The sequence below is a fragment of the Helicoverpa zea genome, chromosome 23, assembly GCF_022581195.2.
Source record: "Helicoverpa zea isolate HzStark_Cry1AcR chromosome 23, ilHelZeax1.1, whole genome shotgun sequence".
Lineage (NCBI taxonomy): Eukaryota > Metazoa > Arthropoda > Insecta > Lepidoptera > Noctuidae > Helicoverpa > Helicoverpa zea.
The window spans coordinates 2,117,468-2,179,367 of record NC_061474.1 but is presented as its reverse complement, the minus strand read 5'-3'; the positions used below and the strand labels follow the sequence as shown (position 1 = coordinate 2,179,367).

At 36.2% G+C, this 61,900-nt stretch overlaps 4 protein-coding genes across 4 annotated transcripts; all 4 read left to right on the top strand.

Annotated features, from left to right (window-relative positions):
* The first annotated feature begins 2,622 nt into the window (after positions 1–2,622).
* Positions 2,623–9,415, top strand: LOC124641689 (lactase-phlorizin hydrolase-like). The gene is made up of 11 exons (XM_047179858.1): positions 2,623–2,881; positions 3,152–3,822; positions 4,032–4,337; positions 4,543–4,787; positions 5,247–5,400; positions 6,324–6,370; positions 6,766–6,884; positions 7,139–7,809; positions 7,889–8,194; positions 8,697–8,941; positions 9,218–9,415. The coding sequence occupies exons 1-11, from the start codon at positions 2,692–2,694 to the stop codon at positions 9,375–9,377; spliced, it is 3,114 nt and encodes a 1,037-aa protein (XP_047035814.1). The 5' UTR covers positions 2,623–2,691; the 3' UTR covers positions 9,378–9,415.
* A 1,706-nt stretch (positions 9,416–11,121) lies between these two features.
* Positions 11,122–14,509, top strand: LOC124641856 (myrosinase 1-like). The gene is made up of 6 exons (XM_047180103.1): positions 11,122–11,197; positions 11,891–12,009; positions 12,232–12,902; positions 13,077–13,379; positions 13,634–13,878; positions 14,301–14,509. Exons 1-6 carry the CDS (start codon positions 11,175–11,177, stop codon positions 14,458–14,460), a joined length of 1,521 nt encoding a protein of 506 aa, XP_047036059.1. The 5' UTR covers positions 11,122–11,174; the 3' UTR covers positions 14,461–14,509.
* A 1,397-nt stretch (positions 14,510–15,906) lies between these two features.
* Positions 15,907–19,018, top strand: LOC124641881 (myrosinase 1-like). Its single transcript, XM_047180130.1, has 7 exons — positions 15,907–16,083; positions 16,308–16,528; positions 16,877–16,992; positions 17,270–17,940; positions 18,027–18,332; positions 18,408–18,652; positions 18,821–19,018. The coding sequence occupies exons 2-7, from the start codon at positions 16,506–16,508 to the stop codon at positions 18,978–18,980; spliced, it is 1,521 nt and encodes a 506-aa protein (XP_047036086.1). The 5' UTR covers positions 15,907–16,083; positions 16,308–16,505; the 3' UTR covers positions 18,981–19,018.
* Positions 19,019–20,348: 1,330 nt separating this feature from the next.
* Positions 20,349–27,872, top strand: LOC124642022 (myrosinase 1-like). The gene is made up of 9 exons (XM_047180317.1): positions 20,349–20,469; positions 20,973–21,088; positions 22,466–22,648; positions 23,686–24,078; positions 24,405–24,499; positions 24,926–25,073; positions 26,234–26,385; positions 26,901–27,139; positions 27,541–27,872. The coding sequence occupies exons 1-9, from the start codon at positions 20,441–20,443 to the stop codon at positions 27,725–27,727; spliced, it is 1,542 nt and encodes a 513-aa protein (XP_047036273.1). The 5' UTR covers positions 20,349–20,440; the 3' UTR covers positions 27,728–27,872.
* The last annotated feature ends 34,028 nt before the right edge of the window (positions 27,873–61,900 follow it).

The following is a 61,900-nucleotide window of genomic DNA, read 5'->3' as shown; positions in this document are numbered from 1 at the left end:
GGTGCAATGTGGAACCTTCGACTATTTTTTCTTCCATTTTTTAAAAGGGGTTCATAGTGTTTAAGTTTGAGAGCCACTGACAACCCCTTCAATCATTATCAGATGTGCGATTTACTCTCGTTAGATTGTCTTATCATGACAAGCTATTTGACTTATTTATGTGTATTTATGTGTACTTGTATCTTGTCCTGTTATGCAGTTGCATGTGACTTAGACCTTCGAAAGATTCTGAGGTCAAAAGGGTACTTCCGCATCTATTTACAGTTGAAATCAACAAAACCATTTTGCTATAGATAGATAGTCAGTGATCAAAGTTTAATTGCGTCATTCGTCAACTCATAAAGGGATAATTTTGGGAAGCTAATCCTGACTGTTTGACATTTCGTAGAGTGTAGATATTTTTCAAGTCGTAGAAACACAAAAATGTATTATCAGTAGTATCAGTATTAATTTGTGTCACCATGCAAAATTCAGATGTACAATAGACTTCAGAACTGGGAAGTTTGTTTTCCGGCCATAATACTAGTAAGTGGTAAAAGGGGGGCGTTTTGGGGGTGCTGTCCTTTTGTAATTTTGACGTGAAAAAGTGCTAAATACTAGCCTTCTTTTACAATGCGTTTTTACTTTGATAGACAGAGCCGTCTTATCTATCTATTGCACTGGTAGTTAGCTGCATGCCGTAAGACTGGAAGCAAACCCCAACATTGTTGGAAAAAAATTCAGTATTAATAGGTAGGTAGGTAAATTATTTTTTATAATAAGTTTCCTTAAACGTGATTTCCTTAAGCTTTGACAAGTGTCAAGGATAGCTAAACTGATAAGAGAGATATATAGGCAGATATATTTCAGCTTCTTATCTGCGCTGAAGTAGCCAATGACGTGGGTATATGACGCATACTCATCTTCCCTTGATCTTCAATGATAATGATCGATATCAACTGAAAAAGGTTATCATAACCTCACATTGTTGTTTTCCTGCCTCATAACAGTCGTGGTGGCCGTAATTAAATGTGGACGTAAAATATTACAGTTTATCTCCCGTTTAGAATCTTACGAAAGTTTATAAACTTCCTAGTCAATTGATAAACTTACTGATCTTGTTATTTTGCGGTGACATATATACTTTCTAAGTATTTCTTAGTTAGACACACCACTGGCTGCGTTTAGGATGTCACGTTAAACCGTAGGTCTCGGCTGTCATTGAACATCCCTGGCAGTCGAACAGGTAGTCAGAAGCCAGTAAGTCTGACACCAGTCTAACCAAGGGGTATTGGGTTGCCCGGGTAACTGGGTTGGGGAGGTCAGATAGGCCAGTTGCTCCTTGTAAAGCACTGGTACCTACTCAGCTACATCCGGTTAGACTGGAAGCCGACCCCAACATTGTTGGGAAAAAGGCTCGGAGGATGACGGTAGATTTCCTGCCTCGTTGGTCTAGTTGGCAATAGTGCGACTTCTGTGCACGAGGTCTCAGGTTCGATTCCCTGGAAAGGCCGAAATTGTTTTGTGGGATTTAGAAACTTTCACAAAGCAGCCCGGAGTTTGGAAGTTGGCGGTGATACACCCCCGTGCCTGAGAGGGCACGTGTCGCCGGCGTTCCCGAATGCTACTCAGTAGCAGTCGTTGCTACAATTCCACATCAGAGGCCGTCAGGCGGATTTGAGAAAACTCTGACACCAGGGCTTGTTAGGTGATTAAACCTGCAGTTTACTCGATAAGAAGATTACATAGGTAGGTATAATTAGTATCTACACTACACACGTGACATAGTTTGTATGTTATAATAAGGTTTATTCTCAGTTAGTAAATATTTACTATTATTCTTGTACAATGGATTTGTACGAGCTATATTTACAGTTGCAATTGTCTCGTCCAAACTAATAGTTTCTTAGTAGTGTCTCCTACCAGCATAGACCAATTTTTCCCTGCACATCAGTACTTTGTATATAGACCCTGTCCGATAGGGACCGGCAAACTGCAAAATGGTTTTTTAAAGAAAATTGTGACGTCATTCAAAAATTTTCAGTCGGTCTGATACAGCCAGCGTACTACCATTTATTTCCATACTGATTTATGAGCCCGAACAAACTATCGGCCGACTAAAAGTTACTCCAGCTTCTCGTGTAAACAAGTTAATATGTAGCATAGAACATCTCTATTTTATCGACTTCTCAATCACCCATTTTATCGTACAAGCGAAACAAACAAACAAGTACTTATAGTTATATAGTGACGGAATGTCATACAAATCCTTCACTAAGGAATGGCTTAAGTACCTAACCATTAAATGTCTCTGAGTGGGGAGGTTAATCTCATTCATTACGATAATGAATCCAGCTGATTTACGTATCACCGACAGAATGACAAATTGTTTTAAGTGGGTATTTATAACGTGTTCGTCAATTCCGCTCATTAAACGAATGTTGATAAAGGGTTCATTAATTAATCTTAGTTCTGATTCCGCGTGATGAAGTTGTTATTAGTTATTAGGTGTGTAATAAGATAAATATGTGTTTATTATCATTTATTTATATACATTTAACACTCGTTTCTATTAAACCAGTGTGCAAATAAATCGGTCTTAGAGTCCACTTCGCGCGCCAAAGTTGCCATTTCGCGGGCATTTTACACATATTCGCAACCAATTTAAGTCACTGTTTGCTCAATAGAACGAGTAGACCAGAAGAAACACGAATGTGTGTGTCACAGTGCTTCTCACGGAAGATACTCATCAGTGTTTTGTTTTTGTTTTCATGTATAATGTGTTTGCTGGTGATAATTCGTGATGGCTCGACTTTGAAGGATAAGAGAAGGTTCCCAGATGACTTCCTCTTCGGTACTGCTACTGCTGCTTACCAGATTGAAGGAGCTTGGAATGAAGACGGTAAGCCAAATACTTACATTTTGTTTTACCGGTTGAAGCAATAGGTGTTTTTTTCCATGTTTCAAGTAGCATATGCTTGTGTTATTGTCTCCAAACTCCTATCTATGGGGCTGCGGGATTATTCGAAAGAGTAACCGCAGCCTTGTAACATAAAGGGCTTAAGAAGGATCACATTTCGGTTTTAGTCAGTAAGAGTGTGACAGTCCCCCAGTACTGTCCGTTTTATTGTGATTCCCGGATAATAACTAGACCATTAAACCTGCTTTATAGGAAAAGGCGAAAACATTTGGGATTACATGACACACACCCACCCAAATGTTATCAAAGACAAGAGCAATGGCGACATCGCTGCCAACTCCTATCACAACTACAAGCTTGATGTCGAGATGATGAGGGAACTAGGCTTGGACGCCTACAGATTCTCAATCTCCTGGGCCCGTATCCTGCCTACAGGCATGGACAACGAAGTCAACCCAGCAGGCATTAAGTTCTACAACAACTACATCAATGAAATGCTAAAGTATAATATCACACCGATCGTGACTTTATACCATTGGGATCTTCCTCAAAAGCTACAGGAACTAGGAGGATTCACCAACGCTTTAATCAGCGAGTGGTTCGAAGACTACGCAAGGGTTGTGTTCGAGAATTTCGGAGACAGGGTTAAAATCTTCATCACATTCAACGAGCCAAGAGAAGTTTGTTTTGAAGGCTATGGGTCCAATACAAAGGCTCCTATCCTGAACTCTACAGCTGTAGCAACTTACTTATGTGCTAAGAACTTGGTGATGGCTCATGCTAGAGCCTACCATTTGTACGACAAGGAGTTCAGGGCAAAGCAAGGAGGACAGTGTGGTATCACTATTAGTGTGAACTGGTTTGGTCCGGCTACTGATTCTGAGGAGGATAAGCTGGCTGCGGAAATCATGAGACAAGGGGAGGTATGAGATTTTTTTTTATTGCTCTGCGATATTCCTGAATATGAAAATGTTTAATCGGGAAGAAGACTTGTAGGAGAACTAACGTAACTAGGCCAGAATAATCAGTAAACATAAACAGTAGCTGATGGCATAGCTGGTTAGGTACTCGTATATTTCCGAGTATTTTATTTTATTTTCTAAATGTTTCTTTGTTTTTCTCGTTCTTGTAGTGGGGTCTATATGCCCATCCCATCTTCTCATCTGAAGGGGGTTTCCCTGCAGAGCTGGCACAGAAAATTGCTGTCAAAAGTGCCAAGCAGGGCTACCGTCGCTCCCGCCTCCCTGAGTTCTCTGAAGAAGAGAAGGCTTTCGTCAGAGGAGCTTCAGATTTCTTTGGAGTGAACCATTATACAACCTACCTGGTTTCCGCAACTCAGCACAAGTGGGTAAATCCTGTGCCTTCTCTGTTAGACGATATGGATGTCGGCTCGTATATGCTTGACAGTTGGCCTAAGTCAGCTTCATTTTGGTTAAGGGTGAGTAATAGTTAGACATACTTTGCTAAATGTTGTCGGTAAAATTATCATTTGTATGTTACAGACTGTTATAATTCCTGACACTTCTTGTTCGAATTAGTTCAGTTATAGTTACAAAACAGGTTCCTTCTCGTAGCGTTGCAAATCGTTCTAAGTTTTCCATAACATGACAGAAAAACTTACAAATATCAATAATCTCTTGCAGATGGCCCCAAACAGTCTTTACAACTCCTTAACCCATCTCAAAGCCAAATACAACAGTCCAGTATTCTATGTCACCGAGAACGGTTGGTCTACCTACCCTGATGCAGGACTGGTTGATGATGACAGGATCACCTACTACAGAGCTGCCTTGGAAAATGTGTTAGAAGCCATGGAAGATGGAGTGAACGTCAAGGGGTATATGGCTTGGAGTCTCATGGATAATTACGAATGGATGCAGGGTTATACGTGAGTATTGAAGTTCTTTATCATTTAGTCTGTTGTGTATTGGAGGTAATCCTTCTTAAGCGTGTGCCATATCGGGTAGTCCTTTTCTAATTATTTTAGCTAGATGACACTGAAGGAAAACAGAAGAAATAAAACTTTTTCAGTCGATCCCACTACTACACCTACAGTTTTATTAGACTGCTCCGAAAGGCTTGAGCAATGGACATAATACAATCCCCTGAAATTATTAGGGCTCAACTGAGGGGCCCAAGTTCACCGACATATAAACGTCACTCGTCTTAAAAAAACTGTTGACTTTAGATTTAAGGTTGATAAAAAGTTGTTTTATGAAAACTGACGTTTATGTTGTAACTGCCTTCAGCCCGTCTTTTGTTTTTAGGCTTACTGTTCGATCTTTGAGTCAACAACTATTTACATATTTATGGTTTATTTCATACATATAACCCATTTCTTCTACAGAGAACGCTTCGGGCTTTACCACGTGGACTTCTCGGACCCTATGCGTACGCGCAAGCCGCGCAAGTCAGCGTTCGTGTACAAGCACATCGTCGAGCATCGCTACGTAGACTACGAGTACCAGCCCGAGTCCATGACCATGACCATCGATGACGGACATTGACGGACGTTTTGATCTGAACTGATATTTATTTAGTAAATTATTGCAATATATGGTGTAGTTTTGATGAAGGTCAGAATCTATACTGGTATTATAAGAGTGCAGGGTTTGTTTCTTTCTAACACGCATACATTAGCTTCACTTGTGACTATGTATGTAAGAAAATCTAGGGAGTTTAATTTGACCCACTTCGATTAGGATAATATTTTGCAAGCGTTCTGAGTTCTGGTGACAATACATGATTAGCTAAGAAACGTCATTATTTTGAACGCGTTAACTTATAAAAGATGAGCTAAAAATTATCTTAAAATATTGTGGATATACACGTGCCGACCGCGGTATATATTCAACCTTGACTGTTACTGAGCGCACCCATAAGAGAACATCTTAAAAACAATCGGATGATATGTAACTATCTATTTCGACACGTGAAACAAGATAAAACTTGAGATTAGAAATCCTATAGCTTTATCTCAAAAACATTGTTGTATGACTTGCCTAATTTTGAAGTTGCAAAGGGACTAAATTACCTACACAGTTACTACACAGGTACACTTGGTACAGGTTCCGAACATGTAAAAAATTAAATGTTTAACAAATATTTGATAGGACAGGACAGGGTTAGACAACCATCAAACCGGAGCCCTAATAAATCTAGGAGACATTGCCACGAAAGCAAAGACAAATTATGGAACCAGGTGTCACTTTGCGGAAATCCATGATTAATGTTAAGAAAGATATTGATAAATGAAAACCACAAAGACACTCTATAAACAAACAGTTTTCTGACCTAGAAAAAGCTACATTTTGGCAAGTCAACGGATGCTTCATGACACACGTAAAACAGATAAAAGATTGATTCTAGATAACTGTGTGTCAATCCGAGATATATACTCCCGTACGTTAAGTACACTGGTTAGTTGTCCGTCATTATTATATCTGAAATGAGGCTGCTGGTGATCTTAAGGTATGAAACAATCTTTTTCTTATACGTATAAGTACCTACGTACTTCAATATTTTTAGTGCAATGTGTAACTAACCAATTTTTTAAGTTCCTTCTGGAACCCTTTGTGTTCATGGCAACGTTAAAATCTATTCCCATTCTACATTTCTACTAAACGGCATACCTATAGCCTTTTGAATTAGGATCGTCATACGGCCATATTGTTGCAATGTCAAAAAGCTAATATCTAGATGACCCACAGTTCAATCCAGAGAACCTATGTGTGACCGGATATCACATTCTTCTTTCGTAATGATAATAACCTTTAACATTTTTTTAAGAAGTCTATGTTTGCTTTGATATTGATCTTCAATAGTTTCTACGTGATATTTAAAAATTTTCTTACGCTTAATTCTAGTTTGGCGGTGGTAGCCTGCCATGGCTTAACCCTGAAGCATCAGAGAAGGTTCCCAGATGACTTTCTCTTCGGTACCGCTACTGCTGCTTACCAGATCGAAGGTGCTTGGAATGAAGATGGTAAGATGATTTTTATATAATGTCATAAGGATAATTCAATATAAGAACAGGACAGCCTGTAGTTGAGCTTATATAATATGGCTGGTAGGTTACAATTTCCATCTGTAGTTGATGAAGAATAGCAGAATTGATGAAGATTCGTTGGAGGCTGAAATAATGTGCGTTTGTGTCAAGATTTGGCGTAGATATCTGTATCTTTTGGAGATAAATAATATTGATAAAATATCTGATGTATTTTTTTATCATCTTTTCAGGCAAAGGAGAGAATATCTGGGACTACTTGACCCACAACAACCCGACTGTCATTAAAAACCAGGACAACGGTGACATCGCTGCTGATTCCTATCACAACTACAAGCGTGATGTCGAGATGATGAGGGAACTAGGCTTGGACGCCTACAGATTCTCACTTTCCTGGTCCAGAATCCTCCCTACAGGACTTGCTAACCCAGTCAATCCAGCAGGCATTGAGTACTACAACAACCTCATCAACGAAATGGTGAAATACAACATCACTCCTATGATTACTCTATACCATTGGGATCTGCCCCAAAAGCTGCAGGAACTTGGAGGTTTCTCAAGCCCTCTCATGGGCGAATGGTTTGAGGACTACGCAAGGGTTGTGTTCGAGAATTTCGGAGACAGGGTCAAGATGTTCATCACCTTCAACGAGCCTAGAGAAATCTGTTACGAAGGATATGGATCCAACACTAAAGCTCCCATTTTAAATGCCACTGGTGTTGGTACCTACTTGTGTGCCAAGAACCTGCTGATTGCTCATGCTAGAGCCTACCATTTGTACGACAAGGAGTTCAGGGCTACGCAAGGAGGACAGTGCGGCATCACTATTAGTGTGAACTGGTTTACTCCAGCCACTGAAAGTGCTGAAGATGAAATTGCTGCTGAACTTATGAGGCAGGGAGAGGTAAGAAGAAACTTTACCCTTATAGTTCCAAATGTGGGAACGTCAGGACTAGCTAATCACACCTTTTTTTTGTCATCAGTTCGGAATATACGTTCACCCCATCTTCTCAACTGAAGGAGGTTTCCCTAAAGAGCTGTCAGACAGAATTGCAGAAAAGAGCGCCCAGCAAGGCTTCCCCCGCTCTCGTCTGCCCGAGTTCACTGAAGAAGAAAAGGCTTTCGTCAGAGGGACTTTCGACTTCTTTGGCGTGAACCATTACACTGGCCACCTGGTGTCAGCGACAGAAAATAAAGAGATACACCCTGTGCCTTCTCTGTTGGATGATGTGGATGCTGGCCAATTCTACGCTGATGACTGGCCGGCTTCAGCTTCTGCTTGGCTGGTGGTAAGTTTTCTGTGATTTTTCTCATTTTAAGAGCAAGTGAAAATTTTTAGCCTTTTGGGCCGATAGTTTAATCTGACTTATAAATCAGTATGACGATTAATGGTTATGTTCATATTGACTAAAAGTTTATCTAAATATTTTTTATTGGATATGGACGCAAGTGAGACAAAGAAAAGATGTGTATCCTTGACGACTGTTATATTTCGAATGATAAAATCTGCGATCGAAGTGAAAATTGAATGATTGAATGTTTGACGAATTATTGCAGTAGGTATGCTTTATATAAACGTATATTATACGTACATAATGCGTATATTCCAACATTTTTTATACAAACATCAGACCAAATATTGGTCGACAGTTTAATTTGTAGAGTGCGGGGCCCTGAAAGTATTATGGAATTCACGATTGTCTAAGTTTTTAACTATCAATTTGGCCGCCAGTGTACCTCTCTCTATATTATTAATAACGTCCGTTCTAACATTTCTTTCCTTCGTTCTAGCTTGCACCAGACAGCATCTTCCAGGCTCTTTCCTACCTCGACAAAAAATACAATAAGCCAGTCTTCTACATCACTGAAAATGGTTGGTCTATGTATGAAGACAGAGATCTGATTGATGATGATAGGATCACGTACTACAGAGCTTCCATGGAGAGTCTTCTCAACTGCCTCGATAGTGGGATTAACGTGAAAGGTTATATGGCGTGGAGTCTCATGGATAACTTTGAATGGAATCAGGGTTACAAGTGAGTTTTGACATCCTTTGATTAACTCTACAGGCATAACTTACATTATGACATACAATCTAGGTTTTTGTTGGTTTTGTAGGTCTACCTAATGTACATCATGTAAAACTTTTTGGTGTAATCGATCTTAATCATGAACTTTTCATTGTTTCTGCAACGTCTTCTTATATTATACAGATAAGAAATGAGCGTTAATCACTAAGAGAAGAATGGTGATTTTAGATTCAAAAGTTCAGGTTTTACTTTATTTAATTATTTTATACCATTCTTTCGCAGCGAGCGTTTCGGCTTATACCGAGTAGATTTCTCTGACCCGGCGCGCACGCGCACTCCACGAAAGTCAGCATTCGTGTACAAGCACATCGTCAAGCATCGCTACGTAGACTACGAGTACCAGCCCGAGTCCATGACCATGACCATCGATACAGGACACTGAGTCTAATATTTATTTATGAATAAAATATATTGGTCCCATTCGATTGTCATTCTTTAATTCCCTTTATAATGAAATAAGCAATTGTATCCATGTATTGTGAAAATACGAATCGTTATACAATACGTAAGTAAAAGGGCGACTAAAAATGCGAGAGCCTATATATGATCGTCTTTTATAATACCTACTTAACCTTTCTTTTTTTAACAACGTCAAAAATCATCAAATGACCCCTCCCCCTGTAGGTAAGCAGCGGTGAGGGAGTGTCAGAGTCTTACTGACTAAAAACCGTCGTGTTCCGTCGTAGGCCTTTTATGTACCAGGGCCGCGGTAACTCTTTCGAACAATCCCGCAGCCCTGCTTAACCTCAGTTGGATTTGGTATAACCTAATCGTTTGCAAGAGTTAGCAGCCCTGACACCACTCAAAGAACTCCAGAAAGAACAAAGATGCACTTTAGTCAATGAAAATCTCAAACCCTTTGCCCCCACACAGAGAGGAACCAAAATTCCCTATTTCCAAAAAGGGTGCAGTCCCACTATTATAACACAGGTGAGATCCATGGACCTAGATGCTTCGGCTTCTCCAACTGTAACTGACACCAAAACCTGCAAGATGGAGTCTTATAAATCATCAGTTCTTATATAACGATCTATTTTGACAATCGGATCAAGATAAGTAGGTACTTACGTACATGAAAACTGATGAAAGCACTCGAGATTATATCACCAATTTTTCCAAACAAACAAATTGATGTAATATGCCTATCTTCTTATCGAAATGGTATTTGTATGACTTAAATCTTCAAGACGTGGGGCGGTCAGATGGGAGGTGATTGTTTGGTGTGGGTTCCGTACCTAGTGAAAAATAGAGAATCATCCAGTTATCATTAAGTATTTTTACTGCTGTCATTTGAATATCTTTGGTAGTCGTAACGGGTAGTCAAAAGCCAGGGAGTCTGACAACCAGCTAATGCTGGCGACTAGGTAAACCTAGGCGTAAGGCGTATTGGGTAGCCCGGGTAACTGGGTTGAGGAGGTCAGATTGGCAGTCACTCCTTGTAAAACACGTCAATTTAAATACGTCAAGTAATGCTGCTGAGCAAGGACGTTATTGGACGATAGTGTTGTGGAGGATTACTATAACAGCAGAATTTTTGTGCATGTTTTGTGTAAATAAAAATGCATAGGTAAGGTATAATAACGTACGTAAATGATAAATAATCTTTGCACAAAAAGTTGCAATCTTTAAGGTAAGTTCTACAATTTTGGGAACCTTCATAACAGAACCCTAAGAAAAATATCAACGTTGTTTTGACAGACGAAAAGTGTTGCAAATGGTTGTAAATATGTTATCATCTTATTTATAGCTAGGATATAACTTATAATAAATACTTAAATAGGAGTCTTTATGAAATCTTCAAAAAAAATGTAGCCGAATAGCAGAGAGAAAAGTAGCGTAGGTACAGAATATACAATGGTGAAAGAATTTTTGAAATCTGCCCTGTAGTTTTTGAGTTTATCCATTACAAACAAACAAACAAAAATATTTTTTTCCTTTCTGTAATATTAGTATATTATAGATAGTTACCTATTGTGAGATTTTTTCAGTTGAGTGAGATGCCGCCTGATTTTCTAATCCAGTATTTTCCTCACGTTAAACATACAAATAACCATGATATTGCAAAAAATAATAATAAAATAGATAAAAGATTGATTTAAGATAAGTTGTCAATCCTAAGAGTGCCTATATATGAGTGTATGTTAAATATAGTGGTTAGTACTTCATTAAGTTCGCTGAAATGAAGTTGCTGGCGATATTAAGGTAAGTAAAGAAAAATATTTTGATTCCTACACCTATTTAGTTCAATTTTCTTAAATGCTGTCAGCCTCTAAAAACTCCTCATCGCTGCCCATCGGGAGCGTACCCATCCCGATGGGCAGCGATGAGGAGTTTTTTGATGCTATTCTATAATTACAATTTTTATTTCATATTAGATGGTAGGTGTATATAGTTTGTGTTATAACTATGTACATATACTATAGTCCTAAAATAAATAAAGTTCCAAAGTCTCTTAGAAAGACAAAATGAACCACTTTTTAGGTCTTCGGTTCTCTATGCGAATAAATTCCACCTCTACTTAACTGAATATTAGAAACGGCTTGTATTAATTATTACTTGCTACTGTAAGTAAGTGTTATCTTAAATGACCCATTGACCCAAAGGAGAAATTCTTTTAAATTGTTGCCTATATTTCCCGCTTACAATTATGCTTTGCCTTGGTTTAATTTTTTAAAGATACTCAACCCGGGTAAGTGGGGTGTTGAGGAGGTCACACATGCGGTCGCTCCTAGTAAAACACTGGTCTGGACTCAGCCGCATCCCATTTGACTGACAGCCGAACCCAACATAGTTGGGAAAAAGCTCGGGAGATGACTCTTGCTTTTAGTAGTACTGACGATATTATTTCTGAAAATGTAGACTTAGTCATAATTTTGTATTTTATGAATACTCCAGTTTGGTGGCGGTGGCCTGCCATGGCTCAACCTTGAAGCATCAGAGAAGGTTCCCAGATGACTTCCTCTTCGGTACCGCTACTGCCTCCTACCAGATTGAGGGAGCTTGGAATGAAGATGGTAAGACGATTATTTTATGATTGACAGACATACTTCAACTTGTTCTTTTAACTTTAGGTTGCTTAGGCCTACATAATGAGATTTGCAATAGACCTCTCATGCAAGGTTTTCGTTTCGTATTAAAAATTCTTAGCAGGTTTTCCTGCAAATCTTAGATTAGCAATATTTGTTGAGCATATGTATGATTGCTTTTATTATTTATGCAATTTTCTGTGTTTGCAGGCAAGGGAGAAAATATTTGGGACTACATGACCCACACCAACCCGACTGTCATCAGAGACCAGAGCAATGGGGATGTTGCTGCCGACTCCTATCACAACTACAAGCGTGATGTCGAGATGATGAGGGAACTAGGCTTAGACGCCTACCGGTTCTCTATGTCATGGTCTAGAATCCTTCCTACAGGAATGGCCAATGAAGTCAACCCAGCAGGCATTGAATTCTACAACAACTACATCAACGAAATGCTTAAATACAACATTGAACCAATGGTAACACTATACCATTGGGATCTTCCCCAAAAACTTCAAGAACTCGGAGGGTTCACAAATCCCTTGATCAGCGACTGGTTCGAAGACTACGCAAGGGTTGTGTTCGAGAATTTCGGAGACAGGGTTAAATATTTCATCACTTTCAACGAGCCTAGAGAGATCTGTTACGAAGGTTATGGATCGAATACTAAAGCTCCTATTCTAAATGCAACTGGGGTTGGTACTTACCTGTGTGCCAAGCACTTGGTACTCGCTCATGCTAAAGCCTACCATTTGTATGACAAGGAGTTCAGGGCTTCTCAGGGAGGAGAATGTGGCATCACTATAAGTGTGAACTGGTTTGGTCCAGCCACTGAGACTGCTGAAGATGAATTCGCTGCTGAACTTATGAGGCAAGCTCAGGTAAGACCAAATGTTTCATCATGTACAAGTAAAGAAAGATGTAATTACACAATTTAGTCAATAAATCATCTCTTAAGGCCTCGATCTTTTGGATAATAATCCAGCTTGTAATGGGTCATCAAAAGGATAATCACATGATTCACAAGTAAATGAATGTTGTATTTTTATTTTCAGTGGGGAATATACGCCCACCCCATCTTCTCAGCCGAAGGTGGTTTCCCCAGCGAACTCTCCGAGAGAATCGCTGAGAAGAGCGCTCAGCAAGGCTTCCCCTGGTCTCGTCTTCCTGAGTTCACTGAAGAAGAGAAGGCTTTGGCCAAAGGAGCATCAGATTTCTTCGGAGTGAACCACTACACTGCTTACTTGGTGTCAGCTTCTGAACACAAATCGTACCCGGTGCCTTCTATGTTGGATGACGTTGGTGCTGGCTCTTATGTGCCTGATGACTGGCCGAAGTCTGCGTCTTCTTGGTTGACTGTAAGTAACAAAGACTGTAAGATATTTAAATAGTCTGTAATACTTTAAACAGTTCCTTTTAGAAAAACTTAGTAGTTGTTTAAATGTTTTTGGGTTTGACTAGGTTTATGTTTAACCGATTTACTAAATGGGAGGAGGTTCCCAATTCGTAGCAACTTTTTTAAATATTTTTATGATTGTTATCGATGCCATGGATCTAAAATAAACATTATTTTGTCAGTGTAATATTCAACTATATATTTCTTATTTTCTAGCTTGCTCCTGACAGCATCCACAAAGCTCTCATCCATCTGAACATAATCTACAACAAGCCAGTCTTCTACATCACTGAAAACGGCTGGTCTACCGACGAGAGCAGAGATCTGATAGATGATGACAGGATCACCTACTACAGAGCTTCTATGGAGAGTCTTCTCAACTGCCTCGATAGTGGAATTAATCTTAAGGGTTATATGGCCTGGAGTCTCATGGATAACTTTGAATGGATGGAAGGTTACATGTAAGTAAACCTACTTAAGTTGTTTTAGGAATGATGGTGGTTTCAATTTATTTACATCATCATGTGCCTCGCCAAAACACCTTGAGGAAACCTGGAATATAAAGACTGAAACCACCAACCCACATTGAGCAATGAAAATGCTCAATCCTTCTCCGTGTGAGAGAAAGCCTCTGAAAAGCAGTGGGACGATATAAAAGGCTGTAACAGTGCCTCGCCAACCGAGGGGGTCTTCAGTAATGGTTACCTTAAGTGTTTCCCTTTCCTTGTTATTATCTTCAAGAAATATGTGCAAAGAAATACGTATACGGTTAAGTATATTCCAATAAATAAAAAAGTGGAGAGTGAAGATCTTTTTGAGACTCTTTGGAACTGACTATCTTATTTGAAATTGTGATTTAACTTTTCTCTTTATTCTTCCACAGTGAACGCTTCGGTCTTTATCAAGTGGACTTCTCCGACCCTGCTCGCACACGCACCCCCAGGAAGTCAGCATTCGTGTACAAGCACATCGTCAAGCATCGCTACGTAGACTACGAGTACCAGCCCGAGTCCATGACTATGACCATCGATACAGGACACTGAAGATTGATTTACAATGATCTTAACTTTTAAATAAATTAAGTAAGCATTATTCTTTTGCCTTTTATTGAAAGAAATAACTTAGCGGTGAATTTGAAGTCTAACAGCCTTACTACAAAAACTTAAATACCTGTCAAACACTTGTGTAAAAACAGTGTGGCTGCAAAACGGACCTTATTTCAACGTTGTCAATCTGTAATATTTTAGACAAGTGTTCAACAGACGTTTAAAGTTTTTGGGGTACGACGGTCCTCATCATCCTCCGAGCCTTTTTCCCAACTACGTTGGGGTCGGCTTCCAGTCTAACCGGATGTAGCTGAGTACAAGTGCTTTACAAGGAGCGACTACCCTATCTGACCCCCTCAACCCAGTTACCCGGGCAACCCAATACTTGCCCCTTTGTTAAACTGGTGTCAGACTTACTGGCTTCTGACTACCCGTAACGACTGCCAAGGATGTTTAATGACAGCCGGGACCTACAGTTTAACGTGCCATCCGAAACACAGTGTCTAAGATATACTTAGAAAGTACATGCAAACTTAGAAAAGTCGCATTGGTACTTGTCTGACCTGGAATCGAACCCGCGCCCTCATACTCGAGAGGTTGGTTCTTTGACCACTAGGCCACCACGACTCACAACCAACCACGACTTTGGGGTACGACGGTATGTAGTTAAATAAATATATGAGAACTACGCTATTTATTTTATTTTATTTATTTATTTACAAGGCACACCAACAACTTATTTACAATAAATTACTTTCGCATATATAAGTTTACAATTATGGTTAGTCCTGTGTAAATAAGTTAGTTACAGGTGCGCACAACGCTCACACAGAATAGCGTGATCGGCTGTAAAAAACTTAAATACTTAGGTAATGGTCAATAAAATTTAATTAAAAATGAGCTATATTATGATTAGCTAAGGTTCTTTCTCATTTAGTTTCATATCATGGAAGAAGTTATAGTTAGTAGGAGGAAGAACTAATAAAGAAGAAGGGTAAGAAATAGTTTACAGCTGTAGCTGTAATTAAGTCTGACTAATAATGAATGACTTAAAACTGCATAAAGTATAGTTCGTTCATCTGAGTGGCAATCAATAAAATTAACCTATGCTGCCTATCACATAGAAGTTACTTACAATAAATTTTCTTTTAACTACAATTACATAATTTAACTTGAAAAACTTATTCAAGCGGATGGAGTGTTGAAGAGGCTAATTTAAATTATGAAGTTCGTAGCTTTTGGAATCGAAAAGGATTTTTATACTTATATATAAATATTTATATTACACATGCAACACTGCCCAAACGAACTGAAAGTTGGCACGCGGAAAAACGGACAGGAAAATCCAACAGAGTGAAATTTTTAGCCGTTCCTACAAGTCGTTTAGAAGTGATAAGTCAAATGACAGGCACTTCGTCAAAATTAATATCATCAGCCGCTTTCTATGTACACACACTTGAGATAAATACATAGTTGTTTACAATAGACATATGTCAAGATTATCAGTTTCTTATCATATAAATACGTACCCCGCAGACTAAAATCAAACGTGAGTTCAGTCTCTTAGAAATACCTTTTTTCAGATCGGCCTATCGGACATTCATATCTTCTTAAAGTAGTGTACGTATGTGTTTTTTTTTTAACTTAAGTTAGATTATGCATTCCGAAATATTTTAATTTGGACCATTTAATCCTGAGGTTAGCACTTTCTAACAATTTATTTATTAGAATGCGCTAATCTCAGGATTTGACTTGATTAGTACATCGATAATATTTAATTTGAATATAATCGTCGACGTCAGAAAATTTTCGACATGTAAATATTTCACCCAATGTACTTGCAGGCAATACCGGAGGAATAACTGGTTCTAATCTAAATCCCAATACATTACAAACAAACATTATTCAGATAGCAGAAACAAGTCAAAATACTGATAACAGACTCAAGTATCATCCAATCCCTTTAGATACACACGACTTTGGAAATAATATAAAGTGTAGTTACTTATATAATATACGGATTAGTACAACAAAGACGGAGAATGAAACTGCTAGTGATTTTAAGGTACGTAGTGATGAAAATAATTGTGATAATTTGAAATCTAAAAGTATACAAAATACAAGGTAATGTCTAATGTTTTCTTTGGTAAGAGAAATCTAGTTTGTCATTCATACTTAGTTTGTTATTGCTAATACAGATAATATAAGGTCACACGTTTGATTGTATGATTAGAAAGAAATTGCATAGAAAAACCTTGAATTGAAGTGATTTGAAATTTAAATTAGTGTAACTGAAATATATATTTATTCATTACACAATTTCTTTTTCTTCTTATTTGTTTATTTAGCACCTTATGCCTTTTGGAAAGGTCATCTGATAAACCATGTCTTAATTCTACGCTTTATACCCTAGTTTAGCAGCAGCCTGCCATTGCTCAACCTCGAAACATGGGAGAAGGTTCCCAGATGACTTCCTCTTCGGAACTGCTACTGCTGCTTACCAGGTTGAGGGAGCTTGGAATAAAGATGGTAAGATAAATACTGATATTGCTTGTTCTGAAAATAATATTACAAAAGCTAAAGTTTTAGTCGTGAAAACAATTATTACCGAAAGTATTTCCAATGTTTCGTAAGCCATGAAAGTAGATCTGTTGCATAATAAGATCGATTTCGAAAACCAAATGAGCTATTGGTTTTGGTTAGAAAAAAGGTTAACTATACTTAGTATATGAGCAGTTTTTAGTATAAGAGGGGTGCTATGCAGTTATTCTTATAAAGATCAAATCAAATTATTAATACTTTTCAGGCAAAGGTGAAAATATTTGGGACCACATGACCCATACCAACCCAACTGTCATTAGAGATCAGAGCAATGGCGACATCGCTGCCGACTCCTATCACAACTACAAGCGTGATATCGAGATGATGAGGGAACTAGGGTTGGATGCCTATAGATTCTCAATGTCATGGACCAGGATTCTACCTTCAGGCATGGCCAACGAAGTTAACCCTGCAGGCATTGAGTTCTACAACAACTTCATTAATGAAATGCTCAAATATAACATTACTCCTCTGGTCACTCTATACCACTGGGATATGCCCCAAAAGTTGCAAGAACTCGGAGGATTAGCCAACCCACTATTCACAGGATGGTTTGAAGATTATGCTAGGGTTATCTTCGAGAATTTCGGAGACAGAGTCAAGATGTTCATCACTTTTAATGAACCTAGAGAAATCTGCTATCAAGGCTATGGAGCAGATCTCAAAGCCCCTATACTTAATTCTACAGCTGTTGGTACTTATCTCTGTGCCAAGAATTTGGTGATGGCTCATGCAAGAGCCTACCATTTGTACGACAAGGAGTTCAGGGCAACTCAAGGAGGACAGTGCGGTATCACTATTAGCGTGAACTGGTTTGGACCAGTGACTGATTCTGCTGAGGATGCAGTAGCAGCTGAAATTAAAAAACAAGGAGAGGTAAATAAAATTAATTTGTTCATGACTATTAGTGGAACCCATTAACAGACGTTAATGTTATTCATGAATGATTGTGTTCTTTCCAGTGGGGTCTCTACGCGCATCCCATCTTCTCGTCTGAAGGTGGATTCCCAAAGGAGCTTTCACAGAGAATTGCTGAAAAGAGTGCTGCACAGGGCTACCGTCGCTCTCGGCTCCCTGAGTTCAGTGAAGAAGAGAAGGCTTTTATCAGAGGAGCTTCAGATTTCTTCGGAGTGAACCATTACACAGCCAAGTTGATATCTGCTACGAAATTCAAGAAACCAGTTCCTGTACCCTCGTTTTTAGATGATATGGATGTTGGTGAATTTATACCTGATCGCTGGATGTCTGCTGCATCAGAATGGCTTAAGGTAATCATTCCTAAAGTTCTTGAGATAGTTCGAAAGAAATTTCTCATGGCTTCACTAAATTGTTATTTTTTTCAGTTGGCCCCAAACAGCCTTTACAACGCCTTAACTTACTTGAAGGAGAAATACAACAATCCGGTCTTCTACATCACTGAGAACGGCTGGTCTACTTTTAAAGATAGAGGTCTGCATGATTATGATAGGATCATATACTATAGAGCTTCCATGGAGAGTGTCCTGAAATGTTTGGATGATGGAGTAAACCTTAAGGGTTATATGGCATGGAGTCTCATGGATAACTTTGAATGGATGCAAGGTTATGTGTAAGTATTCTTTCGCATAGCACGTTCATAATATGCGTGGTGGGCAGTCCCTTTGGTCTTGTACACCTGATGAAATCTTTGTTCAATTAAGTTTTAACATTCCTTGATTAAGATAAAGTATAGGACTCAAAGAAATTTTACTTTATCTGCCTTGTCACTTGTCCACAGTGAGCGTTTTGGCTTATATCAAGTGGACTTCTCTGACCCGGCGCGCACGCGCACCCCCAGGAAGTCAGCGTTCGTGTACAAGCACATCGTCAAGCATCGCTACGTAGACTACGAGTACCTGCCTGAGTCCATGACCATGACCATTGATGACGGACATTGAAAAATTGAATAAAATTACAGATTTCTATCTCATTGATATTTTTGCTGTTTCATTAAAAAAAAACAGATACTTTGATTCGTTACGTGACCTTACAGATAACCATGTTTTACATGGAAATCTTGAAGTGTTGTGTTTTTTTATTTCAGATATTTCATGTTTACACATTTACCTGTTTACACTATCCAGTAAGTAAATTCTCATATTATTTTGATGAATGTCGCTTTTGTGATCTGTTATTATTCTGCTCCCTAAATAAGTTCAGATTAGAGAATCCCCCAAAAAAAAATGATAGAGTCTTCTATTAAAATTGACCGTAAAAATCATAACTGAAGGTTTTTTTTTTGCCTTAAATAAAAATGTTTGCTAGATTATTATTTTGAGATTTTTTCCTTATATTTATTTTTGAGGTTTTCCTTAAATTTATTTTTGCTCCATACATACACATCTTAAATTTTACTTATTACGATAGCTAGTAACTACGTAACATACTGCAAGAGCTAGACGATTATTTATGTGTTTCGATTGTATTGTTCGATAATACACAATGTGCAATAAACTTAATTGGCAATGCTACAAATTATGAGGTCATATAAAATATAATTTATTCTAGAACAGTATGACACACGTGCTAACGTAAGAACATAGTAAGAAATCATATTTCATTATTTAGTTCATAATGAACCTTTGGGTGTATCGAAAGATTTATCCAAGGCTTTTGATTGCGTCAGTCATCTTTCTTACAAATATTACCAAGTTATATGTACCTAACTCTTCTCTGGATTTTGTTACTCAATTGGATTTTATCCCTTCATCGATATTGTCTTGAGTAATATCATTCTGAACGTGAGTATTAACTGGACAATATCCTTATTATTAGGGGTGTCCCCCAAGGTTCTATAGTCTGTTCTGTTTTCATTTGTGCTATTATTTTTGTTGTGATTTTTATCCGTACCTATTTTACAAGAAACTATTAGGTATATGCCGACTGTTTTTTTTCAACGCTTCTTAAACATACAACGACTTATTGTAAGCATACAATTTTTTGAAAGCCTCTTGATTTAAATTGAATTACAATATCACGGTGTCAAATTATAAATTGCTTTTTAGATAATGTAGCTTCGAAGAAGACTCAACAACATCCGTAAAAATTTAAGTACTCTGCATCTGACTGCATCATACTCTAACAGTTGGTAAGGAAATGACTAGGCAAATGATAAAACAACTAATCAGAACACAACACTCTTTGCACGCGAATTTAAAGAAAAAACCTTGACATTAAAACTCTAATCAACGACAGACGTTACAAAAAACTGACAAATAATTAAAAAAAAACGTAAGTAATCGAGTAAATAGATAAACGTTCATACATACTGTTTATTATATTATTATCTTGTGATAAAATTACGACGACGCTTACGTAATTAATTAAATAGTAATCAGTTAACAGCTTACAGCCGACAATGAGGGTCGCCATTTTGTGTTTGCTGAAGTAAGAATTGTTTCAAAACGTGTGTTTATTTGTGTTTGTAAAATACCAGTTTTTTGTGTGTAGTTAAAAGGGGTTAAGTGTGTAATGTGTGTGATAATATTGCGGTCAAAACATGCCAAAATAATGTTGTTAGCACGTGTAGTTGTTTAGAAAGAAGACCCTTTATATCTTTCAAATGGATATCGCATCCCACCTTATCAACATCAAAGAGAGTGACTTGACCCATGCACAATTCCCCCCCCCCCCCTAATTTTCTGCCTTTATCGTAATGATCTTAATATTTACTGTCTAAAGCAAATTTCATAACAAATTACAATTTTAAAATGAAAAGTGATTCAGATGTCTCTTTGGGGAGTTCTTCCCAACAAAAAAACATAAAAATTTGTGGAGGATTTTCTGGCAGTGACTATTTCTGACGTTCGAAAACTACTGATTAACAGCCTGACTAAATTTCAAAATCTCTTTACTACCGATAGTCTCACAGTGATCTATCTATCTTTCAGTCTCCTCATCGGTTCAGATGGCTGGTCTGACCACAGGAAGAGAAAGTTCCCTACTAACTTTCTGTTCGGGGCAGCCACCTCTGCTTACCAAGTAGAAGGAGGCTGGAATGCTGATGGTAAGTCATTTTTGGACTGACTAATCCTTGCAGCTTCGTTATACTTAATTTAAGAAAGTTATGATTTAGGGAAGATTTAAGGACTGCACCTGATAGAAACATATACCTACCTCCTGTAGACAAGTTTCTCATAGAGTTCATAATAGTCTTTTTTTTGTCGTTTTACGTAAACATAGAAAAAAAACCTTCAATTTACTTATTTTTAGATGAGAGAAATACATGTACCTACCGGTTTTAGGTAGATACATTTCTCCTAATTATGAATGAAATATCACACACATTTTATTATTACATTATCTACTAAAATTAGATTCAGCCAGTAAAAACGCGCCAAATTTATTTTAAAGACAAGATCTTTCCTGAATGATATATTATCAGCGTAAGAAACTACAAAGTCACTTGTGTAAATTACAAGTCAATGTAATGAAGTAGATACTTAATTGACTGTTTAATTAAATGACTAGACAATTAGTTTAGTAGGTATACGTTAAGTTTATCGTAATGTTATTAGATGGCAGAAGAAAATATCTGGGCTGGCTGGGGAGTTAGATATAAAAATTGGTTTTAAACAAATTTTTAGTCATTTGTATTTAATGGAACTATAAGATCTGCTCATGCGTTAACCATAGAGTTTCGTAATTTTTCGTAAGCAAAATATTAATTTAATTGGTCAGGATGTAAGTATTTATTACAAAATATATATAAACGATTATACAAATACATATAAACGTTACCACCTACCGACAATCTTATCATAATTTTTGTCAATCAGGTAACTAGAAATTTCTTACTCGATTAAAAGATTACCTACTTCTGTTATCTTTGCATCTTTTTAATTATAGAAGGTACGGCTTCCTGATAACGACTGAATATAATAAATTATTGTTTTCTTTCCGATAATAGCGGGATCTTAAGTCATTTAAAATAATAATGAAACTGTCGCAATCTATGGTAATATTATAAAGAAGAAAAATTTAATTGTTGGTTGTTTGACATGAATGGACTCTAAAACTACTGGACCGCTATGACTAGAGTTTCTCGGTTAAACCTAGGCCTTATTATTCTTAGTGCGGGCAGTAGTTTCCACCGGACGCGGGTGAAACCGCGGTTAAAACAGCAATTCTTTTATTTCATCAATCAACCCCAGTCACGAATGATTAGGACATACATAAGTATGTGGGTACAGAGCAAACGCGAAGCCACTCAAATCTATACATAGGTCCATGCAGGTTGAAGTCCATCTATATACAGACTTCAAAAACTTTACATTATAACTACACATCAGATTCAAACATCCTGGTACTTGAATTAGTTCCCCCAATACACTGGAAACAACTAATAACTACCTAATAAACATTACCTCAAAATCCTTCCCAGGTAAAGGCGAAAGCATTTGGGACAAGTTTCTCCACGACAACCCTGAGGTAGTCGCTGATGGCAGGAATGGAGACGTGGCCAGCGACTCTTACCATCAGTGGAGAAGAGACGTGGAGATGCTGAGGGAATTAGGCGTCGACTTCTATAGGTTCTCCATATCCTGGTCGAGGGTGTTGCCTACAGGTATATACGGTAGACCGCACATCAGTGGTAACTGTCATGCACCTTAACTCAATAGTAATAAGTACGATGTTCCTATAAAACTGTTACCACTGACCCGAAGTTGACTGTACCTATGTATTTTATGGGCCTTAGTTGCCTGAAATAAAGGAATATATAAATTTATATGTCCATAGTCTACTTTTAATTTGATGAAGCTGATGAGTTTTGTGTGTGAAATCTCAGGAAGTATACTTATGTCCGATTTGGAAAATTCTTTCAGTGTAAGATAGTCCATTTATTAAGGATGGTTATTATGCTACTTTTTATCTATGTGTGGGCAGCATTCCTGACCAGACATGGGTAAATGTGGGAGCTATCTGGGTGCGAGAAGTAGTCCTGTCGGGCCGCAGATGAAACTACTGGCGGAAAACTAGTCATGCAATTCACGCCAAACCTACTTTAAGAGAATTAATGATGTATTTAAAAACTGGTACCTATCGGCTTGTCTGAATAAAGGTTTATTGTTTGTTGTTACTTCTGTATAACATAAATAAGACCCGGAAAATAAACGCAACAGAAGTATATTCTATGCAACAAGTTCAGTATAAATCTTGACACATCCCTGGCTCATCGCTAAGTTATCTTTCTGTTATCAGTTGATAACCCACATGATATAATTAGGTATTATATTATTTATCAACAATAAGCTGTTCCGGCCAATAAGTAAAAAAATATTATTACATAAAAATCTTGATATGATTTGATGGTATAACATACTTGGTACTAACTACTAACATCACCACTGCTCATTAAAAGATTGTCAAGAGCCACCGCGCCCAGCAATTTTTAGTTAGCCCATAGTTTGATCATGTTCTTAAAAAGTAGTCTATGTCCTTTCTCAGGCTAAAGCTATCTATTCACAAAGTTCAATTGTGTATGTTCAGTAGTTGAAGTGTGAAAGTGCGACTGACAGACAAAGTTACTTTCCCATTTATAATATTAGTCAGTATAAATGTATCTATATCTAGAAGATTCAACATTATTATCCCACTTTCCAGGTTTCGAAAACGAGATCAACGAAGCCGGCTTCAAGTATTACGACAACCTAATAGACGAACTCCTCAAACACGAGATCCAACCCATGGTCACTCTATACCACTTCGAACTACCCCAACCCTTGCAAGAGCTAGGGGGCTGGACCAATCCCCTCTCCGTCACCTGGTTCGAAAACTACGCGAAGCTAGTCTTCCGAAGATACGCTGACAAAGTGAAGTTCTGGATAACCATTAACCAGCCGAATACGGTCTGTATGGAGGGTTATGCCAGTGAAATCATGGCTCCAGGGTTGAACTCGAAGGATGTTGGCGGTTACGAGTGTGCGAAGAATGTTTTGCTGGCTCATGCGAAGGCCTATAGAGCTTATCAGACTGAGTTTAAAAAGAAATATGAAGGTGAGTTTTAGAATGATCAAAAGTCCTGAATTTTTTACTGCAGTCAATTTGAATTACTATTATAAAAATTTAATGAATATTTACTATTATAATATTAATGAATTTATAAATAAAATTAAGTAATTTATTGTTAAATTATGTACAAATCAAGTTGATAAATGATTTAATTATTTACGATACTTGCAAAAAAGAGAATATTTTTAAAAGCAGTCTTGATACACGCAATGGTCATACTTTACAGTCTTTATGATTTTGTCTGCCCTTCAAAACATTCGTCTATGCAACTTACTGAATCATATATTTAAACAGCTGAACAAATATTTCAGGTAATGTTGGCATCAGTATAGCTGTGAACTGGTTTGAGGCGTTGAGCAATACCACTGAAAATAACGAGGCTGCTGAAAGGGCGAGGGCGTTTGAGGTGAGTTTCATTCTTGAAAAGATGGGGAAAATACATAATGAAAGCTTGTACATAATATAATATGACATCGTGTCTATGCTGGTAACAGCTGAAGAGTAATTTTACCATGTACATTGTAAGTTTTATTTGATACATACTACCATCGTATTTTATTTGATACTAGCTAGCGTCGGAGAAAATAGTGAAAGCAATTTTAGTTTCCTTAAAAGAAGCACTAAATTGATATTTTGTATGTCGCTAGTTATAAAACAATAGAACATGAATTGTTTCCCGCGTATCTGCGCTTCGGCATACACAACGGGTTACTTTGCCAGAAAAGTTCATCATACATACTTTTTTTAGTGTTTTTCAAATACTCGAATGATCCTTATTTTTTTTGCACGATTCAAACACATAACTTGAACATATTTGTTTCCAATATTCCAGTTCGGCCTATACCTGGACCCAATTTGGTCGAAAAAGGGTGACTTCCCAGATCTCGTCAAGAAAATAGTCGACAAGAAGAGTACAGAACAAGGATTCAAAAGCTCCAGACTGCCCAAACTTACAGCTGCCGAAGTTAAACTCATTAAAGGTATCTATCACTTGTAAATGTCTCTTAGATGCCTATTAATTAAGGTATCAATCACTGAAATAAATGAACATCTTCCCGTCATCCTCCGAGCCCTTTCCCAATCATGTTGGGGTCGGCTTCCAGTCTAACCGGATTCAGCTGAGTACCAGTGCTTTACAAGAAGCGACTGCCTATCTGACCTCCTCAACCCAGTTACCCGGGCAACCCGATACCCCTTTGGTTAGACTGGTGTCAGACTTACTGGCTTCTGACTACCCGTAACGACTGCCAAGGATGTTCAATGACAGCCGGGACCTACAGTTTAACGTGCCATCCGAAACACAGTCAATGGTGTCTAAGATATACTTAGAAAGTACATACAAACTTAGAAAAGTTGCATTGGTACTTGCCTGACCTGGGATCGAACCCGCGCCCTCATACTTGAGAGGTTGGTCCTTTACCCACTAGGCCACCACGACTTTTCCCGTCAACATCTTCCCGTACAATAATAAAAAATTGTCTTGATCGCAAGGCTATAAATACTGTAAATTTTTATTAAAATTCATTCAGTGGTATTTGGAAAACGATATTGTACCTAATATAATTATTGCAGTAGGTATTCTTTATCTCAGTAAGCATATGTATCCAAAGGGAGTACCTATTCTAATGTTTTTTTTTCTCCTGAGCCCACCAATTTTCTTTCAATCTGTTCAAAACGATTTCACTGCAAAAAGATAGTCCAGCTAATCACGCCAGTTTTTCAGCTAGACATAGATTTTACATCATAGCAAAGAAAAATGATGATGTCCTCCTAGCCGATTATCGGCTACGGCGGCTGTTCTCATGTAAGGAGATTAGCCAACTGCGCAGGACATATTATAGTGCACAAGCATTTGCGCAGACACAGGTGCACTCCCTATTCCTTCACTCTCATAGCCGATGGGACGGGAATCCGACACGACCGGAAAGAGATCAGGCGCAGGACCGACATTTACGTGCTCTCCGATGCACGGGTGAATCAATCACCAACTTCCAGGCTTCGGGCTGCTTTGTGAAAGTCTTCTAAAACCCACAAAGCGATTTCGGCCCGACTCGGGAATCGAACCCGAGACCTCGTGCTCAGCAGCCACACTTGCGACAACTAGAACAAAGAAAAATAACTTACTCTTAAATACTCGCAGGTTCAGCCGACTTCCTAGGGATGAATCACTACACGACATTCCAAGTGCAGCCCAGTAAGACGCAGTTTGAAGCCCCTTCAGTAGAAGATGATAGAAGCACGGAGTATACCCAGGGACCAGCGTGGAGGGCTGCCAAGTCACCGTGGTTGAAGGTATGTATTAAAATCCCATTGACTTAAAAGTTGAAGCTAGTAAAATGGTCTTGTGGTAAATAGACTGGTTAATTTTTCAAAAAGTTCAAAGTGTCATGTGGGGGAGATATTCTTGCAATATTATTGTTGCTGAAAAAAACAATGTGCATAATTAGATAGATATTAATATTACATATTCACTACTAATTTAGAAGTTTCTGTCAGAATTTTCTCTGGCTTCCTGTGGGAACTACTTTGCACACCTGGACATAAAGCCTAGCCTATTAGCATTACCTACTCGATAAATACACAAAGTATTTTTAACCGAAAGAAGTTTCCAAATTGGAACAATAGATCTTCAAATTAGCACGTTCAAGCAAACAAACAAATTTTCAGCTTCATGAGACTACTAAAGACATGAAACAAAGTAGAAAAAAAACTCGATTCACTTTACCACCATATTTTTATCCAATCACGTTTATAACCTAAACACCACAAAATCAAATCAATCCAATCACTCTTAAAATGTCTTCCAGAGCGCTCCCTACGGTCTCTACAAGGCTTGCCTCCACCTTAACCTCAACTACGACTACCTTCCCATCATCATCACAGAACACGGCTGGTCTTCCGACCCTGGGCTGGAAGACCAGGACCGAGTGGACAATATGAGGGGGTACTTGGGTGCTCTGCTGCTGGCCATGGAAGATGGGACGGAGGTCAAAGGGTATACTGCTTGGAGCCTCATGGATAACGTGGAGTGGATTGCTGGTACCAGGTTCGTAGGAGATTGAAGAGGCTTTATATAGGTACCTACGTAAGCTAAGTAAGGTCGTGGGTGTGAAGTGTAACTGTGTCGATAGGTTCGAAAGGAAAGGTTACGTATGTTTTAGGGGTTTCGTAAGCAAAGGTTAAAACGGGACCCTGTTACTAAGACTGCGCTATCCGTCTATCTGTCCGTCCGTCTGTTACCAGGCTGTATCTCATGAACCGCGATAGCTCAATTGAAATACAAAGATATTATTATTAATTGGCTCTCTGTTGACTATGACTGCCTTCTATTGTTTAGTTTTTGTTTAGCTGTATGAGTCTTCCATAGTGTATTTTATTCTGAATGAAATAGTTATTAGATTTACCTAAATTCTAAGTTATCTAATAAAATGTTTTCTTCCTTTCTAGTGAACGTTTCGGCCTATACGAAGTAGATTTCGAATCGGAACAAAAGACGAGAACGGCAAGACTGTCAGCTCTGGTCTACAAGCATATCATAGAGAGCAGAGAGGTGGAAGATGCATGGAGACCTAGCAACTTGAAGATAGCCATCACCAAGAATGATAAAAAGAACAACTATAGAGTTGAACTATGAAAATCTGTGAAGAAAACGAAAGGCAGAAAAACCAGGATGATATTTTCATACATAAGGGTTCAGATAATCACAGATTTCACTAAGCACAATGTGTAACTTCTAAGTATTTTATAAAATGTACTTAAAATAAAAGATTACTTTTATATTTTTGCCTATAACTCCATTTTTTTTTACAATATAAGAAAATAAAAAAGTTTATTTTAGTGACATCTGTTGAGTATTTAAGAAACTATTGTATCCTCTAAACAGCCTGCTTTTTACGCCTGTAATTAGTATAACCAAATGCCGCTAGATGTCTCTGCATAAATAGTACGCATGATTTGATAGTAGATGGCGTTACTAGTATAATTCGCACAGGGTTTCGAAGGAAGTTTTGAGTTTGATGAACTTTTTATTATGTTTTCAAATTAGGCTTTCTATGAGATTTTTTCCTGTTCTGCAAATTGGTTAAAAGGAATTAAAAATAGTAACTAAGTAGTAAGATATTATAAACGAATTTGCTCAGATCCAGTTGAGGTAAATTATGACCGTTTTTAGTAGGCCAACCTAGAGCATTTTCAAAAATCTCACCTAAGTACCTAATCAAATTGCAGACTTCATCTTCTAACATTCAACATTCAACTTCATTTTTACATAAGAAAAATCAGAACACCACTCACTAAAACCATTTAACATACCATAACAAATCAAAACGACCAGATTTTGAAACACTAAGTACCAAACAATGGACTCCCAAAATAAATAGGTAGCCGCTTCAAATCAGCAAGCATTCTAGGGTCAGAAAGCTCACCACACAGACAATTTTCAACTGTAAATGCGTTACTATAAGGTTGGTTTTTATTTGTTTTGTTCAGCAAGGATTCTAGGGACAGTACACTCAGTACACAATCAATTTTCAACTGTAACTACGTAAATAAAAGGTTGGTTTTCATTTGTTTGGTTCGAATATAATTTTTGCCACCCGCGGCGCGTGTTTAGGCATAGATTTTTTTAATCTATTGTTGCAATTTTTTTAGTTTTTATTGTAAGTGAACTAAACACCGTATGTAATTCGCGTTCAAATTGGATCGAGGGTTTGTCGTGTATAATCTTTTTGTTTGCATTGTTCAAATATTTAAGTAGTGTATAGTTTTTTTTTATTATTTTACTACTTACTTTTAGGTAAGTATTTATTTTCGTTCAATACGATTAGTTGGGATGAGTAAAAATGAAAGTTATGCCGCCGCCATTTTTTTTTGTAGCAATGTCGATGTGGAATCGATAGCTACTTGGGAATCGAATAAAAAAAGAATATTTTTATATGATCTTTTGTATTCAAATATTTAGGTACAAATTCATAGTCCAAATAATCTTACTTATTTAGACTGTCATTACAGATAATAGGTTTTTGATCTTATTTTAGCATTTTACTTGAGTCCTTAGTAACGTTAACTTTACCTTCCTTAAATTACTTATATTGAATTAACACATGATTCCTTAAAGTGAAAATTATATCGAGAACAATAGTTCTTTAATTTGCACTTTGGATATAGGTATAACCTATTTTAATCGATACATAAGTACACAGTCGCAACACCAATTTCCTCTAAAATTGGCTTAAAAGTATTTTCATAAAAGCAAGAAATCTTATCTCCTTGCTTAGGCACGTTACACACCTCCCTTCTTACGAATAAAGCGAACATATACCTATATATATACTATACCTAGTTATATAAAGCATATATCATGAGGGGGAACCTTTTATTATATTTGTAGGATTGCGTCAAAATGTATGGCGTGATGCGGCCGTGTGCGTATCATACATATTTATATGATAATGCAGTCGGGAAGTGTGGAGACGGATTTCTTGGAAGAAAATTGAAAATGGTTCAATTTTGTTTATTACTTTCTTAAAGATATCTAGGTAGGTACTTATAATAGTGTAAGGCTGACGAGTCTGCTTACCTATTTGCTTGGACGCCCTAATTTCAGTATCTAATTTACCAATTTGAACAAGATCGGTGTTACATAGCTAGGGCTGCCATCCGTCCGGGTTTCCCCGGATTTGTCCTCGTTTGAAGGCCGTCCGGGGGCCGTCCGGGCGGGGTTTCAAGAAGTGTCCGGGGAAAACCCGGACACTTTTCATGTAAGGAAGCACCTCATTGGATTTAAGTATGTGTTAATAGTAAATGGATTACAAATTAGGTATTATTTTGTTTAAAAAAAACGTACTCCTTCGGGGAAAAAATGCGATTTACGCCAAATGTCCGGGTTTTTTTAATGTTTGTCCGGGTTTGGTGAAATTCGAGATATTAATCAGAAGAATTCTTGAGAAATGGCCTATGTATAGGCCATTTCTCAAGGAGCCTATCTAGCTGGCCGTAATATAGCGCATCTGTAGCTATACAGTAGTACCCACATCAAGTACCTAACGAGCTTTTTTGAAAAAAACTAGTTTAATTTCCTTTATCAGGGCATATGTGTAAGTAGGTATTGTAATTTCGATCGGTTCTGTATTATTGCGTGAAAACACGACATTAGATAAACAGAGTTACTTTCGCATTTACAAAGTAGCCTGTAAATAAAGACATTTTGATATGACAATACAAAAGTAAATTATAAAGCACCCTCCACACTCCACTGCGTCCATCGCGCGTATCATACAATATATACTCCTCACCGATCCCTCTAAACTGGAAGCATAAGAAATCCGGTAAGTAACTTCTTATTGCGTTACTTCTCGTCTGTCTGTTTGTGAACATTTTTGACGAAATTAGCTTCGAGGGGAATAAATATTTAGGCAGTTGTTTGTGAAACTGGCTTTTAGGTAATAAAGCAAAGGGATTTCTTTTGGTAAACTTTCATCTTTTATAAAGAACACTGTGTTATCCAATTTGGTGTCATAAAATATTTTTTGGAGTGCTTGAACAATCATACCAGAGGCCGCTACATTACAAAATAATATTGGTAATGCAAAAATTTTAATGTGTAGATTTACTAAAGGATTTTTGTAACATTTCAAGCAAGATATATTGAACGGGTTTTGATGAAACTTGGCAGGAGGGTACCAGAATAACATAGGTACAGGTAATTATGATGCAGTACTTTTTATCTAGATATAGGATGTAGTTCCTGCCCTTAGAATGAACCTTCCTCAATAAGCGGACTAATATTGCTTCTCATTAACGCTCTCAAGCACAGAACAAACTCTTTCGTTTATAAAAGTACTTCGCCTGCGTGGTGGGTTGATAGAAAGTATGTGTTATGTGTTGCCTATTTGTTAATTCAGGGCATCATCTATCTACGTACCAAATTTCAACCAAATCGGTCCAGCCGTTTTTGTTAAAGAATAACAAACATACATCCAGACATTCTCAGAAACTTTCATATTTATAATCTAAGTAGGACTACAATACCTTATCTATTTAACAGCTTTAAAGAGTAACAAAGTCCCATAAACCCTATTATCTATATTTTCAATTAGTTTCTAAGCCCAGGCGAGTCCAGGCAACAAAACTAGTGCAACACAACAAACAAATCCAATATCACAATAATACCATTTAATCTCAATATATGAAAATATTCTCTTTGATCTTAAAACCTTTTTAATTTTATTATTTCTTGCCATTCAAGTAATTGTTTGGAAGGTAAAAGAGTGCTTTCTTGTATTAGATACCTATCTTTTATATGTAAATGTGTTATTATAAGATGCAGCAACATTCCTTATTAATGATATTTAAAGGTGAATGAAGATCAACTGAATTTATTTTCGCTTTTTAAGTTAAAAATCTAAATAGGGGTGTTGTAAGTTTGATTCCTATACCCACCTATGTCTTCCTGTCTGTCCATCTGGGGCCCCATAGCTCTGAAATGGATGAACCTATTTTGCAACGATAAACCATTACTTGCTTTTCATTTCACTTGTCACTAGCAGAATATTCGACAAGCCGGATTACTGGTACAATTTGAAAAATTTCAGTGTCAGGTAGGTACTTAGCTCTTTTGTCGAGGATGACTTTTAGACTACATTTTACTCGGATGCACGGAGTATTCCACAAGACACGGATGAAACTTGTCACAGATAGTTATAGTATACGACGTTAGTCTTAAATGGATGAACCTATTCAGAGTTTCTATTCAATAATTACTTGCTTTTCAATTCTCTAGTCTTCAGAATCTTCGAGAAACTAAACTATTGGACCCATTCGAAAAAATGTTTTAGTGTTAAATAGATCTTCTTGACAGAGGTTTTAGGCTACTTCTTATTCAGGTGCACAGAGTAGTTGCTACAAGACACGGTAACCTAGTTTTACCATACAAGTTTGTCTTTAAAATCCATTTATTTAATCCAAAAGCATTGTGACTTACTGGGTACACAAGCTCGTGGCACCCCATGGTATCCATCAACGATTATCCACATAATAATACTTATATTTTCAACCTCCTTTCTTACCGGCGGTTTCATGAAAGCTAATCTGAAGCACTTTACACAAAGCTAAACGGTCTATCGCATTAAATTCACACTTGGTCGGGCATTAACGTAAATAACTAACAATGGGCAGTTCGCACAATGGCTGAGTTGCGTAATTCGCCGAAATATTAGTGTTAGGGCGTTTCAGATGGGATATGAACGCGCGTGTGATAATGACACGATGGGTTTTGGGTTTGTAAGTGGTTTTTGTTTGTTAGTTTGTAGTTGAATTTGAATACCTATCTAAGTTGTTAAATGAGGCAAATTATTTATACCTAAATGATTTTGATTTCCGTTGCATTGTGTTATGTAGAAGTACTTAAGAGTATGTAAGTTGTGTGATATGTATCTAGTTTTAAAAATATATTAAAGTTGTATACTTACGGTTACGAAGTAACTATTTATTCATCTGTGACGTAAGTACCCCAATTTGAAAATTTTGGACTGTGAGCAGCGGCAATATTTTATACCTACAAGCCTTGTACAAAACACGCCTTAATACAAAACATCTTTACAATCACAAAATACAACCGCAAATTAAGCGCGGCCCGCTGCGAATCGCCCCACTTATCTGTAAGGACTTTACAAAAAAAAACTATCAATGCGATGATCTCCTTAGGATAAGTTGGACAGACGGACATTCATATAACACTTATAAGTACTTACACTATTGTATATTATTATTACTAACTACAATATGAGTGACCACAGTTCAAAAGTATTAGCTTCTTTTGTTACGTACTTGTGAATTTATTGAGATATTTTAGTTAAAATACTTACTTACCTATTGAGCTTTGAGTGTGCCTACGGGATTGTGGATTGAGGTTGAAAAAAATTGGCAAAAAAGTGCTTCAAACATACTTTAGAGCCACGATTTGACTGCTGTCCGTGTTGAAAAATTGGTAGGCCTAGGCAAAGTAGTAGGTAACCTTGGTAAATATTTATTGTTCTTTAATTAGGTCATCATCATCATCATCATCTCAGCCATAGGACGTCCACTGCTGAACATAGGCCTCTCCCTTTGGTCTCCACAGATACCTGTTAATACCTTTAATTAGGTACTTACCTAATTTTCCAGAATCTCTATTAAATAGCTATACTATCACAAATCTATTCTCTTGCTTTTGAATACAAAGATGAGTAAAATCATCAATCTGTCATCGGCGTTCTATCTGGGGTTGAGGTTTAACCCTTATACTTACCAGAAATGGGGAAACGAAAAGTTATATCTTTAGAAGTTATGTTCGAATTTAAGCAATCATCTCTACAGATTTACGTTCGTTGCAAAACCTAATCTAATCTATCATTAAAATCCTTAATTCCTTAAATAAAACTTTAAAGAAAACCAAATAACTTCTACCTGAGCAATTTCCACGATATACCGACACAAACAAACAAGCAGCCACCGTTGTTATTTATTTGTGTAACCCAATACTTGTGTTTACTACCCCGGTGTTAGGTTGGTGACAATAATCTCAGATACTACAGATAATAGCTATTTTACTTTAAAAGTAAAAGTGTTTTAAGATTTCTGAAGATAGGAGGAGAGATTAGTGTGAATTGCATAATGTGGGATTCGGTTTAAATAGAGTTTTAAGGGTTTTTTTTTGCTTGGCTTTGGACATCTTGATATTTTTTTTCCATAAACGCTTATACCAGTTTATTATAAAACGTTGTCCTTAAAAACGTACCGGCTTTATAGTGCTAGGTGTAAAACATAATCTTGAAAGTTAGGTATTATAAATACCTAGGACTAAAGCTGTTACTTTTTAAAGCACTTTATTAATGTGGCTATAAGTATTTTAAAAGATTTGAAAATACTGTTTTTATCGGATTCCTCTGTAAATAGCGTCATAGTAAAATTAATTAATGCACGGGTGAGACATTGCGGATTGCAATAACCGATTCATACGTTATTTTTCGAATAAAGATTGATATTTGACATAATTTATATGAAAATAGCGTCAATAAACCATTCTCTCAATTTATCATTTTTACTTTACTTCTCTTTTAAAAAAATCCTCTTACTATCCACTTAACATTCCATCACACGGCGACACAATCCCACAGATTTGTGCAAGTATTTGTGCATAGAAGTGACAACATTACACGGTTCCATAGACTACACTAATCCGCTAAACACCATAGATTAACGACTTAGCGATTACAAAAACTTGGAGTATTATGTTACTTAAATGGAGTTTTTTGTGCTTGGACTCTCGTTTATTTGTATTTAAATTATATACTTAGTAAAATAATAAGCATACCTAAATGCAATAATTTATCTGCCAGTCTTTATATTTCTTTCTTTTAACTTAGCTCATATCGGACTAGCAAGCGCAGAGTAGGACGTCCACCAACAAGGTGGACAGACGACCTTATAAAGGTCGCCGGAAGACGCTGGATGCAGGTTGCCTCCAACAAGTATCTGTGGAGATCTAAGGGGGAGATGTTCAGCAGTGGACGTCCTATGGCTGAGATGATGATGATGAACTTAACTCATATACCAATTAGTTACAACTATAACAAAAAAAAATTACCACGGTTTTCACATGTACCTTATTTTAACAAAGAAAAAACACATTTCTATTATTTTAGCACGATCCTCTTAGATCTATTTAGGTCCAAGTTCACCAACAACATATACTACATTATCGAAACCATTTTTCAAAGCTTTCTTTAAAACAACAGTGTACTTTTAAAATTGAACGTAAATAAATAATAGTTTAAAAAAACTAAAAAACACGCTTTTTATAGAAAAACGAACTAAAAAATAGAAAATAAATTTTAACGAATTTAAATTAAGAAAACAGTGTTAAAAATTTCAATGAATGTAAATTAATAATAGTGTGAATACAAAAAAAAGATTAAAAAAAAAGCGTGGGGTGCATGGTGTCAATAGTTATAAATATTTTATTGACAGATATGAGTACAGTGATTTTCATTTCGATAATATCTTAAAAAGCACCCCACGCTTTTTTTAAATCTTTTTTTTTTTGTATTCACACTATTATTAATTTACATTCATTGAAATTTTTAACACTGTTTTCTTAATTTAAATTCGTTAAAATTTATTTTCTATTTTTTAGTTCGTTTTTCTATAAAAAGCGTGTTTTTTAGTTTTTTTAAACTATTATTTATTTTCTACTTTTTAGTTTGTTTTAAAACTATTACCTATTTGTTTTGTAGAATTAAAATTCTCTTTAGTATACAAAAAAATGTCAATATTAGAGAAAACGGCTAAAGATAATGATTGGAAATAAAAATTAACACCGAGTCCTGCCTTATCGACTGCAGAGAAAAATTCTAGAAAATTTTAATTAATTTTCTTACCTTATCGACTATAGATGAAAACTATATAAATTAACAAAAATCATATTTTGCAAATTGAAAAGCCTAGAAGTCGGTGTCTAATGGATGTTACTAAGTTAATTTTGCCACCGACTTCTAGGCCGATGCACCTAAAATTAGTTTTTTTTTTGCTTTTTAGTGTTTTGGGAAGTCGGTTGAATTTTTTTGTAAAAAGGTTATTTATTTAAAGCTTTTCAGTGATACGAATAGTTGTCACTATCCATACAAGTGGGAAGTTCTCATCAATACAAAGAATATAAGTCGTAACGAGGTATTTTACATATTCAGTTGTCGAGTTCCCTCGACTTTCTCTGGTCTCCATCATCAGGACAGCTCCAAACCTTCACTGTTGCATAGGTCTTGTCAATACAAATAATTTAAGTCCAAACACGAGGTAGTTTACATATTCAGTTGTCGAGTTCCCTCGACCCTCTCTGGTCTCCATCATCAGGTCATCTCCAAACCTTCACTGTTGCAAAGGTCTTGTCAATACAAATAATTTAAGCCCAAACACGAGGTAGTTTACATATTCAGTTGTCGAGTTCCCTCGACCCTCTCTGGTCTCCATCATCAGGTCAGCTCCAAATCTTCACAGTTAAATAGTGCTTTTAGGCGTACACCTGAGTGTCAAGTTTTTACCCTATGTATGCCTACAACTTTTGAAGGTTGCCCTCTATTTCTCAGGGTTTCCATCATCAGATCCTGACCTGATGACTATGGGACCAACTGGCAGCTATTCCGAGTCGAACAAAAAAAGAATCGCGTAAATCGGTCTATAAACCTCGGAGTAATCGATGTGTATGTGTAACCTCCTCCTTTTTGGGAAGTCGGTTAAAAATGGAATAATTTTATCAAATTGGTGTATTGTCATCGGTCCTCAATAAAGCTTGTGGCACATTGTAGCAGCACGGCAACAGCACGGCAGCAGCACGGTGTCGACTCGAATTAAGACTACGGCTAGCTGTCAGCGCGCTAACCACGCGCTGTCCGCTCGCCGTCGGCGCGCCGTTGGCGCTCCGTTGGCGCGCCGGCCGCGAGGTGTAAGCTTGCTGTCACCGCAAACTCAATATTATTTTAAGACGATTATGATTAATGTTATGATTGAACACAATGACGTTGTTTCGCTGCCGGCTCGGAATCGGCGCGCAATTAGCACGCCGTCGGCGCGCTGTATGCATGAGGACCGCTCGCTTGCAGCACGCGGGCGGCGAGTCGAGTTGTGTGGAAGCGGCAAGCACGCTGACTGCTCGCCGTTGGCTTTTTTATATTGACATTACGAAATATCTTATAATATACACGATTTAATGCTCTAAATTGAATGACACCTTAAATGCTGGTGTGGAGCCATGCTGTTGCGGTGCCGCTATAATGTGCCATAACCTTTAATCTACAAAGTTTGAACGAAATCTGGCTGTTTAAAGTGGGTCAAAATCGCGCCCAAAGAAGTCGGTTACAAACATACAAACATACAGGTGAAGCTAATAAAAAGCGTGTAAAAATCATAGTAAAGGAACCTACAGAATTTAAGAAAACTGACGTTTATTTTTTCGGTAAATTCTGGTCTCACTATATCGGCGTGACATCAAACACGCTATTGTTTGGCAACATAACACCAAGTTTGTCAAGTTGCAAGTGACAATACTTACAGATTACCTTCTCTAACAAAGGATTAAGATTTCTTGAACATGATAAAACGTTGCGCTAAGTTCGGTGGAGTGTGGAAGGCGCTTTATAGAAAAAATACGCTAATCTCAGAAACTACTGGATTGGTTTGTAAATTCTTTCAATGTTAGATAGCAAATTTATCGAGGTTATAGGCAATTTTTGGCCGGGTGTGCATAGTAGTTCTCCGGGGACAAGGGTGAAAGTTGCGAGTCTGAAGTTGGTAGATATTACAAGGACACATTAAGTACCTACCTAATGTTTAATGTCAATATTATCAAAACAATATGAAGGAGAAATTTTTATTTGAACTAAATAATAAAAATCTCTTCCAGTTCAGACATAATTGTGGCAAGCATAAATTAATTGCAATTTACATATCATAAAAAATTCACATGAAAAACAAACAACACCAAAAATACGACTAACGATTCATAATGACTCCCACTCTTAACAAGAAACATGAGAGAACCACCCATTTTGAATCTCAACCCACTCGTAATCCATACTCATACAATTACAAACAAGGGTATAACAATTAGGACGGTAGAAAAAACATTATTACGGTAGGTATACAGTATACTGTACCCACCGTAAGTCGGTAAGGGCCGACACGCGCCGTCCATTACGGTATTAATTAAATAAAACGCGCGAATATGTTAGTGGCGTGTGAAAGGGCTTTAGTTGCGTTCGGTGATTGGGAATTTTGAATTTGTTTTTTTTTGTGTGTAATCTGATTTTAGATTTGTGTTTTTTAATGAGTGTGTGATAATGAGTTACCTGCTTTAAAATTAAATAAAAGTTGGTGAATATAAAATAGGAACTTAATTTGTAAGTACTTCAACTAAGTACTTACCTAGTAAAAATAAATTTGACACCGTTTTAAATGAAATTGCAAAACATATTTGCAATGCAGTTCGGAGAAATCATAACCAGAATACATTTACATAATAATTAAATACACACGCAATTAGGTAATAAAAACGCCAGCACATGTTTATATTTATTAAAAAGTTACTTACACACAAAAAAAACAACCTAAATCAACCTAAAAAAAAAATTAAAAAAAAAAAACAAATTCTAAAAAAGAACACTTGAATTCAAATTTAAATTTCACATCAACAGTTTCCTTTTTAAATGATCCCATCGATCCCATAGACTCAGGAGTGCCGCGTGGCGTGCCATACACCACTCGAATATAATATAAAGCGAGCCATTCACTCTTAGATTCAAGAGCGGTATTGTTAACAGATCGGTAATTTTCTATGGGTTTTTATGCTGTTTTTGGTCGGTAAAAATGTGTTTTTTTTTTGTATGTGTTTTGGAACATAAGTAACTAAATATTTGTTACTATAAATGTTCTAAAGTTGAGAGCTAAGGATGGATCTAGGTACGTCCCCATCCTTACATAAACAATTAATTGTATTTAGGAAAACTTACCACATCAGACTGCTCTATTTAAGCAATTAATTAATTTGTAATTTTTGATGATGGCTTAAACTAACTAGGATTAATTGTTAAACGAATTAGTACAAAAAATCGCCACGCAAACACACTGGTAACATAACTGATTGGTTATTTGACGCCTCATAACCCTCTGTTGACTATAGATTATGTTGTGACTTTGTGACTAAAAGACTAAAATATTTAACTTTTAACTAAAAGATGTAATTTATGATTGTACTTCCCTCTTTTTTACATATTAATTCGTTATTTTAATATATATTTCTATTTAAAATAACAGACAAATTAAGAAGCGCTTTTTCACATTTGGCATTATTTATTTACCTACCTAATATTTTTTTTGTTGGGAAATCATCTAATAACCCCCGCTGTGGGTTAGCAGCGTGAGGGAGTATCAGACTCTTACCGACTTAAACCCACAATGTTCCTTCTTAAAAACAATCCCGCAGCATTTATTTATTTACCTACAATAATCAACGCATCCTATTTAACCAAACCGCCTTCTCAAGGTTCTCAAGTATCAGTTATGTCGGCAATATCAATAAATACTCATTATATGTTCAATTCTGTTCGCAGTAAAGAGGTTTAACTTGCCTCCCCTCCCCGCGGAGAATTACCCCTCGACGGTGTGAGCAAGCCCTTGCTAGGGTAGATATGTGAAGGAGATTTTGAGGGATTTTTCCTGATAAAATTTTTGTCTGATTTCGCTTCATTGTCGCTTTTCATTCGTAATAATTTGAAAGAAAATTATTGAACATAAAATTAAAACAATCATTTTTGTAATAAAAGATTTTTAGCTCATGTATTTGTAGGACAGCTTTTTTCTATAGCCTATTTTTCTGCTTCTTTCCACTAAAACATTCTCCAAATTTTTTTTATTATTCTTTGAGACATAGACATAAAATATATTACACTACTATGTATTACTAGAAAACGAGTGTAGCCATTTACTCAATTCTTGCTTTACTTAATTGATCAACGTGTATGTTTTGTTTATAATTTAAAATATGATAACTACAACCAACAGTCTTAGATACTGGTCTATTCACACTAGATGAATTGAAAAAAAACTACTACATTTATGCCTAGAATTTATATAAATCAAGTCCAGACTTATCCCTCCGTCCACAGAGTAGCTGGCTCCCCCAGTAATAGGGCTTGTATTACGCAGTATTCCAATTTAGCCGGTAATGTGCGCGGCTTCAGAGTAACACACTGTTATTTGGTAGTCTGTGTACACAATCGGATACTAGTAAAGGTGAAAATTTTGTTTTATTTTGGGGATTTTTAGTAATGAGATTTTTAATATTAATGCTAATGTTAAAAACCTTGTGATTCATTCATGCCTGCTTTTCTTGTTTACTCTACGTGTTATAAACTCCCGACGGTACCTAATGAAATATGAAGTTTAAGAGTTTAAAAAGATATAAAGGAAAAATTATGCAAATATAGGTATGTATGATGAAGGCTTTGTGTATTCGTACTGCTGTGGCAATTTTATTTACATGCTTCTTTGGAGACCACAGAAACATCAAGGTCAAGGTCTATCTAAATCTAGAAGACAATAATGAGATCGGTTTGTAGTTTGTATTCCAAAAAAGAAATACGAATTCAAAAATGGAACAGATTTTCGAAATGACCTAATAATAAACGCGTGTTAAAAATTCAAATTTGAAAATCGAACGCGGAAAAGGTATTCGAAATATGAACGTGCAAAAGTTAAGCGCAGCGCGGAATCGTCGCCGTAAACTAGTTTTATTATAACGATGTATTTTGGCTGAGTGTGCGCCCGGATTTTGTCATTCCCGAACGCAATAATGTGGAGCTGACTTTACGTACCTATTTAATAAGATTTAAATACTTAAGATGTTTACTACCACATCGTATACCAAACTTACAGAACTGACTAAGTTAAATTTTAATTATTTTTTAGCAGTAAATAACTTAATGTTTAATTACCAAATTACACCACAAATATATCTCTCTTTAATACGTAGATACTAATTATGTTTAAGCAGCGATATCCTAAAGACAATCTCCAATTTCCCATTCCAAACACATTTGCACAACTGTAAGGTAAAGGTAAAAAAGATGTCACGTCTACACAAAAACAACGCATAGGTAATAAAAACGAAAATGAAATAAATAAATTCACACCTAACCTAACTGCAAAACGACGGAGCCAGCGAAAGTTAATTTGAAAATGGAATCAGCATAGCCGACCAATGGCGGGGGTGCCCTCGGGACAGCCGACCAATCGCGGCGCGGGGATTTTCGCGCGCTGAATTTTTATTAGCTGAGATAATAACGCGCCATTTTCAGACAGGTCCCCTTTTTCGTTTAGGAGTCAGCGGGAAAGATGTGGAACGGTTGGTTCGTAAGGTTCGAAATTCAAGTGTTGGCTCTGTGGAAAGAGAAATGTTTTCTTTGTTTTTTTTTGAAAGTGGTTTGTTGCAAATTCTTTATTCGTGTTTTTCTGGGTAAGGCTGTGTTCAAACTAAACTTACTGTCAACTGCCGAATGTGAGCGAACGTTACGCAGTTTATTGTATTTCCATACATATTCACTTTTTCATTCACACCTAACCGACGCGGACGCCACGATACATTATGCGTTATATGCATAGATATACGCTTTTCACGAATAAATGGGCATCTTACTCTTTGTCTTTCTATAACAAGAGTTTAACTACACTAATTAACAAAACAAAATAGGAGACATAATAGACGTTTACAAAGTAAGCAAAAATCTGCAGTAAATTAGTTACCCAATCTATAGTAAATTAAAGAAAAATATATAACATACAGAACCCACTAGCTACATACCGTTTCGCTCTTAACGAAGCTATATCTAAGTGTTGCCACTCGCGAAATGGGAAGTGACGTGAATGTGCGCGCGGTGACACGACGCCGATTACCGGATTCTATTCGATTTTCTATGTTTGCAACACTGAGGTTTATAATTAAGGGGAGGGGCGTTGAAAATAGGCACGTAGAGGAAGGTAATAGGGTAAAAATGTATTGATATTTTAAATGGAAATATAATTACTATTAGGTAAGACAGGTGTACTTATGCCAAAAAGTCTTCCATATAAGAAGTTCTTAGATTTCAAGTGGGTACCATTAGGTAGTAAAGTTATGAATAAGGTTCTTTTATAAACATCACTTAGATACCTACTCTGTTTATTTGAGATCAATTTGGCAGAATCAAAGATACAAAGACCTATCTCACTATGATTTAGCAAGAAATTCATTCTCCCTGAATTGGCCTACGTGCCTATTTCTATATATCTTAAACTAGACATCTACCAAAAATATTCCAAAATCGCCATTAAGCTTGGGTTTCCTAGGAAAGCGGTGCCGTCATATAGCGACCGTACTATTACGGACGCAAATAGACGGTCGTCTTTACGGTGATGACATGTGGAAAGTTCCACGGCCGTTTTAACACACCGTCATAAACTTTTTGTTAGTTGTATTATACTTACTAACCTGTTTTATTTAATATTTCTCAAATTTCACGACACCAATTTTGTTTTAGTTGACTTTTTCTGTAATCTTTACTTTTTATATTATTTATTGCTTCGTGGTTACGAACGAAATCTAATAAAATTTCATCGTCCTCGCTGCTCCAAGAGTTGGAACTCATTTTTTACGTTGTTCCGAAAAAAAACACAAATACAGATTAAAAAAGCTTCACCGCTTTCAATAAAACGTTCACCAAACCATCTGACACCGTTAAGACGGCCGTCATGCAAATGGCGGCACCGCTTTTTGAAGTTACGGTGTACGTTACCGCTCTCTAGGAAACCGCCCCATTTCGTTTACATAGACAACGTTCTAGTGACGTCATTCACCGCTGTATTACGGCCGCTATATGACGGCACCACTTTCCTAGGAAACCAAAGCTTTACCATTACAAAACTGACGCCATTCTTTCAAACCAGCCAATCAGTCCAAAACAGCATTCAAAGACCACAAACAAACCGAGATAATTACAAAAATTCAAAAAGAGAACCGCAGTCAACAATACCTCATTCAAGAAGTTCCTATTTCAAAAAAAGAAGAAAACAAGATGGCTACTCTCGAACTTACGACTACATAACACAATTTCGCGGGGTTTTAACTTATAAAATGTTTGTTGAGTTGATAGCTTAGAGCGTTTTAAACACCGGAGACGCTGCACAAAGATCTATGTGAAAATGTATGCCAATTTGCAAGTGGGAGACAAGGAAACGCAACAAATAGTATAGATAGCTCACACACTGACGCATTTTTAACTTCGAAAAGGGAGGTTCTCAATTTGACCCATATGTTGGTGCGTGACTATGTGTGATTATGTGGTGGTTACGTTTGGCTGTATCGTTTTGCAAGCGGTTTTTATTAAAAAAAAAACCAGGCATTTTAACACTAATTAGGTACTAATTATATTTATGAGTATGAACTGCACTTTCATAACTTGCTTTGTCATCGGCAAAGCCTAGATAGTTTTAGCTCAGGGATGCTGCTGCCTATCTTTACCCAAGTTAACCAACAACACAAACGTCAGTTTTTCTTAAGAGGACGAATTGGAAATTTTGGCACCAAGGATCTCAATTTTTTTCAGTAAATACAAAACGGATCAAAATACAACTTGGTTACCTGGAAGTTCATGATATAAACCTTATTTTGTTAGACTTCAAAACATGATTAGGTAACTTTTATAACAGAGAAAAATATATCAAACTTACCTCTTTTTAAAAACAGATTCACATATTATGGGCAAACGGGACCGATTTAAGCCTCTTAACTTTTTTAGTAGTTGAGTATATACATGTTATGGACCAAGTGATAAATTGAGCAGTATACATAATGCCCGGTCATTATGAAAAATGCCCAATATGAGAGTGCAATTTGATAATAATTATTCAAATAATTAAATTGACCGGGCACTATACATATTGCCCATGACCTTTTGGGCAAAGTAATACAAGCAACGTAATAACATATTTATATTCAATTTTTTATTGTTATTGCCATTTAATTTAAAATTAACTAAATATTAAACCACTTAAATAATCAGCCTCATGATTTGGATTAATTATGAAGGACTTCTGCCTTAAAAATCCACTAGTTTTTGCATTTAAAAGTTAAGGAAAGTCATATTTAAAGGGTGCTTATTAAACAGGCTCCTTTTTAATATAATTATTCGCCCCGAATAATGTATGTTGCCTTCTTAATTACTAAGTCAGCCACAATTAACGAGCATCTAAATAATACTATCTCAGCCACTCGTTATCTTCTAAGTAAACCACTCTAAATACAACTCCGCATGATGGTTATTTTTTAGCATCTAAATTTGTAGCATGCATTCTAACAGTAAACTTCTAAAATACTATTAAATGACATCATAAAATTTATTTATTTAGCTTCTAATTTTTTAACTCAGTACGTTTAAAATGTAAGCAAGCAACATGCAGCAAGCATGGCTTCTGTCACGGCTCCGGTGCTGCGGGGCTCCGGCGGTCCCATGCGAGCTTATCGTCGCAGATGGTTTTCACGCTCACCGCCGCAGCTTCGGCTTGCTGGCCGGCTCAGCCGGCCAGCCTCAGCCGCGTCGGCGAGCGTTAAAACTACCTGCGCCTCAGCTCGCAGGCCGCCTCGCCCCTCCACACTTACGCGGTTTTGAATTGCACTCTAGGGGTAGGACAGACAAGACTACGTGGAGTCGGTTTTGCAGCGATACGTTTTCGTCACATCATCCTCCGAGCCTTTTTCCCAAACTATGTTGGGGTCGGCTTCCAGTCTAACCGGATGTAGCTGAGTACCAGTGCTTTACAAGGAGTGACTGCCCTATCTGACCTCCTCAACCCAGTTACCCGGGCAACCGTTACGTGGGATACGTTTTCGTCACTAACTTCAATTTTTTGCTTTGTTATCAAATTGCCCAACTGTCATGTAGCAATATAATAATGCCCGTGCAATGTGATAAATAATGAAGTTAAGATAGTTATTAATCACTTGGCCCGATAAAGCTAGACATTATTCATAATGCTCGGGCATTATTTATAATGCCCGAATTAATCACATGGTCCATAACATACATACTCTTTAAAATTGTGGAAGGAATTTTAATCAAATTATCGCCTTAATATGAATATTTACTATAAAAATTGGTCGAGAAAATTCATAGGAAACAGTTGTTTTAAGAAAACTGACTTTTTTGTGGTCGAGAATTTTTTTTCAAGTGTTGTATGGTTGTTATACAGCCACCAATCAGTCTTTGCCAGAGGGGATCGGCAATGGCGTATCCAGCTACTTAATTAATCTAAGTTTGATAGAGAAGTTTTCATCCGGCTATTTTCCGCCCCCACAGGTTCAATGGGGGTGAAACAAAGAAGCAAGGAAGTGAACCCTGGACTAGAGGGTAATTGTTGCCAACAATTGTTTTAAAGCTTTTAAAATTATTATTTTTGCGCTTTTGTTCCGCGGGGAATAATGGCCGAGGTTTATTGTTAGATTTGATAAATGGTTATTGTTTTGTTAATAATTTTATACTAGGGTTTGTACCCGGGTTGTTTTTGGTAGGTATATATACATACAGCTTTTCACATGAACAGGTTGATATTCTAATCTCTTGGTGAAAACCTCATGAAAATATGTGCAGGAATTTTGACTTAACCGTGAATAGGCAGGCGTGGTGGAAGACTTGATTTACAAAGGTAGTGATGTAGGCAGTTTCAGTGCTTTACATAGTTAGCACAGTAGTTTAACAATACAGCATTATTCCTATTTTACTAAATTAATATATTTTCACTTTCAATTAATATATTTGTGAACATTATAATCCCGTAGTGCTCAAAGTATGGAAGACATCATTCCATAAAGAAGTCAACCATAAATATGTTTTATTTTTTATCTGAAAAGGAGTTCGGTTGATGATATCCCAATATCGAAATCAATAAAAAGTTCTAAAAGACTCTCGAGAATAAAATGTACCAAGTCCAAGCAAATAGGTCTCGTTAAAAAATTTAACGTATAAAAAATAAAGAGGCAAAGTTAAAAAAAAGTGTGAATCCTAAAAAATCACAACTCGTTCGTCCGTAGAGTTTACAGCTTGGCTGTATGGCGCGTTTCCTTGGCCCGCGGCGAGCGCCGGCGACGGCTAATTATTTCCCGCCCTTTCCGTTTCCTGCCCGATCAACGTTTTCAAACTCCGCTCTCGGATGAACTCCGAATTTGAATTATAAATTTTGAATGTGGAACGTGGGAGCATTTTAACGATATTTTTTATAAATTTTGTTTGGGTTTAGAAATGAAATAGAAGGATGGCAAATTAGAACGGTCATTTGGGGTGCCGCAAAAAATAGCTTTATTTTGCTTAAGTTTATTTTCTAGGCAGCTACCGGAATACATGATGTCCTCTTAGCCGATTATCGGCTACGGCGGCTGTTCCCATGTAAGGAGATCAGCAAACTACGCAGGACATACCTATTATAGTGCAAAAGCATTTGCTCAGACACAAGTGTACTCACTATTTCTTCGCTCTCATAACCCGATGTGACGACAATCCGACACGACCGGCAGAGATCAGGAATAAAAATTATACGTAGAATATCAATATTTCTTCCCAAAAAAATACCAAAGTCAACCCATACCTTTTAGAAAAGATAAATCTTATACTACCAATCTATGTAGGTATTTCTTACAAACGCGAGCTTGCATCTTGCATCACAAAACTTGGCAGCATCTGATCAGAGTCTCATCTCGCGAGCAATGATTGCGTAGCTTTGTCTTAAACTCCAAACTGTGCCCGTTTCATACGTCAAGAAGAGTTTCCTAGGAGTATTGTTGCCAAGATGGAAGGATGGATGGAGTACTTGAAGAATAAGAAGGGGGGGGGGGGGGGGATTTGTGGCATCTTAAAAGTAATGTTTTGGATTTGGTTACTTATTTTTTTGCGATGCTCAGAAGAGAGTAGCTACCTTCAATACTGGCTGTTCTCTGCAGTTTCAACTATGTCCCGGGACACGTATCATTTCTTGCAACCGGGTAAAACACCAAAAAGATGAGAGAATGAAAGAGAGTTTTATTTCAGAAAGCAGACAGAGTTAATGTCAAACTCATAATATTATAAATATATTTACCAATTGATGACGAGAAATTGCGAACTTACTTGGGTATATTAAAAGCTGAAAATCCATATGAATATCTACTAATTAGTTTAAAAAACCTGGACTAATTTAAGTTTATTAATTTATCTACTATTTTTCTTTATCAAAGTCATTCTAATTAAACTCCGTTTGATAACTGTGGAAATTCTTAAACAGCTGGGTATAATCAGGCACACAAGTGTATAAGTTGCGTGTAAGTAATTACGGAGTCTCTCTCAAGTTTATTTATTTATTACTTAGCTTATTGTAGATTTACAGGCTTTGTTACATTTAATATTATAGTGGGGGATAAATAATTTTCACCTATCAAGTGTAATTTTTTCAACTTAAATAATAACTTCGATTGCCAGTGCTAATGATTTTATATTGTCCTCATTTCACTTTGTTTCTTTGTTATTTTTTTAAACTGTCTTAAAATAACTAATCTTTCAGACCAGTAATTCCTCACAGCTACTTACCAATGTTGGATATTTTTTTTTACAAAATTACCTAAGTTATTCTAATTAATATCCGTTTGATATCCAAGTACAGTCTTAAACAGCTGGGTATAATCAGGCACACAAGTGTATAAGTTGTGTGTAAGTAATTACGGAGTCTCTCTCAAGTTTATTTATTTCGGCGGCTGCCTCCCACTCAGAGATACTTAGCTTATACTGGATTGAGAGGTTTTGATACTATTTCATATAGTGACGGGATAAATAATTTTCACATTCAAAAAGCGAGCTTTTTGTAACTTCAAAAGTAATTTCAGCTGTATGTGTGAATTATATTTTTTCGTATTGCCCTCATACCGATTCTTTAATATCTTTTTTATTTTTTATTTCTATTATAAGGAGCCCTGTTCTTTCGTAACTTAAGTTTTTATGTATAATGTAAATAGATAAATATGATTTTTAAATAAATATGTAATTTTTTTAGATATTACATTACGTTTTACAAACATTTACCACCAATGTCAGATATTTTACTATTATTTATTTTTAGTATTGTATAAAGGTAAGTAGTTTAAGTTTGTATATATAGTGTGTACATTGTATAAAATAAATGAACTTCCTATTATAGTTCGGCCATTCAGAGAATGCGTTCCTGACACGTCGCGATTGAACTGACGACGTAACTTTGCAATGGCGTTGCAGTTACGATAAAAATATTTTTGCTGGTTGTTTACCGTTTTAACAATTGAGGAGCATTAAAACAACATTATTATATCAATAATCAATGAATGTTATAATTTTGTGCCAAACTGAGTGTCAAATAACTTGGTAAACAATATTTTTCTAAATCTATACTGCGCTATTACAAGGTTATGTCAGCGGTTTATATTTTGTAGTGCTGTGCTAAAAATAACAGGCAAGTATCGTAATCTGTTCTTATACAGTTATAATATAAAATAATACCTTTTGATTTTCTTTTTACTTTTATGAAATATAAAAATAAAACTATGACCAAACCGCATTTTTATACTTAGATTAAAAATGGTAACCCCAAATGGCGTTATGGGCCGCCATTTTGTGACGCTAAAACAGTCGTCCGTTGTCGTTTCGTGCGCATAGACCACGTTTTTCAAGTGTTTTCGATCTGTTTTTATTTGATTACCCGGCTTTTGTTAGACCGAGATATCAGGATTGATTCTGTTATTGATAATAATATAATTATACATGTAGGCGAAGATGATGATGAAGACACCACCTCCTCAAGCAAATCGGAGTCTGATTAATATTCTGTTCGCACATTCAATTCAATGTACTTGTAACAAAGAATAAATAAAACAATTTTATTATATGAATATTACCTTTTTTTGGTTTCCACTTAAATAACTAAAATATAAAACAAATGATTCCGCCAATTTAAAACGAAAATAATCTTAAAATAATGCGGCGGTTCATTTTGAAGGAACGGTAACGAACTCAGTGTTATGTTGTGCCCATCACTAGTCGTGACTAACTGATAGGTGTCAGGAACGCATTCTCTGAACGGCCGAAGTATAAGTGATGTTTCTGATTTATATTATTTTAAAAGTATCAAATAGTGTTCAGCACTATAAGAGTTTATTCATGCTCTTTAGAAGAATATCTCAAAGGTGTAGCTAACTTACAATATGCGGTACAGTTGAGTACACAACTCTTGGTGACAAAGTAATATAATATGTGTGCCTATTTTGTCTTTAAATATTATTGTTTCAATTGCTACCTATAGAAAAATATTACGTTAGAACCACATAATATGTGTTTTTGTATGGCACATATTGTGCTAATAAGGATGACAGCACACGATCCTCCTTTATGACACGAAGTTGGGTAAATTGCAGTACCTACAAATGAACATTGTTACTTACAATAGTAAAGTCATAGTGTTATCTCTTTTTTACGTTTTAAGTTTTAATTCCAGTCTATAGGTATTCAAAACTATGTCCTTCCCATAAAAAAAAAAAAAAAAAAAAAAACAAAAACAAAAAAAAAAAACTATTTCGTTAATACACCCTAAAAACTTAACCACTCACACGTCATAACAAATACATACCCACTATACCAACTTAATAACTACCTACCTAAAATAATAATTTCAAAGCATCACCATTTTGTGAACCAAAATATAATTTCTCAAAGCATCACCATTTTCTCCTCGCTAGTACTTTCGCAAGACGTCGCCAGCACCGCAGTGAATTCGGGCCCTGTTTAACATTTAAATGTTGAATCATACTTGCTATCATCCCCTCCCCATCCCCCATCCCGGGATAGGATAGGGGGGATAACACCGGGATTATTATACCTAATATTATAATGCTTACTGTATTTTGTGCGTGACTGTACTTTTTAGGATTAGTGGCGTGATTGAATTTTTTGGGCGTGTCGTGTGAAAATGGGCTTTTGAATTATTTTTTTTCTGAAAATATCTATTAGTTTTTCATACAAGAAAGGGTCGTCATAAGTTAGTCTGATTAAAATTAAATTTATTTATTTTCCGTTTTTTATGTACTGATCTATAGTAACTATTAACAAAAATATGTAGGTAGGTATGTATGTACAATATATAGCTGGTTCAAAGCTAAACAAAATCAGCCTTACTTATAAACGTGAATTAAATATAAGTAATACTTAAGGGCTTTTTAAGAAAATTCTTACTTATAAACGTTGCGTAAGCATGTCTTAACTAACATTTAATCACTACTTAAGACTTTAAGTAAAATGTTGCTTAGAAGGTGATTAGAGATTTTATAAGTAAGGGGGTAATATCGTTAGCGTTAGCCTTACTGCTGAAACACCGGTGACAGAAAACTGACAACACCAAATCTAAATTATTATGTAATAATTTCAATAAACCACATTTTTTACCTTTTATATACTTACTATAATCAACTCTTTACCACCTAATTCTACCACAATCTTAACACCGATAAGAAGCAAGTCTTTATTCACTTAAAATCCTGAATTCATTAAGTATAAAATCCAAAGTCTTATCCTGCCTAATCTACCCCATCTCTATTTCAGCTAAGTAAGAGCGTCGCAAGAAAGTAAATTCAAGTAAATTTTAAGTAATAAGGAACCTCGCTAATCAAGGAGTTGGTTAATTACGATTAATACGCCCCTAATGTCCGAGTGCTGGCGGAAACGCCCGAGTGTTCACGAAAATTAACGAATGAAAATCGTTCTGGTATTGGTGTTCTTAAGAATTCGGATTTTAAATTGTGATAGACTAGGTAGAATGTAGATGGGTGTGTATGAGTAGGGAGGTTTATGCCTACTATTTTTAAGAGTTTAGGATCTACGTTTTAATTCAGTTCCTTACTTAATAGATCAGGTGTTTTTTTTTTGGAATTGGTAATGTATATTTAATAACGATTTCTTAAAATGGAAGAGGATCTCAATTCGTCGGAAGTTTCGCATCAATAGGAAAATGACTCAATAATATCTGAAAGACTTTGTGTGCCTAGACATTTCAATATAATTATTTCACTGAAATATTATTGTTTACCTATTTATCAACCTCGCAAAAATAAATTATATAATCAACCAACCGACTATAAAAAGTACCTAACTACCAGTCTGCGCCGCCAACTAATCTATTCTAAACTTCGTAGGTACATTCCAAGTTTAAATTTCGTCCCCTCGATAAAGAATCATTCGTAGATTTGAATTAAGAAATTGGATTGGTGTTCTCTTGTTTAGAAGTAATCAAAAGGATTTTGGCGGGATTATCTCACTCAGTAGGCGTTCTTACGGCCATTCCCATATTCGAACTATCTTTTGTTTTAGCTTACTGAAGATAGGGCTTTCATCATATTTGCATCGGATTTATGTCAAACTTTAATCAGTAGATAGAATATAGGGACAGTTAGAAGATAGAGCACGTTTCGTTTTTGTCATTTTAATCTTGTTTTGCTTAATTAAGGCGTGTCTTGATTTGATTTTGATTACTTTTGGTTGGGGTTATGAATGTTATGATTGATTAAGCAATGTTTATTAAGTATAATAATGTGATGACATTTTACATTTTTGTTTTGGGAATTTATTTAACAGGATGGGCTTCAAGTAATTCTCATGGGTCATTAGAAAAAAAGATAGAATTAGGTTTTGTAAAAATATCTTAGGTGTCAGGAGCCGGTGTTTGTAGATGGATGAAGAGGAAGAGGAAGACCTAGGAAAGATGGATAGATTGCCTGAAAGATGACATGGATAGGAAGGGAGTGAGTGTCAGTATGACGAGTGACAGGGGAATTTGGAAAAGAATGACATATTGCGCCGAGTCCAAGTAAAATTGGGAACAGGACAGGAGAAAGAAGAAGAAGAAGGAGCCGGTGTTTCTAATGGCCCTAATTTCCTTTTATAAAACCACTGAAAATAATTATACTTACTATGCTTAGTTAATTAACACAACATTTATTTTTCGTTTAATACATCAATTTTACAGCTACAAGCCATTGCATACACGCTCTAGGTAACCTAGGTACCAGAATATCCATCAACACACAGCCGTAGTCCACACGATAAAGTCAAAGGCGAACTACAAACAAACACACAACACACAGTACGTGTTATTTGGAGTATTTCACACAAAATACACGTCAATATGAACAGATATATTACTTAACTGTCGTGGACTTAGACGGATCGGGTAGCGAATAGCACAAAGAGATACATGGGAATGCCATCAGGAGAGGTGTTAGGGATGTTCGGTAGTGGTAGCGAGGCGGTGGATATAGTGAAGCTATGTTCTGAGTGTTTGGAAATACAGGTTTGATAATCGTAACTAAAGTATAATTAAGAAGACAAAAAAAAATGTTTGTCTTGAAGGAACCAGAGCTATTTGGGAAGCTAAACTATAATAAAGAGATAGGTATAGACTATATTGAATTCGGATTCGGAAAGTAGTTTCCAAAGAATGGGTGAAATCACAGGAAACTGCTGTTCCGAATAGGATAGATAGTTTGACGTGGTGGTTTAACGGTTAAACATCGACCTCTCAAGTGCGAGAATGCAGGTTTGATTCCGAGTCAGGCAAGTACCAATGTAACTTTCCTAAGTTATATGTACTTTCCTAATATATCTTAGAAACCAATGTGAAGGACCTTGACTTTTAAGTTTGAAATCACCAATCCACATTGAAAACGCTGGGTGATTAACCGCTCATTCCTTCTCTCTATGAGAAAACTTGTGCCCAGCGCTGGGAAACTAAAAAGCCTCGGGTACTATAATAATAATATATCATGTAACATAACAAATTCCTACCTACATGAAACCTAGAAAATCATCTTCCACCAACATTTCCTTTGCTTCAAACAAAGATACAACAGGCCCGGTTTACATACAGTCCATATCTTCAGTATAGCTTTAACATAGCTTGCGCTGGTAGAACACCCTTATCTTCTCTCTTCACATACAAGGGGAGAAATCTATCACGTATTGCTTATGAAAAAGAAAATATTTTGACGCATCGCATTAAAGTATGGCTGAAATAATAAAATATTATGGAAATTATGTTTCTGCGTATATGCGTTGTGATTTAGGTAGGTACATATTTGCTTTTTACGTAGTAGAAGGTTTTTAGATGGCAATGATGGCATTATTTTTGGATTTAGATTTAATATTTGTAATGTTTTTAGGTTAGGTTGTGGATATCGATAGAAAAAAAATACTTTTGATAATGATCTCTTTGCAGATGTTCATTATTTGAATTGTATCATCAATTAAGTAGATATTTAAATTAGACTCTATCTCAATATAATCGGATTGAAACGTTGCGTGTTATGTTATAGTGTGTTATGTTGTGTGTGTCGGCATCTCAAAGCTTCATTATTCGCCTAGGCTTTTCCCAACCATTTTGGGGTTGGCTTCCAGTCTAAGCGGATGCAGCTGAGTACCAGATAACTCTGGTATAAAGAGCGACTTAAAGACATTATTAACATTTTCTTCCCAAACGCAACCCATGTAAATCCATCTCAAAACAAACAGGTACAATTTGAATTTTCACGCTCTATTTGAAGCAATGGCGTCGTTCCCAGTCTTTGAGCTTTGTAAGCGGACCCTGGACGTCAATCAGACAAATTGGATGGCCAAAGAACGTCCGTGACGTGTGTGCTGCACGCCGCACCGACTCCGTTTGAGCCGCACCTTCATTTTCACGTTCGATTTATGAATTTTGAATTTGAATTTTTACCTCTTTCGTTTTTATTTTTTTTTTTCGGCCAGTTCTTTTTTCGTGTTGATGGAAAAGGTTGGTTGTGTAGCGTTCGGATTTAATGAAGGCGTTTTTTTTTTTCGTTTTGCTCTGTGTTAATGGTAATGAGTTAAAATATGATACAGAATGAGTCTTTCTACCAATTTATTCAGCTCTTGAATTCATAGCTCAATCAGAGCAGTAACTCATAAGCCTTTTACGACATCGTCAGTACCGTCCGAATACAGGCCTTTGCCTTCTCAACCAAAGGAGAGGAGAGCCTTGTAACTATTACGTACAAAGATTTACAACGTTACAATTACAAACCAATTCATTTAACACTCAACAACAATCGACAGTCCCAATCCCAACAATACAACAATCTCATCCACTCGAAAATCATCAACACTAACATCAAACGACTAACATAATCTTCAATCGTACTTTTCGGCAGCTAAAAGCAATCAATCAGCCACATATGGCCCTTAAAACCTTCGCAATTACACCCCTCGTTATTACAATCGGGGTACACTAAATTACCGAATAACATGTTGACGACAAAATGCTTTTCAATCCGTACTAACAATATACGCCAAAAGATCCCCCTTTTTGTACCATCCCTCGAATGCCAATCTTCCCAGATTGCTTTTTTTCTTTTGTCAATTTTGAATACGGCTCGCATGTACGAATACGTCCTTTGTAGAAGATTAAATACTGTACACGCCGGAATTGCCAGATTAAAAAAGTATTTGCAACCTTTTTGGTGAGCGTTAAGGTCGAAAGAGGATTTAGTCAGCGGCAAATGTCTATGGTTTCTAAGTAAAATGCGGATTGGTTATTTAATGGTTTCTTGATTTGGACGATTTTGTATGATGATTAATTTTGTTGGCGTTTAGTTTTGGATCGTATTGTGTTAGGATTAGATTGATTTATGTGGACATGAAAGTGGTTTAATACTTCCTTGAATTGATTCTTTACTTTTTCTAATTGAATGTAATAAAAACGTTTTGGTACACTATGCTTTCGTATCTATGTTCCTGGCCGTCGGCGTAGAGTAGTTCTCTCATAAAAAGACACTTCAATTAACTCGGAATTGATGATCACCTCATGTTCTTTGTAACTACGTAACTCTAGAGTTATCAACACACATAATTATTTTCTGATATGTGTCATAACCTTTGTTCTACATTTTGCAATATATCCTAAGTATATTGCTATCAATTTCAAAGAAATCGTATAGTTCGCTGTAATCTAACTTCAACCTATGTAGTTACGAGTATATTAATGTGTATATAGATATAGTTTTCAGAAAAAGCACACCTATAAATGGAAATTTAATAAAGAATAAACAAAATCATTCATTATCACTACGAACGTATAAACGGCTATACTTTTTTTATCTTACCATAAACAAGTTCCGAACAAATTCCGACCTCCTTTCATCCCACCAGAGACAAAAGTAGAAATATCATGATATCTTTCCCGCTAACAAAACGCATTACCAACCAAGTCTAAACAATTTTTTAAACACCGTTAAACACAACACTCCCTTTTATTAAGTCGGTGAATCTCCAATACCGATACCCAAGGGAATACATTGTAAAAGAAATAACTTTTAATATGAAAAATGGGATTATCATATGAAACCAGTACATTTTTACTATTCATAAACGTTGGGCAAGTCAATTTCGACCCTATTTCACTACAAATAGAGTTGAAAATTCAATTACTGATTATAAATTGACAGCAAATAGAATTTTGAAATAAGAATGGATACACAAAATGGGTTTGCGGTTCTTAAAACAAAACACAAGCTGAATTGAACTTTATTGCTTACGAAATAGAGTCTTTACTATAATTATTTGTAGGTTAATATATCTTTGTTCAGGTTCGCCATCTTTCAGCTATGTTGTCACCTCGCGAAAAATTGTTTTAACATTCAGTAGAGTGGTTTATTTCAATAAATATGAATGAAGTTGTAATGTTATTTGTTATTTTTTGTGTTATTTTGTTATTTATTTAGATTAACAAAGTTTTGTTGTTATTACGTCGCGACGTGTTAATAACGTTTATAGTGACATGATCGGGGGTTTCTGAGGTTAATGTATTAGGAGTTATAATAGAAAAATATGGTTTCGATTTTTCGGCTGCTTGCTTTAATTTAATAGGAATTTGGTTGTAATAAAGAATAGAGTAATGTATAAGAATCCTTTCTACTATAAGTACACAAACATACAAACGCAAACATTTCATAAAACAAAACACTACACAATATTATATTTAAAACAAAAAAATAAAAATAAAATAATAAACAAAAAAACAAAAAAACTACAATCGAAAATGGAACGTCTATATTTTTTTTTTGAACTGCCATCGACAAAGGCACGCCCGTCAAATGCCATTGCTTAAATGAGAACGCAGTCATTCGGGAATGTGGTGGAACGGAAAAATCATCGAGCGAAAATGTCATCGGTTCGCCGTGTACGAGTGCTGTGTGATTGGAATAGGTAAGTAGAATACAGGTAAGATAAAAATTATGTAGCTGGAAGTGTTTTAAAAATAATTTGGTGTTCTCCGATCCAGTATTTGCAGCAGTACTGGAGAATCTGCAGTAAGGATATAAGTTATGATCGTAATTAGATCTCAAGATACATTTCTTTTGCAGGTTTTGGTGAAAGACACATTTTATAGATTACAGTCATCATTCCTTAAAACTTACCTTACCAGTAAAAACTTTATCATTAGCGGTCTGTTCGCGAAAATCCCAAAATAATGAACTTTTGTGCATGTTATGAACAAGCCCATACAGCCATTTTTGGTCGCAGATATGATAAAGATGTAACAAGTCGCAACAGTTTCGTAACTGATACGACACAACGTGACTGTGTAGGGATTAGCTTTTGTGAGTTGTAACGGTTCAGTAAAAATGTGACGGAAACTAAATTCAGTAACTTTGTGTGGTCGCTGTGTCGATACTTTACAGCTTAATTTGTAACCACACATTTTAGAAACTTTGCGTTTGGTTTGTAACCAGTGTGCAATGTTGACACAATTGTGTTGTAACTGGGTAGTAACATGTGTAGTCGATGTTCCAGAACACTTTAACACTAACTTGCATATATAAAAACATGACGAGAGCCAGTTATTCTCAAACTGTCTATGTTTTCTGCCATTATCAACCATTTAATGAAATTTAAAATGAGTAAACAACCAAAAACCTTACGTAAATTCCGATGGACTTCAACTTTTTACAGAAGAGTAAAAGAAATAAGTACGTCCCAAAATATCTCAAGTACCTAATTGTACTCGTACACAAGTTTTTTTTTTATTATAATACCTAATATTTTTTTCATGATGTGCATTGTTGGTAGGGCACATTGACGGATACCCATTTTATTGAACTTAAAACTTATTCTTTTCTAGGTCATTTACAGGAAAACAGTACGGAATTTAGTGGAGGAGCTTAGTGGTATAGTCCCTAGTGCCAAAGTTTCAACTTTCGAGCTCCAAATCGCTGTTTTTTCGTTTTCTCGGCCAAAACAAGACGTCTTCGTCTTTAACTCAAGTACTCGGCACAAGCGATATTAATTCTGATGAGCCTCCTTTGGTTAGAACAATGAAAAAAGGCATCTTGACTTGATAAAAACTTTGGGAAACACTGTAACCAAATATTAAGAGAAACCATCTTAAAAATCTAGTAATTTTGTAACAATTTACCGTAACATGTCGACACGTGTCGACACATTATCGTAACTTTGTGACTAGTTGCGACGAGCATATTTTTCATAACAAACATCAAAAATGTTTTTTCATAGTTCATTATTTATCAATTTTATGAGTAAATCTTGCTAAAATAATTTGTATTAGGATTAAAATATTTGATATTGTATTTAAATGGAAGCTTTTAAGCACTCGATGTGCATAATTTTATATTTTTATTTTATTTAACAAAAGTTTTTCTTTCGCCAGAATTATGAAAACATGATATTACGGTGGCGCGTTGGAAATATCAACATATTCAAAGAAATTACACAGTAAACTTTTTTTCCTAATAAGATTTGAGCATTATAAACCATATTAATTAATGAAAACTAAAACTTTGTTAACTTACCTTGAGTTCATCAACTCAAGGTAAGTAAACCATCATTATGGGATTTCTTGTATTTTGTATTCGTCGTGTCACTCACGCACAAGCCAACGAAATTGATCGAACGAATGAATGATTGAATGATTAGTGCTAACTCTGGTTAAAATATGGTAACAATGTTACGACACGGCGACGTAAATTAGAAACCAAATGTTACTTGTTTATTGTGTCGAGATCTTCCCCATTTTTAGTTGCAGCGACGGCGCTAACACGGAACGTCGACGAGATTATGTTTCGAGATAGATCAGTGTCGACGCTAAGTGTCGAAACGGTTACGTTATGTTCGCAAAAATGGTTATATGGGAGGGCAGGAACAGTGCAACAGGACTAATGTAAAACATCACATTTGTAGCACCTTCATGGGCGGTATATGAGTAAATCTCGTTTTACGATTTTGATTTCCTGTTCCAAATTCTGCTACATATTTATAACATTAGGAACTTTGTTTACCTACTGTTTATAACTTGTCCATATTTATTTATTTTTTATTTCTTATTTTTTAGCAGTCACATACCGTATTGTATCAGTAAACAGAAGTAATCAACGGAGTTGTGAGCGCTCACAAAATGGCGTGAAATGCGACACAACGCGACGCCAAATATAACGTGTTTTTAATACTTCAATACTAAGTTATTTTATTTAATGTGAAGAATTGCATCTGATATAATTAAATGGCCTTAATACAGTATTATTTGGTGCCTATGTTTTACTGTTATCCTAAGGAACTCTATGAACAGTGTAGTAGTAAGGTTGCTATACGATAGCAAAAGAAAAGGTGTCCTAATTATTTATGAAGTTTGAAATGCTGACAATAATTATAGATGCAACTGTAAGTAGTAATCTTTACATATCGAGTGTATTCTACGGATTGAGGTACCTTAGAATCCATATCAATTTTACCTATTGTAAATAAAGTGCGTAATAACTCTGACACAGGTTGTTTTGTTCCGGGCGAAACAAGTCCAAAATCTGAGCTAGTATTATAATAGCTAGCTTTAGCGAGAAAGCTAGTATTGTTATAAAGATATATATTATTATAAATAATATTTAAATATAATATTAAAATCTAAGCCCGTCCCGGAACTTCATAATTTACCACATCTCGAGTCAATAGTTTAACTTCACACAGAGCCAAAGGAACTACGAAACAAAATACATTTCAAAAACAAAATATTGGAACAAGAACGTTTGAAAAGTTTAAAATTCCACATAGGAAAGACGCGCGTTTGAGGCGCGGCGCTGATTAGGACGCCCAGAGTATTAGTTAGGGCTGACAGAGACATGTATGTATTTTTTAAATTTTTTAATATTAAATTCGAAAATAAAAAAAGTACCTTTAAAAATACAAAAAATAGATGGCGACCGCTATCAGGCACAGGGTACAAGGTACCGGTGGTTAGGGTCCCGGAGACAGAAACCTCCTCGTATCAAGAAGTACTGCCTTCTGAATCAGTTCCTCGATCCAGCCGCCTAACGAGAGCCTCCTGAGGTACGGCCAGTGACCATTATGATTTATTATTATGGGCATATTGAGATAAGTTTTTGTTCTTGACCTTGTTTAATTGGAAAACCTGCTCCAATCTACACAGTTTTTTTATATAAATTCAGAAACATTATTCACACTGAAACACAGTTTGACTGGGTACCTTATATATTTAAAATTGTTTATATTTTTAATAACTGTTACACATATCACTTATAAATCAAAGTCGCTTTTTTTGTTCCGTCGTTCGTTTGAACGCTTAAATCTTCTAAACTACGCAACCGATTTTCATGCGGTTTTACTGATTAAAGAGGAAGGTTTATATGTATAATAACATATATTAAATAGTGGGGAAATACTGTTATCCCGTGCGAAGCCCGAGCTGGTCGCTAATATATCTATATAATACAAATTGAAAGTAGTATAAGTTCTAAAATCCCTCAAAAAATACTCAAAAACCTTCACACAGAAATCCTAAATACAAATAAAAAAAACCTAAACATTTTAGGCACAACCTTGCGACAATCAGTACCATGATTGGAGCAGGCGTCGAGAACCGCTGGGAAATCAGCACAAGCCAACACTATCTAGCCTACCCCGCTTGATAGCTTACAGGCGAGGTTCCAACGGTTTGTAGCACTGACGAAATATCAGAAATCGGGTTCTAACAAAGGGACAATTCGTTATTTCATTTATTAACTCAGAAAAAATAGTTATATCATAATAATATCATATTTTTGTCATATAGGTTACTAGTTCAACTTGCATTGTATAATTTTTCTCCGAGTTAACCTATGATATGTTGTAAACACTTCTATTTTTGAAAAGAGTATTTATGGAGTTTCTTGTCGGTTCTTCTCCATAAGACCCACTCTTTGGAAACGTGCACCTAGTAGACGAGACCTATTGACGTTTCTTAAGCACCTGTAATAGGTCTATATGAAATAAAATCCTTTCACTTTGACTTTGAAGACGTACTAGCGAGTGATATGTAGCAACGAATGGATACAATGCTATCAAACATCAATTTAATCTTTATTTTTCGTTGATTTAAATGTGCTTTGCACGGAATACACACTTATCATTAAATGTCTTTTGCCCCTTCCTTTAGTTACTAATGACTTCACGATAGTTACATAAAAGGACAGAATACCGCTTCAGGTGCGCATCGCGTCAAATAGCTAACTTCAGTGGAGAAATGATATTTACGAGAACAGTACTACGTACGAGGCGTAGCATTTCGTAGACTATCGTAGCGTCGTAGCAAGCTACGCTCGTAGCTAATCGCACATAGTTTGCCAACTACATATTTCATAATGTCAGTACCTATAAAGTTTTAATTTCAAATAAACTTAATTACCTTTCACACCCATACCCGTGGTGACTATGGGAAAATCCCACCAGCTCAAGGAAGAGCTTTGTCCAGCAGTGGACGTTTTTAGACTGAGAACTGTTAAAGAACTGTTAAATGTTCTTATGCAACAACAAAAGCTAGGTGCCTCTCTCGCAACAGTTAGACTTACCTAGCGTACTCTATTCACTATTCTTATATCTATCTACATAGTCAAACCCGCGAGATAAACCTATCATTTTCACCAGCAATTTTATTCGACAGTGTCCCCTCGGGCCAGTGTCACAACGCTTCACACTGAATCCTGTCACACTGTGACTCCCGCGGCGATTCGACACTGCCGGACCAATGTTTTGTATTGTTTTGCTTAAATTTTGTTTGTTAAAACATTGCAAGTTTAATCAGAAGCTTGTTAAATATGGCTGTGGGATTTGTCTTCTTGATAATTATGGTATTTTTATGGTGTATTAAGCAAAGCTTAGCGAGATCGGTCCACCGATAAGACTATCTTGTCACTTACTTGCACTAGTAACTTAGTTGAGGTGGTCAGAAAGGCAATCAGTATGTTGAATTCAATAGCTACGACGAAACTGACAAACAAAAGGAATCCTTTACATGTAATGTTAGTTTAGTATATTAATTTATTCCATGAAAAGATCGTGGCTAACCCGAGCAGATCTATCGATATAAGGATAAGCAAAGTTGGCACGATTGGTTAGTAAATAAGACTATTTTATTTATTGTCATGACGATTTCTTCTGTGTATTGAAAGGCACGTTAAATTGCTGGGTCCAGGTTTTCATTTGAACATATTCGGCAGTCATTACGGGTTCTCAAAAGCCAGAAAGTCTGACAACCAGTCTTACCGAGGAGTATCGGGTTGCTAAGGCAACTGGGTTGAGGAGATCAGATAAGCAGTCGCTCCTTGTAAAACACTGGTATTACTCAGCTGCATCCGATGAGACTGGAAGCCAACCCTAACATAGTTGAGAAAGAGCTAGGCAGATGATGATGGTATTTGAGACCTACTCATATAGAATATGCGTTAATTCAGTATTTTTTTGTAGCTTATTAAGTACAGAAGTTATATCAAATTATTTCTACACTCAAAATGAACCCTTTAAACAAATATGTACCCAAAAATCACCACTAAACACATTGGTAACATAACTGAGTGGCTATTTGACGCCTCATAACCCTCTGTTGACAATGGATTATGTTGTGATAGTAGAATATCACAACAGTGAGTGTTTAAGGGTTAGATTCGTTCTATAATATGACGGATAGGGGTTCCGTATGTCATTTAAAATAGAGATTTTTGGTAGTCTCTTTTAGGGTATCTTGGCGTGAATATATGTGAGGTGATGATTTTACCATGGTATTCAACTTTTCATGTTAAATGAAAAATTTTCAGTGCTAGGAAAATGAATGGATTGTCTTTATTTTAAAGTATTACTTA

Excerpts from the sequence above, each read along its gene's own strand:
- LOC124641689 (XM_047179858.1), top strand. The coding sequence starts at position 2,692 with ATGTGTGTGTCACAGTGCTTCTCACGGAAGATACTCATCAGTGTTTTG. Across the intron at positions 4,338-4,542 it reads CAGCTTCATTTTGGTTAAGG|ATGGCCCCAAACAGTCTTTA; the intron begins GTGAGTAATAGT and ends AATCTCTTGCAG. Across the intron at positions 6,371-6,765 it reads AGGCTGCTGGTGATCTTAAG|TTTGGCGGTGGTAGCCTGCC; the intron begins GTATGAAACAAT and ends GCTTAATTCTAG.
- LOC124641856 (XM_047180103.1), top strand. The coding sequence starts at position 11,175 with ATGAAGTTGCTGGCGATATTAAG. Across the intron at positions 12,010-12,231 it reads GGGAGCTTGGAATGAAGATG|GCAAGGGAGAAAATATTTGG; the intron begins GTAAGACGATTA and ends CTGTGTTTGCAG. Across the intron at positions 12,903-13,076 it reads AACTTATGAGGCAAGCTCAG|TGGGGAATATACGCCCACCC; the intron begins GTAAGACCAAAT and ends TTTTATTTTCAG.
- LOC124641881 (XM_047180130.1), top strand. The coding sequence starts at position 16,506 with ATGAAACTGCTAGTGATTTTAAG. Across the intron at positions 16,529-16,876 it reads AAACTGCTAGTGATTTTAAG|TTTAGCAGCAGCCTGCCATT; the intron begins GTACGTAGTGAT and ends TTTATACCCTAG. Across the intron at positions 16,993-17,269 it reads GGGAGCTTGGAATAAAGATG|GCAAAGGTGAAAATATTTGG; the intron begins GTAAGATAAATA and ends AATACTTTTCAG.
- LOC124642022 (XM_047180317.1), top strand. The coding sequence starts at position 20,441 with ATGAGGGTCGCCATTTTGTGTTTGCTGAA. Across the intron at positions 26,386-26,900 it reads CCAAGTCACCGTGGTTGAAG|AGCGCTCCCTACGGTCTCTA; the intron begins GTATGTATTAAA and ends AATGTCTTCCAG. Across the intron at positions 27,140-27,540 it reads GAGTGGATTGCTGGTACCAG|TGAACGTTTCGGCCTATACG; the intron begins GTTCGTAGGAGA and ends CTTCCTTTCTAG.